Here is a 72,089-nt window from a genome sequence, read left to right as displayed (position 1 = left end):
CTGATATCCTCCTACTTCTTCAAAAGATCTTTAATAGCAGATATCAGCATTAATCCTCTTTTTCATAAGAAAACATATCTCGCCGACTTTCTTGATGTTCTTCATTCAAGAGTTCTTGGCATTCTTCTATTGTCAGATCAGTTTTAGGTTCCATTATGAGCTCTTCAATGTTCTTTATTTCTCAGATGTGATTTTTGTTACTCCTTAAGCTGCTTGAGTCTTCTTGATTATACAGTATCTTTCTTTGATAAGATTGAACTGTGGCCTACTATACATCTGTTCAAGCCATACTGCTTAGTGACATCGGGAATCTTCTTCCTACTCTCTACCTTTGCTATTGTGAGAGTCAAAATTTAGTTAATTTTATAAAATAAATTTATTCCTTACCTACAAAATTGAAATATAGAGGCCGTGGGAATTTTATGTCTTAATATAAACATTCTCACGAGGAATCCGTGCATAGTTTACACTTACATGCAAAATTCATCATATTGTTGTCATTCTAACACCACCTTTAACCTCACACCTGCTAAAACCATTGATCACCTGACTAATTTTCCCACCACAAAAGATATAAAAGCCCTCCTCCTTCCCCTCTCGGGAATCACTGATCGTGAGTCGAAACGTCGAAATTGGACATCGTCTTCCCCATCGCAGGCCTACCCCACCATAGAACCTTGTGCCACACCCCGAATCCATTTGGACGATATTACGGAAGAATATCCCACTGATATATGCAAAGAGGTATGAACGCATATTTGTAAACTCTCTCTCTGCCATCCGCGCAGTAGCAGGATAGGTTGTTATAACAGAACTTAGAGTAATTAGGTTTGTAATTTTTTCGTAGATGATTGTAATAAACTCTTGTTTTGTTTTTAAATAGTGTCTTTACTCGACTTAGCCAACATCTTATCGTCGACCCCTCTGACTCTCCTCCACTCATGTAACGCGTAACTGAACATAAATACCATCCTTGACAAGAAAGTAGATCACTGACCAACTGTCGGAAAGGAGAGGAATTCCCAACCCCCGGCAGCTCACACTATTATACTCTCACCTTTCAAAAATAAAAACTGACACAAAAACTTAAATGAGTGTCCACCCGACAGTCTCACAAATACTATAAAAGAATTGTTTCTGTCAGAAAAATAAAAGACTGGAATACAAGAGAGAGAGTTTCAAAGTTTGGAGGAATACTATTTGATCAATTTAAACTGGGTTCAGAGTCGATGTTGATGTCTCCCACACTCCGAAAAGTTTCACATTGTTGCCTGAAGACAAGGGAAGACCAATCGGTATTCATTATTTTACATTGCTTCCTCTCCTGTTTGTTCTTTGAGGTGTTTGTTATCCGAACATGTGTTCGTTGTCTGAACATAAAAATCTTTCACAAAAGTGTTTGTTATCCAATTTGTTTGTTAACCAATCGCCCACTGTAATTGACAATGACAAAAAATACTGAATAACAAATTATACAACATAAAATAAACTTTTCAAATTATTATGATTGATTATTCCATTTTAATATTTTTGTAAGTAATTTTCTAGAGAAATTACCAGTACTAGTACTAATGAGTATCACCACTAAACCGGAAACCCAAAGGTTTAGTGGTGATACTTATTTGTAAGTAATGCATGTATAGTGTTTATAATAGTATGTATTAAATTTAAGCTATATAAATTTGAGTACACAAATTCATTTAAATAGTTTATTATACTCTATAAAGTTAATAATTTTTTGTAAAATTTTGTATCATATTATTAAAACAGTGTATTATTGAAGAGATTTTTAATTGCTCTATTTTAATAATGAAAGTATTCTTTTAATCATAACACAGAAATGTTAATTTATATCGGGTGTCAAACTGGCAGTCCCGATGTAATTTTTTTGTGGCCCATGGCCACGATACTCTGAAATTAAATAAAACAGCTTACAGATCAAGACTAACATAAACATCTATCTGCCATAATGAAGATTGTTTGTTCTCAGTCTTTGAATCCATATATCGGAAAACTAGGAAGAGGAAGTTAACACTGGCAAGTTTCCAGTCGGGCAGATCTACATAGGGACTAGTAGGGCTTAAGCCCTATTAGCCCTATGTAGCTCATTGTTAATAAAAAAGTATTAAAAATTTATGATGATAATTTAATATTTGTGGACCCTTGACACTTGAGGGTCCACAAAAATTAAATTAAATTATCATCATAAATTTTTAATACATTTTCATTAACGATGAGCACTTATCATATAGTAAAAATAGTTAATAGGTTAGGTTAGGTTTGGCAAAAATGGGGTCCCATTGGACTTCAATAAACCTTAGGCCCTGAAAAACCTAGATCTGTCTGTTTCCGGTGTAAACAATTTATTTTAGATTTATAAATACGAACATTAAATAAAATAAATGTTTAAATAAAAGTAATACTATATATATATATTGTTGAGTTGCATTCACTGAACTACATAATGTGTTTTAATTGCCCTATCTATATTCCTGCATTCTCACTTCAAATTATAATCTTAAGAAGATTTGTAAATGTAATGTGGCCCGTGGGAATTTTACCAGTCGCATTAATGGCTTGTTGTTTAAATGAGTTTGACACACCTTATTTATATTGTACAGTTTTAAACATTAATTGCCTAAAATGCATTTAAAAGCATAGGCAAAGTNTATTTGATTGAGATTAAATATAACAACAACTGAAAATTATATAATACTTGCATCAAATAACATTCACAATGTTAGAAATGTTTAATAATTAGAATTGTAAATGTAGCACTGCAGCATTTTCTAAAATACACACATACACAATTTTTTTAACAAAATATTTAAATAAATGATATAAATCAATCTTTCTTAACACATGATAATGATGAGTTGGGCCTGTCAGCATATTAATATTCACAAAATTTTAAAAGTTTTTATTTCCTTTCTTGTTGGGATCACCAACTATATTCCAATTAGAAATTTCTTGAGAATTCCATAATCTTGTATCTGCAGGTTTATAGGAATGCTACAGGTAATTCAATGATGTAAAACTTATGGTTTAATTACGTTTATTTTGGTTACGTAAATAGATGTATGTCAGGCCGACTTACATTTTACAGTCCCTCATCAGTAACTAAAATTATTAAGAGCTAGGTTTGAAATATAATATACAATTCAAAAATATACAAAATTAATTTAACATAAAATAATAATAAAACTGAACATAATAGTAATATCTTACTTTGTATTGAATCAACTATCTCCTTAAATATGAAAGTACATGAACATAACATGGAATATATTTCACACTGATACATTAAGCAAATGATAAGGACTGATACATTAGATCATAGATGTTTTATGCTATTGTAATAGGCCATTAGTCTTAAAAGTAAACTTCATGTTGTGTTCAAGTGTAACCATCTTGTGGCCAACAAATTTACTGTTTTCTGACCAACCCACAATCAAGATATGAGGTCATACCACCTCTTGGTGATTTGTATTCCTCCACATGTGTTTAACAGATTTATTTTACATACGTGCTATGTGTTATTTAAATTTCCTTTTTGTATATATCATTTTCATGGTATAAAATTTTAATCTGGTTTTTATCTATTATGCAACCCATCTGTTCTTTGTGATGGTATCATAGTGTTTGTTTATATCTTGTTCATGTGTAGTTCTATTAAAAATGTTTCTTAAATCCATAATAGACACATTCTTTTTAGTTTTCATCAGGCAGTTTGAGTGGAACTTTATTGTTTTTTTTTTTTTTNTTATACTGGTTCAGTTTTTCTGTATTCCACTATATTACATTTGTGAGATTCGGAATTTTTACTGATTATTTTGCCGACTAATTGTCCCGTATTTGCCTTAAAACGTAATTAAATTTTCCTTTAACTTAAAGTGAAACCTAACGGGAAAAAAATTTTTCCTTTATGTTCGACATAAACATCCGTTCATTTCGAAACTAATCCCACATTCCAACTGTTAAGTTGATAGTTAGCATAGTCCCGGGAACAACTCTGACCCATCTGCGTACCTTTTACCTCACAACAATCAATCACGTGACCATTCTCCCACGCCGATCTGATAAAATCCCTTTCCTTCCCCTTCTCGGGGGAGTCGTTCCAGAGCAGGTGCCAGGAGACGATAACTTTAAAAATAGTGTCCTTTTTAAACAGTGAACTTTCCTTAATCAACGATTTAAATTTTTAACCAGTGAACTTTCCTAAATCAAAGAGTGGAGAATTTTCCTCAGTGGATAACAGATCAAGAGGTATGGAACCAATTATTGTAAGCTCTCTCTCGGTCTCTCCGCGTTTTAGGGACGCAAACTAGACGATGTACTACCCGAAACTTGCTTTAATAAATTGTTAATTTTTCTTATGTTATATCTGGCCTCCTCGTTTACTCGTATATCGCCTGTCATCTCACCGACGCACTCCTCCCTCCGCCACTCAACCCGAAACATTAAAGCCCGTTACTGCGGGAAAAAGAATCCTTCCACCCATCCTGACAGTGAAAAGGTTTAACAACCTGTTGCCAGATCGGGAGACCTACCCCTTCCTTCCCGGTGGTTCACACCTTACTTTTTATGTAAAAATCTTTGTATGTAACTGTTGTGAGATCCTGGACAGGTCCAAACTGTTACAAAATTTGCAAAAAAAAAAAATTATTTGGTTTAGAAAAAAAATGTTAGCAGCTAAACCTGGATTTTGTTATTTCAAAGGTGTTTCAACAAGTAACACCTTTTATTTTTTTTTTAAATGTTTTAATGTGTATGCAAAAATGTAAATATAGTAAATGAAGTTTAAATTTTTGGCAACACTACTGCATGATAGGAACAAGGAACATGTGTGCTGCCTGTCGGACATTTCTGACAAATGGAAAGAAAACGGTGTGCAAACTTATCATTGTGCATGCTTCAAGAGCAGCTAAATGTTATTTGTTTTCTATGGACAGGGGTCAAGAAATGTAAACAAATTCATGCAGAAATGCAGAAGATGTACAGTGACAATTGCATGGACTATTCAAACATCCGTTGATGGTGTGGAATGTTTAAAAATGGTCATCAGTCTGTGATTGATGAGAACAGGTCAAGTCATCTGGTAAGTGCAGCTTTACCTCAAACAGTTGCTGCTGTTCATAAAACGATTCAAAGCGATCGCCACATTTACTTGAAGATGCTGTCATTTCAATTGAAATGGCTTATGACATTGTGCACAAGAAACTGGGGTACAGAAAAATTTGTGCACACTGGGTACCTAGACACCTAACAAAAGAGCACATGGCTGCAAGAATGATGATGTCCTTGTCATTTGGAACGATACACAGAGAAAGGAAACAGCTTCCTTCAATGGATCATCACAGGAGATGAATTGTAGGCACACCATTTCATGCAGAGACGAAGGAAGCATGGTTTGGAAGCATCCAAGTTAGCCCCTCCCAAAAAATTCAAGGTGATGCAGTCTGCAAAGAAAGTCATGGTGACCGTGTTTTGGGACTTCTATCGGTAGATTTTCTCCCTAATGGAAAAACTGAATTCTGACAGTTACTGTAAAACATTGAAGTGCCTGTGATGAGTTATACATGACAAGAAATCACATTTGTGAGCATGCGATATTCAACTTCTACACGATAATGCCCATCCACATGCTTCGATGAAAGTCTGTGATCTCATCACATCCTTTGGATGGGAAATTCTGCATTTCCCCCTTTTAACTCTTTCACACCGAGCATTTTGATCTAGATTGTGACCAAGGTCTGTGACTATGCCATGGTGCAACCTCTCTCGACCGTTTCAATCTCGACTGAAACAAGATTCAATCGCGCTTGACTGAAGAGAGTTCTTGAAACTAGATGCACTGATAAGAGAGATCCCACAATCTCACACGCGCAAGAAAATACAAGATGGTTGTGGAACACATGTCCAGCTATCAACAGAGAAATAAAAAAGACATCTGTCTATTATTAGATATATGGCAAGAAAAAGTACTGTATTTATTTCTAACCAAAACTTCATTTTGTTTGTGACTTACCATGTAGTTATGTCAGTTTTATCATTGCGTGTAATAGCCGGATTCTTCTCGAGCAGACTGCCTCTGCGAACAGCTCTACGTTCATCTGGCGACAGTCACAATCAAAATTGTAGATAAATTGAGACTGAAGTGAGTCGTGGACTGTGTGCAAACGTAGTATAACAGTCTGATTTGGCACCAAGCAATTTCCTCCTGTTTGGTCCTTTGAAGAAATTCTTGGCTGGAAAGAGGTTCCATTCCAATGAGGAGATTAAATCGGCTGTTCGTGGATGGTTGTATGGCCAGGAATTGGCATTCTACAATGAAGGCATCTCCAAGCTGGTACGCCACTGGGACAAGTGCTTGAATTTGAATGATTCCTACGATATGTCAAAGAGTAGCCTAATCCACATATTTCATTTCGTATATTCTGTATTTTCCATATGCATTAAAACTTTTGCTTAAAAAAAATAAAAGGCATTACTTATTGAAATCCCCCTCATAACTGGCATGACACAAAGTCAAACAAGAGAAAGATGCAAGTCCTAAGATTGACCCTCTCCAGTTGGGAGATCAAATTAAACTTTGATTTTAACCTCTCCTGCGATCCATGTGGAAATCTCATTACATCTAGTAACGAGTGAACGGCCACTTGTAAAGTGAGGATGAAGGAAAGCAAACAATTGGAATGGGCGATCAAGGGACACACAGTGATATAATCCCTGGTCTTCAAGAACAAAGCACAACTGCACGGTTCTGTACCACAGAGTGCAGAAGGCAGAATGGAACATAAAGACAGTTTAACTGTATCCTCAGACAATATCATGTCATCCAAGCAATAGTGTCATCACTCTCTGTCGCAAACTGGTAATCATCACTTCAACCATGTGCAGTCATCGGAAAAACTCATCATATTGAACGACATCCTGCTACTGCGCCATGACTACATTGAAGACACTCGACACCAGATTACAACCCTCTGTAAAGTAAACTTTTGACCGAGTGTTGTCTTTTCGAAAGAATCTGTCATCCACCTTGGTAAGCATTCTTTTAGTTTTTAAATAAATGGTTCTTATGTAAAGACACCTTTTATCTGTGCCTCTACCACCACCATCCACATACAAAAGGCCCCCTGACTACCCTGACACAGAATTAATGATTCCCCATTTTTTGGCTAAATCACACCAGAAGCAGCACTAAATAAAGAATACCAAAAACCATTAATTTGAGGATGGTTGTTAAACATGGCAGAAAATGTCAGCATAATTAAAATATAGTTTAAAGCACTGGAGCTTAAAGGTTTTTGGTAATCTTTAGTTAATCTATATACACACATTTTAAAATGAATATATTATGAATAAGTGAGATTTTTATTTCTTTTAGAAAAAAACAAAATTTTTTAATATTACCAGACAATTGTCTTTGATCTCTTATAACCTATAAGGAAATGGAAATAGAAAATTATAAAAGTATTAATTATTTAGATCAGTGGTGTCCAACCAAAATTATTTACTGGGCCAAAACCAAAAATAAAAATACACTGCAGGCCCCACACATTTATTTACAACAAAACATTTACAATCATACAATATTTTGTATGTATTGTAATGTGAAACTTGTTTTTCACTTACTTTTTTAATATCAACAGATATTTTCAACATTGCACAATGTATTGGTTTTTTAAATTTTCATCGGTCAATCTATTATGACTTTTACATTTAACAATATTCAATTTTGAGAAAAAACATTCACAAAGATAGGTGGTTCCCATTACACCTGTAATGCTCATTGCCAGTTTTTTTTAGGTTAAGGAAATATGATTTTGTTATATCAAAACACAAATTTAAAAACTTTTGTTGTTGTAAACATACTGAATAAATATATATATATGTACAGTATGTACTGTACATACATATACGTGGAAAGTGAAACGCCATCTGCCGGCGAGACGACGAGAGCAGGACAGGATGCGACAGCGCAAGAGAAGACGACGGTTGAAGAGAATGTGCGAAAAGACAGAAGACAAAAAAAGTCCTACATCTGTTTTTTTTAATATAATAATCACAATAATTTTATGTAATTTGTATTCCTTAAAACGTTCCTGTTATCCAAACCTTTCTTATCTCAATTAAAGTTTTTCAGGGACAAAAAAAAAAAAGAAACAAAACATCTCACATATATATATACTATATGTAATACATTTAAAACTTTGTTAAAAAATATTTAATAAATAACTGTTTTAATTTCTGAATGTAGGTAGGTGATAAGGTGTTATACAACGTATTAATGCATTTAACTATACATGATATTTCATTGTAATAAAAGTTTATACAAGATAATTATGGTTTTAAAAGGGCTATAAAAAAACATTAACTGGGCTGCACACGGCCCACAGGTCACAGGTTGAACATGGCTGATTTAGATGACAATAGAACAAATGAAAATTTTTTTTTAAAAAGTATGAAAAAATTATGTAATATTCAAAAACCAATGCCATATAAAGCTCATTATNTAATATAAGCTACAAAAAATAATTAAAATTAAAAAAAGATAAAATAAAATGTTAAAACAGTCTATTCAGAATACAATATAGTCATAAATATTGATTTATACGATTAAATTCAATTTGAAAATAAAAAAAATTTTTAAACGTGTAAAATAAGATATGATAAAAAAATACACGAGTTATTTATCATTTTGCTGATTTTTCAAATAATTTTAGTGTCGTTTCTGTATGAAAACTTGTTGATTGATGAAGATGCTCCTATCAGCGAGACCTTCACCTGAGCTTTCACTGACCTCCTTTTACACCCTGAATGGTCATCATCCTTTTGAGTATTGAACCTTCTTTCATTAACTAGGAGAGCCAATAGCATTCGTATTTAGAACTTAATGATGATCAAAAAAGAGTGATTATCACTAACTTCATCGGACTGATTTATTAGAAAACTTATGCTTCATATTCATGTAAAATGAGTTGCGTAATTTGATTAGGTTAACGTTTTTAAAGAGTTTTTATAATGCATATCTATTATATTACCTTGAATCTATATCAAAAAGTCGAGCCAGCATTTATCGTATTGATATGTTAAATGAATCATCTTACTGATCTCGTAACTAAATATGAAACATAGATAAAAGCATTGAATGGTGATAGTAAACAAATATGATTGATTTCGATTGTGAGAGCTTACAACGTTCGGCTTTATCTTTGATTATATCTAGAGAGTTATATCTGTTTAATAGCAAGCTGATAGCATAATTTGGTTTCTTATAAATGCAAGTTAATTAATAATATATAATACATCTTTAAGATGTAAATTTATAAATGAAATTCTTTATTTGTAATACGAAATAAATTACTTTTAATAGAAAAATACTATTCTACGTACACTAATTATTTTATAGGCTTTTACAATTAGAAGTTCGGTGTTCGATTATTCGTGTTATCCGTGCAGGAATTTTTTATATTAGACAAACGTCTATAACGAACTTTTTAAAAACTAGATTAGCAAGTGTTGTAAGAATTAAAAAAATTGTTAGTAAGATTTAGTTTTCTTATTTTTCTTTTTAAATATAACTTTGTATTTACTTTTATTAAAGTAATAATTTTTTCTCTAGAAAGAAAATGAATAAATGGATGTTTTTACACGCTTTATAGATTGTTAGATGAGTTTATTAATGCATTAACTTATCTATNCCTGATTAAAGGGTGGCCGAAATTTTTCTCCGCCCCGGGCTGCTAACACTCACGGTACGCCACTGCACATCTGAACTCGTCTATCAAAAAATTGGCGAATGGTATGCAAAAGGTTGGCCACCCCTGTATTACATAAAGAAAAACAATATTGTAAAAGGGAGATTATTAATTAAGAACATTTTATGATAATGAAATATAAAAATCTTATTAATTTAAACCAGGGTTTTTCAACCTTCTTGAATATGCAACCCCTTTACAAGTTAAAAAATCCCCCCACAGCCATATTAAAACTGTCAATGATTTTAAAAACTACGCATTTAATTTTCTTTCTGTTGAGATTTAAATATCAATCAAAAAACCAATTGTACTGTAAAATAAACAGGCACAGCCATCTCACTGAAATTCTAGTTTTTTATTGTAGTGTAGGACCTACAAACACTTGTCTTTTTCTTTTACCCATGACCTCCCGTGTATGGTTTTGTAACCCCCCCTGGTGTTCGTGACCCACAGGTTGATAAACACTGATTTAAACAAAGGAATGTAAGTAAGTAAATGTTGGAATAATGTTGTTGATAAGATACATCACATGATAATAAAATAAGCTAAAATATTGGTAATGCATTTAGATTGTTTGAACCTTAGAGGATGTTAAAAGTTAAATGCTGAATGGGACTCATTGAAAGAGATGGATGGGATGGGTGATTTGGTAGTTGTGAGTAAAGGATTAAAATAATTTAAAAAGTTAAAATTGTCAGTATTTTTAAATAATTGTAAAATTATTAATTATTGCGATAAAGAATGGATGAGAGGGCCAAACAATGGATTATAGCCAAACTGTATTTTNTGTTCTTTAAAAATATAACTTTGTATTTACTTTTATTAAAGTAATAATTTTTTCTCTAGAAAGAAAATGAATAAATGGATGTTTTTACACGCTTTATAGATTGTTAGATGAGTTTATTAATGCATTAACTTATCTATTTTCAAATATAGTTCGTATTATATGTGGTGTTGTATTATCCGGCCAATCGCCGATCCTACCGGATAATCGTGACTCTACTATAATGAAAACGGTATCATATGTGTTGATAAGAGGAAAACGGAACTGCATTGAAGAAAATAAAAGCTAAGAACACGTGATTGAATCGTATATTTCCACACTGCGCAATACGAATTGTATAATAAAGTAAACATTCTTATCATAATAATAATAATTATAACTCAAGTCATCGATATGTAAATATCTTATAAATATATTTAATGTGATTTTTAAATATGAAAATCATTATTCTTTTACTATACATGATTACTTTATGCATATACTCGTATATATTAATATAGTATATTGTTTACGTGACTATTTTAAGTAGAATCATTGTAACATTTTCTTATCGGTATAATTATTCCACTTTGTGACTATGTATTAAAAATAGAATTTTATTTTGTCTATGTTGTAAAATAACCTTATACATGAAATGTAATTCTAGTCTCTACAGTACTATTGATATAGGTTATAAATCTAAGACAACAATCTGGTAATAAAAAAAATTTCTACTCACACTTATTAATATTGGAGTGAAAGTATAGCTACCAACCCTTCTTTGTAGTGACTTCTAAACAATTCTCCAGTAGCTTATCATCTTGATAACGACTACATTTTTGATCCTTCAGCTGGATCCCCGGGTCGAACATAAATGTTGTGTTTTAAAAATGTTCCATTATTCGAATGAGTCCCCAGGTTAAATTTGCTGTGTGAAGTCATTGTCATAAAGCAGAACACAAGATATTAAACCGATTTCTAACTGTTACATTCTTAAATTTTTTTAAAAAATTTATTTTCATGTTAATAAAGGGCCCAGATATACGAGGGCTGTTCGGAAAGTTCGCGGCCTCACATAGAACAACAAACAAAATAATGTTAAAACTTTTTTATTTTTCAATGTAATCTCCTCTGTTAGCAATGCACTTATTTCAGCGATGTTCTAGCTTTTTTATGCCATCACAATAGGTCGATTTGTCAAGGTGTGCAAAATACTCGTTCACTTCAGAGATGACTTCGTCATTTGAGTGGAATCTCTTTCCAGCCAAGAAATTTTTAGGTTTGGAAAAAGGTGAAAGTCACTGGGGGCCAAATCAGGTGAGTACGGTGGATGTGGAACTAATTGGAAGTGAAGTTCGTTTATCTTTTGTTCAGTGATTCTGGCAGAATGTGCATGTGCATTATCATGGTGGAACAGAACTTTTTTCTTCTTCAAGTGTGGCCTCTTTCTTCAGTTTTTCCAAAAGTTCACAGTAATAGACAGCATTAATGGTCTTTCCTCTTTCTAGGTAGTCAATAAAGATGATGCCTTTAGCATCCCAAAAAACCGAGGCCATCACTTTACCCGCTGATGGAACTGTCTTTGCCATCTTTGGTGGTGGCGAACTGTGGTGTTTCCATTGCTTTGACTGTTCTTTTGTTTCAGGAGTGTAGTAACGGATCCATGTTTCGTCAGTAGTCACAAACCGACGCAAGAAATCCTGTGGGTTTTTCTGGTAGAAGTCCAAACACTNTAATAAAATTATAATTTGTTTTCTGAAATAATATATTGTACTTCAGATAATTATCAATAGTTTTTTAATGTAAGTTGTAAGATAATAAACAAATAAAATTAAAATGATTTAACTTTAAATAAATCACTGGAAATTATTTAAAATTTAATTTAACTTAAGAATAATCAAACAAAACTATTTGAAAAGATTGAATTTGCGTTTTTTTTCCTATTACATCAAAGTTTATCAAAGTTCAACTTATCTACTGTGTAATGTTCATAAACCTTTGCCCTTCTCACCAGAGGTGAAAGCTCGCCTTATATATATAATGACTAATTTAACCTGGTTTCTCTTGAGAGGGGAAAAAAAATCTTTATTTCATCTGTCTGTACGTCTGTCGTCTGATTACTTTAATATGATATTTGAATTAATAGGTGACATGATTAATAGTTCGCTTAAACCCTAAACATGTGTGCCCTTTGTTTCACTCCCTCCGAATCTTATTAAATTTCCTTCCAATAAATAATTTTTGAGAAATTAAAATCAATAAAAAAATCATTATAATGAAAGCAAAATATGTTTAATGGAATTAATATTAAAATAAATAATTTTCAATTTAGTTTAATTAACAAGTGGATGATAGAAATAAACATAATTTAAACTAAAACATTAAATAGTTAATTAGATAAATCTTTAAAGGACGAGGAATTTCTCTTTATAAAGTCACATTTCTTAGTTTGGAAATGCAAGCTACAGTTTATATTATTTTAAAAAATAATATTTATTATTATTGAAACACGAGAACGTCATTACAAAGCCTAGTAACAAGCACATTTCATTTTATACTGATTTAAAACTACAAAGAGTCAACATAGCGAAATTATGAATAAGTTTTCAAGAATGTCGTCGAGCGACATATCTAAAGAAAGAAATAATAATAATAAAGCATCGAACTTGAGCATATTTCTCTTCTTTTCATCAAAATATATATTTAAATATTTAAATAACGACAAATTATTTTGACAAAATAAAAGAAAAAAATGTTATTATATCATCCGTCAAATTTCGAAAGAAATAATACAGTATTTACAAAGTAAAAAATCTACAAAACAATACAAAAATGTATACACAAAAAATTACAAATTATGTAAAAATATTAATAAAAATATTTATTAATACTTCTATTTCTTTTCATTAAGATCTATACTTAATGAAATGTTGAATTAAATCTGTAGAAATTGAAATGGAATTTTATTTTAATATAATTGTATGTATAAATTTGATACAATAATTTGTATAATATAATCTCTGGCATTCTTTAAGTAAAAGATCGTGAAAAATAACGAAAACTTTGGAAAAAAAAAATAGTTTATAACTTTCAAAATTTTGAGAAAATTTTAATTAAATAGCATATAAATAGTAGAATTAATTCAAAAAAATTACGGAAGAATTTCACTATTCCCAGGAATATTGAAAAAAAGAGCTTTTGTAAGAATTAAACATATACAGTATATCGTTATTAGAAAAAACATTTTTAAAGAAAATTATTTCAAGATTAAAGTGCATCGTAAAATTTTAGAAGAAGCATTTCAGAAATTAATGAACATAACTGCAAAATTACTGTAAAGTTTTATACCAATTTGGAAGATTACGGTGACTAAAGAAAAATTGCTTCTTGATTTGTGCAGTATTTTATATACTCAGACCGGATTTTGTTGTAGCCCTGCGCTACAACATAAAGAGGCCCTTCCATCTTCATTAAATAATAATGAGAAATGTGTATATACTGTCTTTGAGATTACAATTTGACGCAGCTCGTAACGTGAGGCCCTAAGCCGCTTGTTTAGCTTACACGTAAATCCGTCTCTGTATATAATTATATTTTTAAAGTTTTAATATACTATGCAACAGTCTAATTGCAATATATTTTATATAATAGAAAATATAGTTTCTAACAATCTATCAACGCATAGTACTGTACATTATTTTATAAGACCATATTAAAAAATTGATGCAAATAGTTTACTACATGCTTTATGAATGTAATAATGATGAATGAAATATAAATATTTTTAACCGAACTTAATTTATTCGTAAAACTGTAATTATCTTAATTAGTTAGGACCTCGGGCCATCTGGATATGCGAATAGCCGGATAATTGGATTTTTGCTTGAAATACTCATGTTTTTGAAAAAAAATCTAAAATCTCCGTTATGTAATGTATGTGTATACATAATTATATTCAAATAAAATATTAAATGTGGAAATGTACAGCACTTACAAATGAATATAGTTTATTTTCTACATTTAGAAAAACATTACATTTCATGCATAGAGAGTACAAATACATATAGTACATACCTATTTATTTTTAACAAAGTCAGAGGGCTATCTAGATAATTGGAATTTTACTGTAATTATTATTATAGACGTACATTTTTCGTGAATTATAAAGTGAATTGAGACAGAGTAACGGACATATTTCTTTGCAGTTGTAAACTTTTAATCATATGATCATAAAAGGCTATATATTTATCTTCCTGACAGCATTTATCAGTTCTAAACAAAATGTGAGATCATCAATGGTGTTAGGACGAAGTTGAAAGTTATAGTATAGCCTATAGTCCTGAAAACAGAAAACACATCTATTGGTTTAACCATGATGAATACGGTGGAAGAAATTTAAATGTCATTTGCTTTTTCCTGTAAATAATCAGTAATTCTTTCACTATAGAGAGCGAACAGTGTCTATAATCAACATAGAATCCATATTACAAAGATATTACGAAAATACAGTATTATGTACACTGCCTGTATGAATATACACTAATTCATTTTCTCTCGAGCGCACATTTTCAAGATAAAATTGATGATAAACTTATTAATTTGTAAAAGAACCTGAGTCGATTCGTTAAAATTATAAACAATTCTCGAGTTATTTATTATTTATTTTAATAACAACTTGAAATAGCAAAAATACATCATTCCAAAAAATTTTAAATCTGATTAATATCTGCAAAATCTATTTCTTTGTAAGAACATTCTATTAAATCGCAATTAGTAACATAGCTTATTTATTAACACGATTCTATATTTAAGTAAAGTAATTATAATTTTTTGCAATGTTTTCGTTAAAAGCCCAGTCTTCCATAAAGTTTTGAAATTGTCTTCTAATTTCAAAAGAATTACGAAGAGTTGCTCTAATTAATACATGTTCTAAAAAGTTTTTGAACTATTTCATTCGAAGTTTTCGTTATTTTCCACAATCCTTTGTTCAGATAGTGCCAGATACTGTATACACTAAAATCATTTAGTATATACAAGTAAAAGACTTATATTAAAGTTAGGCATATGTAAGACTGTAATGGAGAATATACGGCATATACTCAATGCCTTTCAAAAGTGTAATATGTATACTACAGAAAGTTATCGTTTTCCTACGTTATATTATAATAATAAATCTAAATACTGTAATATTTAATTTGTTTTTAATTTGAAATAACCGAAACATCTTAATTTTTAACGTTCTATTAAAACTTCTTTTATTATTTCTGTTACCAATTTAAAAAATGTAAAAAATTTTCGATTACAGCATTGGATGAATGTATACTGTATATATATAGCTATATTTATAAATATTGCATATATTTAAAGTAGAGTAAAATATTTACGGGTATTAATCGCTACAGAGGCCTTCACAACTGTGAATGTTCTGAGGCCCCCCATAAATAAATCCGTTCTGAGCCGAGCTTAGACATGTGGTTGTATTTTTATATATATATTATATGTATGAGTCTAAACAGATGCTGCATATATGCAGCATCTGTTTAGACTCATACATATAATATATATATAAAAATACAACCACATGTCTAAGCTCGGCTCAGAACGGATTTATTTATGGGGGGCCTCAGAACATTCACAGTTGTGAAGGCCTCTGTAGCGATTAATACCCGTAAATATTTTACTCTACTTTAAATATATGCAATATTTATAAATATAGCTATATATATACAGTATACATTCATCCAATGCTGTAATCGAAAATTTTTTACATTTTTTAAATTGGTAACAGAAATAATAAAAGAAGTTTTAATAGAACGTTAAAAATTAAGATGTTTCGGTTATTTCAAATTAAAAACAAATTAAATATTACAGTATTTAGATTTATTATTATAATATAACGTAGGAAAACGATAACTTTCTGTAGTATACATATTACACTTTTGAAAGGCATTGAGTATATGCCGTATATTCTCCATTACAGTCTTACATATGCCTAACTTTAATATAAGTCTTTTACTTGTATATACTAAATGATTTTAGTGTATACAGTATCTGGCACTATCTGAACAAAGGATTGTGGAAAATAACGAAAACTTCGAATGAAATAGTTCAAAAACTTTTTAGAACATGTATTAATTAGAGCAACTCTTCGTAATTCTTTTGAAATTAGAAGACAATTTCAAAACTTTATGGAAGACTGGGCTTTTAACGAAAACATTGCAAAAAATTATAATTACTTTACTTAAATATAGAATCGTGTTAATAAATAAGCTATGTTACTAATTGCGATTTAATAGAATGTTCTTACAAAGAAATAGATTTTGCAGATATTAATCAGATTTAAAATTTTTTGGAATGATGTATTTTTGCTATTTCAAGTTGTTATTAAAATAAATAATAAATAACTCGAGAATTGTTTATAATTTTAACGAATCGACTCAGGTTCTTTTACAAATTAATAAGTTTATCATCAATTTTATCTTGAAAATGTGCGCTCGAGAGAAAATGAATTAGTGTATATTCATACAGGCAGTGTACATAATACTGTATTTTCGTAATATCTTTGTAATATGGATTCTATGTTGATTATAGACACTGTTCGCTCTCTATAGTGAAAGAATTACTGATTATTTACAGGAAAAAGCAAATGACATTTAAATTTCTTCCACCGTATTCATCATGGTTAAACCAATAGATGTGTTTTCTGTTTTCAGGACTATAGGCTATACTATAACTTTCAACTTCGTCCTAACACCATTGATGATCTCACATTTTGTTTAGAACTGATAAATGCTGTCAGGAAGATAAATATATAGCCTTTTATGATCATATGATTAAAAGTTTACAACTGCAAAGAAATATGTCCGTTACTCTGTCTCAATTCACTTTATAATTCACGAAAAATGTACGTCTATAATAATAATTACAGTAAAATTCCAATTATCTAGATAGCCCTCTGACTTTGTTAAAAATAAATAGGTATGTACTATATGTATTTGTACTCTCTATGCATGAAATGTAATGTTTTTCTAAATGTAGAAAATAAACTATATTNATAATAATTATTAAATGTTTAGAATTAAAAATCAATTTAAAATTAAAAAAGAAAAAAGGTCAATAATATATGTCCTTGATGCAAGGACAGGCAACTGAGTTAGGGCTCCCCTTTTATAACCTAACATAAGGGCCCCCTATTGATACGAATCGGGGTTATTTCAATAGGGGGATTTTATCGGCTACCATCTTTTGTTTAAGGATACAATCATCCTGTTTTCAGAACTATAATTCTAATAAATAAACACCAATTATTTTAATAACATTTTATAACTGGGTTGCGGCTTTTTTTTAATCGCGATTACTCATATTTTACATCCTTTCCATTAATTATCTCAATACTAGGAAAGAAAAGAATGTCTTAATATGTGTGGGGAGTTGCATCATCACCTCACTACGAATCACTTTCGGTGCCAAAAACGATTGTAATAGATTAAATAAGTGAAGTAGGAAAAAAAATGATCCTGTTTAACCTCCGTACTCTTAAGAGGGTGTGTTTGAAATTTTACGACAGACAGGAAATACTACAGGGTGTTTCACGTGACATTCTTCATTGATAAGAGCCATTGACTGAAAATGCGGTAATTAATTGAGAATTATTTAATTTGTAACACTTTAAATTGATTAATTCTATTATAATTTATACATTCTGGCTCATTTGAATATTAAATTATTAATAATCTACATTGCAAAACAATAAATTTAAAAAGAGAAAGGACGATACAGTCTTAAAAATCGCAAAATTTGAGATTTAATTCAATTAATAACCGGAAAATCGTGTCAGAAGAATACTATTTAAAAATTTTTCCCGGTTGGAATTATGTAATAAAAGTAACTATGAGATATATATTAAAAAAAATTAGATTTTTTTTTCATTCGCGTAGTTGATTATGAAATAATGTAATATGATTCGATGTTAAATATTTACGTTGTTTAAACCCGTCAGTCAATGATGATTGATCACGTGACGATCATCACGTGGTAAAGGAGGGTCGCCTTGAAACTGTTAGACGTGACGTAAGCCAGGTAGACGTTGAATTGCGAAGAGCGTATAAAAGCATCTTCTGCTTCATTTTCGTCACATTTGCTTCTATTATCGGAGAAGAAGGGTTTACTACAAGTTTATCACAGGTTAGCTACTTACAAACTTAGTTTAGCGCTATTGTAAATATTATTATTTCTCTTTTTGTTTGTTTATTATATATAGATTATTTAATATAAATATTATTAATTTCTTTTTTTTTATAATTTTATTCATTATTTGAGATTTTATTCATCAAAATTGAAATTTAGATGAAGTTCTTAGTTTTTAAAAAGTATAAAATTACTTTAAAAATTATTTTAAATTATTATTATTATTTTAATTATTTAATTAATTTATTTCAGCAAATAATTTTAAAAATGAAAAATTGGATAAGTTTTGCCACCATCATCGTTTTTCTAAGTGCGATGATTGGTAGTTCATTATCGCGTGTGATTTCTAATAAAAGAACAATTGGAGTAAGTAGACAAATTTTTAATAATTATTATCTATTTTAAATTATAATACAATTTTTTAAAATTTTATGCTAATTATTACAGAATTCTGCTCATCAAAACGTTTTTAGAAGAATGAAACGAAGCGGTAAGTAGCTTAATGCCCGAATTTGTAAAAATTAAAACTTTATTTAATTAATTTTTTCAAAGTTAAAAAGAAAAAGCATTTTAATTTAAGTTTTGTACTTAATCTTTTAGCCGAATTTTTGAAATTTCACAAGAAACCGCCATCTTCTATACGGTTGTTAGCTGGTTCGAATCGTGTTTTGGAATGTGAAGCCGGAGCTTCTCCAAGTCCGATGATAGTNAAAAAAGTAAGAAAGAGAGTTATTAATTACAAAATCGGTTATTCTAAAAAAATTAAATTAAATTAAATTAAGAAATGCAAACTTACTATTTTTATCTAAAATTTATTATAATAAAAACCCCTTCTTGGAAAACCTTGACTACTTAAGACGATACTTGAATGTCAATGATATACATTTTAAAAAAAAAATGTAAAATAATAATCTAATATTACATTAAAGATTCTATATTTATACATAACATTTTACTAAGAAACCTTTAATAATGGCCATTTTTTACGTTTCCGTCACTGGCCGTTGTTTAGAGGTTTGACTATGTTATTATAAGTACTAGCACTAAAATAGTACTAAAAATATTAAATCCTTAGTAAAATGTTATTTATAAATATAGAATCATTAATATTTTTAGTACTACTTTAGTGCTAGTAATTACAATTACTAATACATTAAATACTGTACATTAAAAAATAAACTGCCGAAAAAGAGGTGGCCGTTATTGGAGGTTTAAATGTATTTGAATGTACAGTACTTAAAACACTATTACTTCGTATTACTTAAATTTTAGTACTGTTTACTATTAATGTACAGTACGTGCTGATACTTACTACTAATATTAATGCTTACAAACATTACTATCAATTAAAGTTGAAAACTTTTCGAAATTAAAAAAAAAATACAAACAATAGTATTTTAAGTAAAACTTTTTCATTTTTTTTTGTCAATAGGTAGCTCGGCAAGAATTAATTTATGGACAACTAGAATGTTGAAAACTCAAGGTTATGATGTGAGACTTATATGCCGTTCAGAAGGTTCTCCTACACCAAAAATAACTTGGTTAGATACCGAAGAAAATCCTATAAGTGATAGTAACAAATATAAGGTAAGTAAATTATTGAAATTTACTCTTAAAAATTATATTGTAGATTTAATTAAAGAGTTTAATAAATGTAGATGTTAAAAACTATTTAGTATATCTAGGAATTAAAACTATTATATTTTTACATTAAGAACGTGAAGCTATGAAAAAATTTATTTTTTTAACCTAACTAAAATATTTAAAAATGTTAAGTNTTAATTATGATAGAAATTTATTTATTTATTTATTTTGAATGAAAATTCCAGGAATCATCTACCGATGAAGTGATAAATGGTGATGTGGAATCATATACTATTACTATGGTCAAATCTAGATTATATTTAGATTGCGTCACTCCGGATGATGCTGGAGAATATACTTGCGTCATTGAAAATGCTTACGAGAAGAAAAGTAAAAACGTGAAGGTGGAAATTATGGAATCTGAAGAAGATCTTTGTGTAGATAAAGAGATCAGTAAGTAAAAAGAAAAATAATTATTTGTTGTTAATTAATATAATTAATTTATATATTTATAATTATATATTAAAATATAACATATATTAAAAGTATTTTTATTATTTTTATAAAGCAAATAACTTTTTTCTTTTTGATAAAATGTTTTAAGGAATTTGAAATTTGGTGCTTTTATTTTCACATTAATCATTAAATATAATGCTTAGTATCTTTTAATTCATTAATATATTGAAAATAACAATTATAGGATATTTTTCCCTGTAAAAAATAGAAATAAGGACGATGTTTTTTAAAGATTATCTTTTTGTTAAAATTCAAATGAGTGCTTTTACAGTTTTAAAATATATTAATGAGCCGAAATGATTACTTTTAAAACATTCAATAATATATCTTCTTTTCTGGAATAAAAAATTAATTATTACTAATTGAAACAGTTCATGTCTTAATTTAGAATTGTTTTAATAAATAATAATGTTTTAACTTAAATTAAATATTATATACAATTAAAATTAAGAGAAAATATCATTAAATATTTTCATTTATAATCATTAATATTAAATTAATGATTCTCGAAATTAAAAAAAAAATACAAACAATAGTATTTTAAGTAAAACTTTTTCATTTTTTTTTGTCAATAGGTAGCTCGGCAAGAATTAATTTATGGACAACTAGAATGTTGAAAACTCAAGGTTATGATGTGAGACTTATATGCCGTTCAGAAGGTTCTCCTACACCAAAAATAACTTGGTTAGATACCGAAGAAAATCCTATAAGTGATAGTAACAAATATAAGGTAAGTAAATTATTGAAATTTACTCTTAAAAATTATATTGTAGATTTAATTAAAGAGTTTAATAAATGTAGATGTTAAAAACTATTTAGTATATCTAGGAATTAAAACTATTATATTTTTACATTAAGAACGTGAAGCTATGAAAAAATTTATTTTTTTAACCTAACTAAAATATTTAAAAATGTTAAGTTTTTTAAGATATATTTAGGTATTTGTCTACTAATGTTTTTAAAATTATTAATGTATATTCCTAATTAATAACAAAATTAGAAAATACAATTCTAAGCCGCGCTCCATTAAAGCAGTCGATGATTAAACCGACTAAATTAAAAACTTTTTTAGCTTTATTATATAAAATATTTTATTTGTTTACAGTTTAATAAAATGTTTAATGAATTCTGAATATATTTGAATTTAATATATATATTTTTTATTTAATTACTTTCTAAACTTGCCTGTATAAACTGTTTAATATATTGATAATTAAATCTGAATAAAATATAATGAAATATCTGGTTTATATCATAAATATGCGTGCAAAGAATTATATATATTATTTAAGACATACGATGTGTTAATGTTAAGGTTATCGGTAATAAAGATTTCGAAATAGCTGATATAAATTAAATACATATACATAGAATATGAGGCCTATTAATTGTATAACCTAAAAACTGATTTTAAAAAAAATTGTACGCGATTACAGAAAATTATATTTTAAGAAAAATAAAATATTTGATACTTAAAGAAATGTTCTTATTTAAAAATTGAAAAAATATAATAATTTAATATTTAAATAAAATTTTAAATTTAATTTGTTAATAAATTAATTTTAATATATAATTTTAGCTGATGGAAAATGGTGATCTTATTATTTATGATTTAAAATGGAATGATATGGGCCATTATACATGCTTGAGCGAGAATAGTAGGGGTTCGGATACAGCGGTTCTATTTCTTTATCCACTATTGGTAAGTAAATTTACTATTTAAATTAATTTAATAAAATATATTTTAAATTAAGAAGGAATTTCGAAATTATAATTAAATTATTTCTATTTTTTTACAGCCAGAAAATAAAGATAAAAGTTAAAAAGGAATTAAGAATTTTCTCTAATGAAACTTCTTAAGTATCAATTTCGCAAAACAAATACCTCGTGATGTTTAATTTATTATATTATATTTTCATCATATCTAAAACATCATATTTTTCTTATTTAATTACTTATATATATATTTGTCATGTATTTAATCACATGTATTTTATATTTTTATGATTTTAATAAATTTTTTTTTTCTACGTGTTTCTAATGTTATGAAATGGTTCACCAAATAAAAATTAAAAGAAAATATTTTAAATAAATTGGCATTTTTATTATTGAATTATAAATTATAATAAAAAGTAAATTTGCGTATAAAAATTCAAATTCAATTAAAGTTTTTTTTTATAAAATATTCTGAAAAGTTAAAGATTAATTTAAATGAGTTTTGTAAATATTTTTCTTGTGAAAATATATAATTTCGAACTCGTCTAACGTTTCAAAATAAAATTTATTTTCTCCTCAAGTTTATTAACATTTTATAAAGTTACATCGACCTTTCGAAGATTTATATTTTTTAATTTTATTACGAAGTGTATTATTATACTATTGACAAATAGCTTCTAGATATTTATAAAACGTGACAAACTGATCAATTTTACTTAATTAAAAATCAAGAACATTCCCCTAAGATATGATGATGAAGATTTATATTAAATCGTCCACGTGAACAAATATTAAAAGATTTTAAGATAAATATAATTTATGAATGTACAGTACAGAATAGTTAAATAATAAATTGGTAGATTATAATTTGAAAAACACTTTATACAAAATAAAATATTANTTAATTTATTTTTCCAGAGTGATTTAAATTACAATTTGTACATAATAATAAAGTATATTTAATACAATTAACACGTTGTCGGGATCGGGTCTCCAGCTGGCATGTGACGAATGACACGAAGCAGAGAGACACCGTCCCAGACAGGAATGTCATTCCCTCATCCGCGATGACAGATGTATGGGGATAGGAGGAGGTCAGAACAGGATCGAGAAGCAAGGAACGAGGAAAAGGTCGAGTTTTATGCTAGAGATTACCTTTTACTCGTTCTGAAGACAAATAACGAAAATAATATCTCAAAGGAAGTTCTAAAAAAAGGAGAAACAAAGATAGGAATACGAATCTCATGACGCCCACTGACGAACGTCAGAGTACTCCAAGATTATCTTCAGTCTCTTTTTAGTATTCTTCTCTATCTACAAGAGGACCTTTATCATTGTGGTTTACGCCTTCCTTAAAATAAACTGTTACTCAAAATTATTTTCTCTGACTTAAATTCTACTAACTTCGATAAGCGAAAACATTTTCACTTCACTTGTTTAACTTAATCATTCACATTAAAAACAGAGTATGTGAAGGCATGATCCTTTCAATTTTTATCGATTGAGAGCCCATAAGAGTATACATTCGATTAGAGAAGAAAAAGCGACAAAGTGCTTTTATTATCATTATTTTCAAATGAAGTGCTGTGACATTTAATAATTAAGAAAATAAATTCTAATTACAATTTCTGTAATTAATAATAATTTCTTGATGTTAATTCAGTAATATAAGTTGTAAAATGTAAATTAAAAATAAAACTACTTAAGACTGTTTATTCAAAATTCATTACTCAGACACTTTTTATTATTATAAATGTTATAAATATAAAATTAAAAAGCTATTTAAATTTCTAGACTTTCCTTCTCTTTTAATGCAAAATAGTGTTGGATGTTTTGCATTTAGAATAATAATTATACTGCACCAACAAGTAAATTTCATTGTATGTAAATTTAAATGTAAAACTTCATGTAAATTTAAATTCTTTAGGACTTCAAAATGTCCTGTTTGTATTCTAGGCCGAATTTAATATTATCTCTACTGATTTAATGATATCTATAATGAAGTGCGCCTATTCAGACAGTTATCCTTATAGGTTACTGATATAAATATTGATTTATAGACAGGAATTGATTCATTTCTGTAAGAAAATTGTCATAAAAAATAATAGGGTCTACAGTATAATTAGTAATAATTGCAAAAATGTTACGAAAGTAATTTTGAGTTAAGAAAAGTTTACTATTTAAATTGAATAATTGGACAGAATGGAAATATACAAAAATAAATAAATAAATATGTTTAAAATATAATAAAGAAAATAATTAACAATTGGTCAGACATCATCTACTGTAATTGTTCTATTAGAAATACTTGGAAAAAGCATTACTCGAAAGAATTTTCAAACTTTAAGACATTGTCAAACTGAATGATTAATCAGTTTTTTAAAATAATGTTTAGAAACTAACTTATAGGAGTGACTTTTTTTTTCTTCTTTCACTTTAAAAATTATATTAAATATTGAAAAAAATGTTTATATTTAGTATCGTGCTGCGTTTTTTCCTTGACTGTTTTCTCGGTGTATTCATCTTTAAGTTAATCTACTGACGTTGTGGGTTGCTTACTTCGAATTTAAGATTCATTCTGATTTTTAAAAAATCAGATTGTATCTTAAATTCGAAAAGATTTTTCAAGAAGAAATTGAGGTATTTTAATAATTAATAATTAGAGGTATTTTAATAATTATATATTAAGAATTAATGGAAAAGTTAATTATATATTTAAGCATTAATAACGTAGTTAAAAATATAATTTAAAAATAATATAACATTTTTATTACATTCAGATTTTCAAAAAAATACCTAAATTTAAGAATTATGTCGAATTTAACATAATTCCGAATTGATTTGATATCGGATTCAGTAATACAACTTTTATAATATGAAGTAAGTTTGTAAGATTCGTAATAAGCTATTTTAATTGAATTATATATTATTTGATATATGGGTTTAAGTTTTATTAGACAAATATGACTGGTATGAATAAATAAATAAATAAATAGCAAAGGAAATAGTAAAAAATAATTAGTTATGAAATTTTTCTAGTATATTTATTGAAAAGTCACTTTTACTTACGGTACTAAAATTTTGCGAATGTCTTATGTACGAAAAATCACTACTAATATTAAAACAGTTTTAAAATTTATTACTTTACAGCGAAAAATGTCTTACAATTGTAAAGTTCGGTTCACACTATGCCACAAAAGTTGCTTCAATAATCGCTTCGACATCATGCCGCTGACAAGGTGTTTAGACTACGCGAATTTATCAGACGACTAAACAGAAAAGAACTATCATTTACATTTAGAAAACTTACATTTTCAGTATAAAATAAATATTTTACAAGTTAATTTAGCAGAAGAAATAAATAAAAAAGCCATTTCTGCAGCAATATCTCTTTCAATGGACAAGATCTAAAATAAAGAAAGTCTCTCTAGATATATTGTTGATCGGAGTAGTTTTTGATCAATTTTAATTTTGAAAATGATCGTTCTGCAGCTGCAACATATACCGACACAATTATAGATTCAATAATTACCAATTTGATAACTTAAATGAGTTACTAAAATATGCTACTGAATTTGTGAGGCCCAACGCGTCGCGACGCGTCGCCTTTCTCGCCGCCTCTGATTATAAATCTGATGATGCTAAATGAATGGAAATAGATCATCACATAGTTTACGGGTCTGGTTCATTGAATCAATTTCTAAACAACAAATGATTAAAATTTACTTGGTCTGACTTTGCAGAAAAAATTGCAGGAAAATTGCATATTGTGAGCAAGCTTGATAATCGAACTATTGATAGTTAAGACGTCAGCCTGCCGCTAAGAAAGACTCGGAATCAGTTCTGAGCGGAGAATGTCAAGAATTTTTCATTTCAGAGCTCAGTTGGATATGTCAGATTCCTTCTCTTATAATCAAGTCTTTATTGTGAGCCTAGATAAAACCATAATGGCTTTCAAATCACACTCCGCCTTATTGATACTTTAAAGCACAAAAGAATTGGCACAAAAAGTTAAGACAATGCAGCTACATAATATTAAAAAAATAATAATAGTATATGTAAAGGGCACAGAAAGTTCAAAATTTGGTGAGTTAATAGAAGCGTTCAATTATATAAGGCGATTCTAAATATATGCGAAATATTTCAGTAGTTGATTCTTCCAATAATTTCAACCACAAAAGTGCATTTGGATATACTGTACTGTATATTCAAAATGAAATAGTTTTAAAATAATAGAATATTTAATATGTGACTCCATTGAAAATGTTGACGAATTACGGAATCGCATTATCGAATCCTGTGATATAATTCGACACACCTCTAGTATTTGTGAATACGCGCGCGCCGATCAATATGGCAGAGGATAGAATCCTGTGTTACAGTTTGCAGCGATCATTTTCAACAGTTATTACAACTATGTTGTTTTGAATATAGGTTCATATAAATTTTTATGATTGAAATTATTCGAAGAATCAGTCCTGAAATTTTTCTTATATAATTAGAATCAACCTGTATAGTATGGATTAATGGATTCATGGATAACGCAATGCAACAAGTACGCGATCTGCCAAAGGAGTGCCTTCTGAGGAACTTTTCTATGGAAAACTGACCTCTATTTAGTTGAGACACATGAAGAAAACTCACGCGGCCAATCTGTTGATCAAGCGTGAACTCACGATTAGGTTCAATGGTTTTATTCACTCAAGCACTTGTGCCAATTATACAATATTCAGGCATTTTTTTTAAAAACACTCTTGTTATGTATATGAGAATTTATATATTTGAAAGTTTATACATTAAATAATATTAATATGAAGACTGAAAATGAGATATAAATAATAAAAGAACATTTTATATCTATAACTTTCTATATCTTTTTCAGAAGAATATAGAAAGGAGAAAATATGATTGATTTAATTTTGTTAAATAATTAAAGTATGGAGAATATTTTAATCTTTAAGTGTTATCAAAATTACTTTTAATATGTTACATGTCTTATAATAAAAAATTCATATATTCTAATTTTATTATTATGAACTTTCTAAAATTAAAATAAAAAAGAAAATTCCTTTGTTGAGAAAGAATTAAGAATCTTAAAAATGCATACTTATTAGATAAAGTAGATATTTAATATGCTACCTGATACGCAATAAGAAAGAAGGTTGAAAGGTTTTCAAGTTATTTAAACAATCATAATATTAATATTGTATTAAAATTTAATCAAATGTTAAAAATCAATTTGTCCTTAAAATAAATGGAATCAAATAAAATTGATTCGAATAAAATTAATCCTAATATATTTTTATTCTAATTTTTTTTTTATTAAAATTAGACAATTACATTTTATTTACACGAATTTGTAGACATATCAATGACCATCGTATGCTATTACTAAAATTTTCAACATAATTTTGATATTTTCCAATAACTAATTTATTGAATTATGATGTAATAAAGATATAATTTAAATGTAATAAAAATAAAAATAAAATTATTAGTATTAATAAAACAAATTTTAAAATTATAATTATAGTATTCGCTCGATTATCGGAAATCGCATTTAACAGGGAAGCGGATTAGCCGAGATGCAGAAAAATATCTATAAATGAGTCATTAAGTCATCATAAATCGCTTTATGACTCATTTATCTTTCAAGCTTCGGACATAAAGACAAAAAAAAAAAAAAAATGATACAGTTTGCTGGTTTGCTGAAATGTCCAATTTATTACGAGCTACTACGAGCATATAGTCGTATGCATTTTTCTTTTCTAGTTCCTTTGAAATTTACCCTATCAACATACCGGATACAGGATTCATATTGTATCTAATTAACCAGAGTGCCATTTTTTCTCATTAATTACAGTTAATCGAAATTCTACTACAGTTGTTCTGAAACTTTTTTGACTAGCGGCTCACTATAAAACATGAAAGATTTTTCTGGCGCATTTCGTCTTTCAAATATAGTATATTTCAAATTTTAAATAGCTGTGTACTATGATAAATGCTACTCTATAGGCCTAACCTAGTTATTAGTATATCACGGTTGTAATAAATCCTTGAATAAATCGGATTATTTTTCTTTTTAAAATATACTTTCGTGATATTCGTGGTTCACTCAGCCATCTCTTGAGGCTCGTCACTGCACCTGGGCGAACTGTTCAAGAATCACTGGCCTATTCTAGTAGTATTTTAGTATTAATACAATTTTATGAAATAATGAATATAAAATAATACTTAATAATTTTATTACTAAATACTATTTTTTTATTAATGTTTATTTTATTTTATTGTTTTTTAACTCATTATTTTTAACAAGAAATTAGTAAGTTATATTATTTTGGTATTAATTCATTAGTTTTATAAATTGCTAAAATAATGTTTTGCATTCGGTTTTATTTTTAATTTTTCTAGATATTCTGGTAATATCGAATAAACTCTATACGATTTTCTATATTTGTGTAAATCAAATAAACATTTATTTTTATTATAGTAACTGTTTTCAATTTATCAAAAGAAATTGAAATTTTGATGCCTCAGGACTGAAGTTATAACTGATAATAAAACTAAAGATTTTGTTAAATATTTTTATCTCAAGCAAAATTTAAATAGTTCAAAAATAAAAGTACAGTATTTACATCTTTACACTTAAAATAATATTTAGATAAAAAATATGTTAAAGTATTGTGATTCGACTCTGATTTAAAAATAAATATATTAATTCTCTTACTTCTTTCTTGATTCGTAAAGAAGTAAGAGAAATGAATATAGGCCTACTCCGAATTTCAGTAAAATAATTAAATATATTAACTAAATATAATACTCTAATAGAAATTCGTCATCTATCCTGGATCCCATAGGAAGGCAACGTATTTGAGTGTACCATTTTCCATCACTTACAAAGTGGTTATTTTGTATAACGAAAGCAACAAGTTTAACAAGCAAATTTGGGCAGTTTATAGCCTATGCCTATTTCTAACGTATTTATAATTCTTTTTAAAAAATGGCTGATGAATTTACACATTAAAAATACGTAGGAAAGACTAAAATGCCTTCATTTATGCCATGTAAACAGTTTAAAAAGCACGTTTCGCTTTTGAAACTGTTTTGCATATTTTTGCAGACGCGTAACTCTAGTAAAAGGTTGTTTCTGCAATAAAAGATTATTGTTCCTGGCGAAAATGAAGACATTTTAGTCTTTCCTATGCATTTTTTAATATTTATAATTGTATTCAAATATATTGAGGGATCATGTTTTTAATATCTAGTGACGCTAGCTTGTATTGGGGATTAATATCTATTCTTTTTAATTTACTTAGCAACATTTCTGTATTTTTGTGTTATTATCAGATATAGTTAATTCATTTAATTTTTCTTTACAAAACATTCCAAACTGTATAATATAAATTCACGCAAGTCCACCAATGGTCTAATAGGGTCTTTACGTAGCCACTTTTATTTTTATAGTTGGTATTTTACAACCTAAAGTACTAATATATTTTCCTTCATTTTTTGTTATTAATTGTTGTTTTCTTATCAAGTTACAGCAAAAATTGAAGAAATATACTGATATCTTCTTTGGGTTTTACTTCAACTTTTTGAAATTATTCTCACTTCTAATATTTCTAATAATTGTATTATATTGATTTATAATCATTATGACTGATTGTTTTGATTTGTCCGCTTTTACATGTGATCTGAACTTCTTACTTTCTTTATATCATTTTTAAATCTATAAATCTTAAAAGTCTTATAAGTTTTGCTTCAAGCTTGACGACAACTTTAAAAGCGGAATGCATTACCTGATAAACATTACAGCTAATTTGTTGAATGAGAAGGTATTAAGTGAAAGCCGCATCAATGAACTTCAGATTGCCTTGTCTGGAGCGCTTGGAGACAGTTATCTAAAATGTGTGATGAAACCTTGTCTTTAAAATATGCATCTGAATTCCAAGAATTTGCAATGACTTTGCATTTTCATTCACTACACGCTTATAACTACGTTAGCCAAATGTTTCAGTCTCGTTTTTCAGACACAAGAACGTTGCTATCGTTAAGAACCAAGCTGTAGATGATTCTCCAGGTTATCAGAAAGTCTAAGATTTCTCAAAGAAAGTGCAAACAACAGAGGAAAGGAAAGAAACTTACTGATTTGTACTTACTGATGGATGAAATGGCTGTTCGAAAGCATATAGAATTTGAATCCAAAGACATGTATTGACTTTGGCAACGAGAAGAAGAGAATAATCGAGTTACTTCCCAGGTCCTGGTATTTATGGCAGTAGCACTTAGTAACAACTGGAAAATTCTTCCTGTGGGTTATTTTTTTATAAATTGGCTATCAGGAGGAGAAAAAATAAGTTTAGAGAAGCAGTGCCTTACAGTCATTCGTGGTACTGGAGAGAAAGTTGTTGCCATGATATTTGATGGCCCGCTTGCAAATGTTATTATGGCTATGCTATTTGGCTACAGCTGAATTGTGTCGATCAAAATTGTGAATTGGATACAACAGAAGAACTGAAGACACGTTTCTCTCACCTCGTGACCACAGAACCCATCTTTGTGTTTATGGATTCGTGCCATATTTTAAAACTGGTTAGAAATGTTTTTGGCCCCACAAATCAATATTTATTGTCGAAGATTGTGTTGATTGGAAGTTTGTGTTGGAACTACATTGTATTCAATAATGTTAAAAATTAATTTGTCCTACAAGCTCAGAAATATTCATATGCAGTAGCAAGATAAAAAGAATATTCGACTGGCTGCTCAACTGTTCCTGACTGTGTAACAGATTGAATTAAAATATGTCTTGAGGAAAAATTCCTGGTTTGAGGGATCGAAGCAACTAAACATTTTCTTCGTGTCATCTTTCATTAGTCAAAATATGTTAATTATGATTGCTAATAATTTATTTTATTTATGAAACAACTCATCAAATATATTTGCAGGCCGTTCGACATAGTTTGAAGAATACAGTAAGTAAAGGTTGGAAAGCAGCTGTTCCTTAATGGAATTATGACGCCGTAAAAACATTATTGAATGAAACTGAAAAGTGTTTGATGAACCTTTAAGAATCTAGAATTACGAGTATATAGATATCAAAAAGGAGACGGGCTTTGTAGATTTTATTGTTGCATGTCACAGTTTGCAAGCGTTATGTCGAAAATTGTTATTAGAAGAAAATGCTTTGTTTAGGTAAGTTGAAAGAACTAAACTTGGGAGGGTGAGCAAAAACAAAGTTTTCATTTACATGTAAACAGGTATATTTTGGCTGTAACAACAATCTCACTACACGCCAGTTTGCATCAGCCTATAGAAACATTCTTCTCCATAATGAGTTGAAATCTATTATAGTGAAAGATGGTGCAAAATGGGCCACGGGGTAAGATGGGACTTCTGTTTATTCGTGGTTAACGCGCTTTCATCTAGCTGTTATTTGGGGAACTAAATGTCAACCTAAAAAAAGGATCACGGGACGAGAGAACGTCCGAATCGCTCTCTTTGTTTGGAAGTAACATAGTTTTTCACGTTTCCGCAATACTTCATCTAATTTTACGCCCGCTACAAAGTTTCTACAAAGTAAGCATCGTTGCGAACTTTTACGTTACCTTTTAGATGAAGATATTATGGTATTCGAAGTAACCTTTAAGACTGAAATTGTTTAGTTTTGAAATAAAGTTGATCCGTGTTTGCATTCAGTGTAAAAAGTGCACGTTGGGACACGTAGGGCCAACCTTGGGCAAGATTGGGGTACCCCATCTTGCTCAAGGTTGGCCATGAATTCTGCTGCTGGATATATACTAGTTCACTGCAATATAGTGCAGTGAACTAGTTTTTAATTCGTTGTCATTGTTAATTTTATATCATTTTTTCGAATATATAAAATAATAAGTTTAAAAATGATCTTTTTATAGAAAATGAAATATTCCACTTTTAAGTCATATCTAACTGTAATAAATTTATACAATATATACTGTATTAATTTATTATTTATGTTTTTACGTTTTATTTTATTTGTGAAAACATTTTTTAAATTTAAATACTATCTTAACAAGAAATAAAATGTGAGATAACAATCGAAATAAAAATTTTTTTCCACGAAAAAAAATATCGTCTGCTTACAAAATAGTGAAACTGAGCATGCGCGAAGTGAAAGTATCGTCTGGTACAGTAAATACGAGTATGTTCAAACTTTTATATTTATTTATTCGGAAAATAATAATATATATAACCGCTGTGATAAATGGGCACACTGTTCTTGTGCCAATATTGAAGAAAACAACAGTTTAACCATTTTAATTTGTTTTTCTTGTATATAAAAATAATATTCCCATCTTACCACACCGGTGGGGCAAGATGGCGCATTTACAGATAATTTTAAAATATTAAATTTTCTTGTTTTTAAAAACGTTTTTCAAAAATTAAATTTTTTATTATATATTACCAAATGTTGTAGTTGCCGAGAATAAAAAAAATTATTGTTCTCATTAAAGTGGTTGCCATCTAATGACTTTTCAAACCTTAATGTCCTCATCCTGCCCCACCTTCCCCTAAATGAAAATTGTTTTCCTCAATTACAACAATAACTGTAATTAACAACAATGAATTTTTGGAAGTTTTCACAATTAGATTATAGAATACAGTAGAATACAGTATTGCAGCAATATAAAAAGACATACAAATCATGTGAGGTTATATATCTCTATCAGTTTTACGATTATAATTTGTGGAAGTTTTTACTCGATTCCAAGAGAGGCAAGTACTCTGTCTTCTCCATCTGCAGACAACTACGATTCTACATCTTTTTCTTCTACATACACAACTTCGAGTGACAACAAATCTCGGTACAGACCCAAGAAATCCAATATTTCCAACCTTCCACAAAATGAGATTCCACAGACGTTTGATTTCATGAATTTTTGCGAAGATGAAATCTCTTTTGGCATTTCTGGTGTCAAGTCAGAGATTTGTTTCTGTTTCCTTTGCCGTTTTATTTTTTCATTACAAGTTTTATGTTAAAAACTTAAAACAATTAATCAAAATGTCATTTTAAATTTAAACACTAAAATCGCATCTACTCAAAACAAGAATTTAACATTTTATATTGCGTAATTTATATCAATGTTTTCTATTGGTTAAGATGATAAGTATTTTGAAATAAATGAATTCACACATTCATTTATTCCTAAACGCAGTTTAAAATGTCATTCAATTTCCACATTAAATTTTTATGCTATAAGCCTGTTTTTAAACGATTAAAACATTTTATTATGATAGATCTTTACATCACGAGTCAAATACAAAAATAATAGAATAATACAAAAATTTTAAAAAGAGGGTAAGACAGTTTGGAATGACGTGCCTCACATAGCACTAGGCACCAGCGTAATAAGAATAATACATGGATGATGGATCACTATAGGTTCTACTAAATATCGAATCCTAATTAGATCATTAATTAATACTTTATTTCACGTAAAAAAACTTTAGCCTAATGATCTAATTAGGACTTTGAATTTAATAGAATCTACGTGATAAGAAGATTTATAATTCATTTATTGTTATTACTAATGCTTAATCATTAATGCTAAGTTTAAAATAGAATAGATTTCGAATGTGTGTGTGGTGTTAACAGCTTGACAATTCATAAAGATTAACGAAATTTAAGTTTTTGAACGTATCGTTTTTATAGAAATTCAAAATACAGTATTTAACGCAATTGAAAACCGTAGTGCATACAGTACGCTGTACACAGGGTATATTTTGTTCCTATAAAAAATTTTATTTTACATTACAAAAACTCTAGATTTTTAGGTATATTGCTGCATGTACGATAATTTATTAAATAAAAACTACGTCATGTTACATGTATTAATATATATAGTATGATACCTGCTTTTACATTTTATATAAGCAAATATCTTTTTTAGAATAATTTCAATAAATTTTAAACTACAGTACTTGCAATTTTACAAGTCATGTTCTGTTAACGAGTTAACACAGTAACTCCATCTGCTGAAGTGTTTTAAAACTATATTTACGAGACGAGACAGGCTGGGAAAATGAGATGAATCCGAATTATCATTTCAAGATTTAAGTTCAGGCCTATCAATTTTGAAACAAATAAGATTTTTAAATCCTTTTCATGTTTACCATATACTAATATATAAAAGGTTCGGTCAATTTGAATTTTAATTAGATCCGTTTTACTTCATATCTTACAGCATATTATGTTTTATTATTATTTTTATCAAATAAACATAGAAATATTAATGAGTATTTTTATGGTTTCAAATAAAGAAATAAAATAATCAGACATTTCAGTTATTATCAAAGAACATACAGGGTGATCCAAAAGTAACAGAAAATTTGAAATATCAATAATTTGTATATAAAACGTCTCTTTAATCCAAAACTTGTTCCGTAGACTGCCTCACAGCATTGCGGTTAGAAACATCTTTATTTTACGAAATTGGATTACAAATGCATTTCAGGTTGATTTATATTTAGGCTTACAACCCCCTCTCCAGTGCTATATGGAAAAACAATGATATAAGTGGAACACAATATTATCTAGATATCGCAAAAAAAAGGAATTTTTACATGGCATAACTGTTTACATACCATAAAACGTGATAAAATATCTTTCGCAATAATTTTATCATACACGACATTTCAGTATTCTATAAAAGTAAATTATGATAATTTAACATTTTAATTTATATAAAACATAAAAAAACAATTTAATTTTAAAAAATTTTAAAATTTTTCTAAAACACTTACAATTTTATTTCCATACACTCAAAGTGGGCTTATACCAGTATACTTTAGTAAAACTTTATGAATGTTACTATACTGTGACAAACAATTATGATTTAGAAATTAAGCTATTTAACAATTTAATCTTTTTTACATTAACGACATATAAATACATACCAACAATAAGTTTTATCCAGTATTTTTAATACATTACTGTACAACGAATCTTCTTTTCTTTTCTTTTCTCGGGGTTCATAACGAATCTTAGATTATAGTTTTATTATAATACATCCTGTGTTGTGGCGCTGTCTATTAAATTATACCATTGATGGTCTATTTGCATAACATCAGAAATATTAATTAAATTTTTCTTAGAGTGTTTTATTATTTCAATATGCTCCTTAAATTTTATTTTATATGTATCTTTTCTGAGTGTAGATTTCTTATATTGTTTCTATTAATTTGACATTTATTATTCTTTGTATGAGGAACTATTGCACTCAAGTCAAATGGCTGCTTCGTGTTCTTTTATCCTTTGTTCTAATTTCCGGCCAGTTTACCCTATGTAAACTTTTCGATATTGACAAGTACGTACATTCTATCTTATAAACTGCACCTGTTTTTCTAAGATTATTTATATTGCTATTATATTGTTTTTTATATTCCTGGGATATTATTTATTTTATCGTCAATGTTTTTTAAGACTAATTCCACTAATTTTGGCCCCATCTTTGACCCCATACTAATACCGTCTATCTGCCTATAGAATTCATCATAAACTTCAAAATAATTTCTTGTATAAGCAAAATTTATTAATGATTTATCTACGTTTAGTTGAATTAGGCTAGCATCTATTAGTTTCCATTTTATATTTGAGTATATGTTTTTAACATCAAGGCTTATTAATTTATCTGTTTTTTCCCTTTTTTAATTTCTGTATATTGTTGATTACATCGTTAGCATTTCTAACACTATAACTGGAATAATTAATGATTTTTAACTGTTGTTTAATATATTGAAAATGAGTTATTTAATTTTATATCTTTTTTATATTTACAGTCATTTGCTATACCTTTATATGGGTTTTCTCCCACTTTGAGTGTATAGAAATAAAATTGTAAGTGTTTTAGAAAAATTTTAAAATTTTTTAAAATAAAATTATGTTTTTTTTATGTTTTATATAAATTAAAATGTTAAATTATCATAATTTACTTTTATAGAATACTGAAATGTTGTGTATGATAAAATTGCGAAAAGTATTTCATCACGTTTTATGGTATGTAAACGGTCATATCATGCAAAAATTTCTCTTTTCGCGATATCTAGATAATATTGTGTTACACTTATATCATTGTTTTTCCATATAGCACTGAAGAGGGGTTGTAAAATATAAATCAACTCGAAATGTATTTGTAATCCAATTTCGTAAAATAAAGATGTTTCTAACCGCAATGCTGTAAGGCGGTCTACCGAACAACTTTTGGATTAAAGAGACGTTTCATATACAAAAACCAATAGACAGCAACCATATTATAGTATCAATAATTTGCTAAGTATTTACAGCAGCGTGGTGCAGATTTTTTACAGGAATGCACAAATGAAGTGGGAGTTTTGTTTGTAATGAGAAAATTTGTATTCATGTATTGAGATTAGCTCTTACATTTCCTGCCATCAATTGCTCCTGAGTTGATTGCTTAGTTTGTATAACATCAAAGACATTATTACAAATTTTCAATGTGGTGCCCATCATTCGTGAGCACTGTCGTCAGACGAGCATCTTTTCCTATTGCTTCGCCTGTCATGCAACTCCTAAGGTAAACATTTGGAATGAACCGTATCCTAAGTTGCTCCTTTCCGTATAATTGGCCTGCAAGATCTCCGGACTTTATACTTTACGACTTTTGATTATGGGGCTACTTAAAGTCAAGTATTGAGTTCAGCCAGCTTCATTGGGTGCGTTGAAGAATTCTGTCCGCAAGCATGTTTCAGAAATAGCACCTGAAATGCTCGTTAATGCTGTGCATAGTGTAGTCCTTGACCACAAACTATCATGGAAGCCTCATATTCAATACGTTATCAATAGGACTAGTCTCATTCTTAGCAGCCTTCTATGTGTTGCCCGTAATAGATGGGGTTTAAGCTACGAGGCGTTTAACTCCATTTATGACTGTGTGTTTGTCCCAATCTTATGTTACAGCTCAGTTGTATGGGATTAGGCTACAAGCCCGTCCATAACCACTGGAGATTGAGGACTGCCCAACGACATGCACTGATTCTCCTGACTCGTAATTACAGTACGGTCTAGAATGCTACTCTCCCGGTTATTGCTGGAAAACCACCAATCTTGCAACAGATCCACTACACTATGGGCAGGTTCCTTGCTTCAAGAGAAAGAAGTGCTTCCAACATCGAACTTGATGTACGTACATTTCAATGATCTTCCCCATCCGGTAATTAAAAGAGTAGCCTGGTCAACGGGCTCTGCTATTGAGGCATTCACAGAAGGCTGGAAAACATCACAGGGTACGGCAGGTGCATTTGTCATTATCTCTTCTGGCATGGAAACACATCATGATACCTTCAGGCTTTACCTGGAGTGCTCGGTGTTTTAGGCTGAGATATTTGCTGTCCTTATGGCTGTACAGTATTGCAATAATGAGTATAAAAGAAAACGCATTAACATCAGTACAGATAGTGCTGCTACTGTGCAAACCCTTCAGAATAAGGACACCTACCATCTAATTGCAAGGAACATCCTTTCTGCTGTCTTCCTGTCCTCTAATACCTACCACATTAAATGGATCAGGGTCATCAGGGCACTCCGGGCAGATTTCCTTGTCCGCACTGCCATGGAACATTATGAAAGGCGTTTTTGCCTATTATCAGCTGCCCTTTTCCAACATCAGACAACGGCTTTGGAACGGCGTGATTGAGTGCTGGCAAAGTGACCGGAACTCCCTGCCAGAGAGCCATATCACAACTCTTTCCTAATATTGACTGTCGACTTAAGTGGAAGTGGATTCACCCGCATCATCGCCTTAAACAGTTCCTTACTGAGCATGGACGTTTTAATGCATATCTGCACAGGTTCCATCATAGTGACTCAGATTGTTGTCCTATCTGTAGTACACGTGATGGAGCGTACCATTATCTTATGGACTGTCCCATGCTTGAGGACGCTCGGCATCCCCTTCATCATCTGACTCTTGAAAGCGGGACCGATTGGCCTTGCAACCGTAACTTTTAGTTTCTGAAAGAAAGAAATTTCATCTTCTTGAAGAGATAATTGAACGCTACTTAGTGTGAACAACTATTATTTAGACGTTTTATGTTTGTACTGCCGCCCATTACGTAACGTGTATTATAATTACTGTTCGATGCTAGCCAGCATCCTCCTCACTTTGTAAATACGCAATTTTTTGTCTTCTTACTTACGTTATCTTTATTCTTAATTTTATTTTTATATTCTTTTGTGTTTATGTATCTGAAATGTACCTTATGTACACGTTTTCAATTGTGCCTAGCGGTGTCGGATGCTAATAAAGATTATTTGTCTGTATTAATTCTCTATTAATGCTCATTAATAGAGAATTATTAATTTTTTCAATTAAAAGAACTTTTTTAAAATGTTTATAAAATGGCCATGAAAACCAGGAATACTGTACTCTACATAACTTAGCATGGCCATATTCCCATCATTATATAAAAATTTACACTTTATTCTTAACTTTTATTTGTTTTGTATCAAAATATAACTTAAAATGCTATAAATCTTTTTATAGTAGTAAAATTTAAAGCATACAATATTTATATATTTAAATTTAAGTAGTATGTAGCAGTAACTTTAGTTCAGTTGAAATAATAAGGAAAATTGAAATCAATTTATTTAAATAATTTGAATTTTGATGAACATTATAATTAAATTCATAAATACTGTAATTCTCTTTGTGCACTAATATTTAATTTTGCAATTTTGTTTGTTTTGAAAAATAAAAGTTTCATATTAAATAAAAACTGAATTTAATTAGATTATTTTAAATTTAGTTTTAGCTAAACATATTTAAACTGAAAATACCAGGAGCCAAGCGGAATGAAATGAAGCTTTAAACCGAAGCCATAAAAATAAACATCAAAAAAGAAAATAAGAAATCAAAAGAAACTTTCATTTATAATTTGTCTTTTACATAAAAAAAAATTCTATATTTTGGGTTCTTGTGTATCCTAAGCTGTTGGCTTTCTATCTGGGTCTGACAAATAGAATTACTATGCTTTATTTTAGAAACTTTAATATATATTCTGTATTTTATTTTATTTTTTCTGGCTTGATTGACTAATGTCTGTATTATAAAACTTGTCAACTTTTATATGTAATATAAAATACTTTCAAAACATCTATTTAATTGATCATTTATTTTATGAAATATTATTCTAACGGAGATTATTATATATCAAATTCGTTCCTTATTATACAGTTTTTAGTTTAACAAAATCATGACTTTTAAGAGGACGAATGGAACATTTACCAAACCAGAAAAATTTTTTCGGTGTGAAAGTAAAAATCAGGCTATATTTATTTATTTAATAAATATAGCCTGATTTTTACTTTCACACTGAATTCATTTAAACTTTAAAATCGTATGTTTAAAAATACTTTTAATCAACTATGATTGATTGTAAACGAAATCCTTCTGGGTTACTGAAAATTAGAATATTAGAACTAGGTCATTAAGATCATAACCGGATATATTGGCAAACACATTTGTTTTAAACACTTTTATTTATAACCTTGATATTATATGAAATATCATATCGAAAGTCTAAACCATATTTATCTATGTATATTTAATATTAGAAAAAAAAACCAAAACACAAATTTAACCTACATTCACAATATAAGCAATTTGGTATTAAAACTAAATATGTAGTTTAAATTTTCATTAAATAATTTAAGCATTATTAATCCATAAACGTAGTGTAAAATATAAATATTTTGTGATACTACTATTATTTCATTTTTGACTCTCAGTCCTATGTTGCACGAAGAAAGCCCTACTAATTATACCCATAAAGGATTCGACTAAACTAGGAGTGGCGAATCTTTTTAAGCCCGCGTGCCATATAGTAAGCACACTTAGCTTTAAAGATATTTATACGTGCCAAATCATTTAGACTTCAAATAACGATATTTAAATAAATTAAACGAATATGCTTTAATTAGAATAAATGTAAAAAAACTGATTGAAAAAGGATGAACGGTTGATAAATAATTGAAAGGATGATTGAAAAAGACAGATGATAAATCGAAATCGTATGATACGTTATGAGCCAGATGATTTTTCCTTACGTGGTACTTTGGGTACTCGTGTCATTGGTTACCCCTGGATTAAACCCACAATAGAATAACTAGTAGTGACGGGCATAGACTAGGTAGCAAGTCCCTTAGAACGGTAGACTGACGTCTTGAACCACTCGTCCATTCGGTTGTTGACATTATTTATTATAAATATTTCAATATTAAGTTTAAATCAATAAAATCTTTTGTTGATTACTTAAAATTATATAAAAAATAATAATAAGTTACCTTTCAATATTATCATTTTTAAAATAGATAAGTAATAATCAAAATAGTTTGTGGAAAATGTACTGTTTAGATAATGTATTCATTACAAAATCTATTTATCCGGACAGTGAGATGATAAGATTTGAACGATTATAAATGACCTATCAATGTTTTATTAAATATATTTTTCTTTATTGATCAGAAATCATATAGAAATGAAGCTAATTTTATCCGTAGTTTTGTTTAATATATTTGTTTTAATTCATGGGAAAAAACCACATATTGTTTTTATTTTGGCTGATGATTTGGTAAGTTTCACATTTCAAATTAAATTAATAATTTTAAAATTAATATATGTGAAATAATTATTTTAAGTATATTCTTATATAAATAATTTTATGATTATTTGTATCTTAAGTCCATGATAAACTGAAAAGATAAAAAATTTAGAGGATAAAATCAGACGATTTAACGATACACTATAAAGCAAAGAGAAGTCAAGCTTTTATATTGTTTTATTAAAGTCTTTAAACAAACGAGTAAAGTCGAGTTCAACTTCTCATGTAATTTTGCTCTATTATTACCTGAATATTATAATGCTTAATACAGTGTTCCGCCACATGGTGAAAGGTGTGACGTAAACTTTTACATATTCTGTTAATTTTAAGTTTTATTTATATATTTTTATCACAGTTGTTGTGTTCTTAAGCTTGTGTTTCATTCTCTTCGCAGCACTGATGAAATACGATGATGATTGTTTATTCTTTATTACAAGTCACGCATTTTTATGTATTCTAAAAAATTATATGTAAAATAAATTTGCTTACAGGTGTTGATGTCTTTTAATAACAATAGGTTAGTGGAATTACGTAATTCTATTAATAGTATCATATCATACGTTTTTGAGGGGAATAACATTTTGGTGTGCCGTGTTAACTCATGGGTGTGCCGCAAGTAGAAAAAAGTTGCTGAACACTGGCTATGTATACACTTTTCTAACTCTTGCCCCACGGTACTAAGAAAACATTTTTAGAAAGCTTATTATTTGCTTAGCCAAGCCCACCATTAGGTGGCCAGATGGTAAGGGATAGAGCCCGACATATTTGAACGGATCACTTTGAGATTTCTCGACCCTTCCGGATTCGATCCCGGGTTTTCCAGGCTGTCACCTTAACCGTTCGGCAATCCGGATGCTTAATGTAGTAACTTAGTGAAGTTTTAATGAAAGTAGAGCACTACACTATTTTAAACAAAATTATAACTACATTCTGTACAAATTAACCACTTTTCTGTACAAATTTGTCAAATCCGTTTTTTATGATAATGATATTTTAAACTTAAAATTTTGTAGTAAACCGCTCTGCTCAGTAAAAATACAAAAATATTCAAATACTAGGTGTTTCTCCCACCTGGCTGAAGTAGGAGGCCAATCACCTGCTGGCTTTACTCTCTGCCGCCACAAATCTCACTCACTTGTTTCCTAGAGGCCTAGAGTAGCAAAAATTTCAATAATAATAAATAATACTTTTGTCATCATCCGAACTATGATTTCGTTTCTTTTCTTTATTTTTATGCAAAAGCATTAGTAAAATTTGATCCTCACTGGAATCAAACTTTACTAATACTTTTGCATAACAATAAGCACTTCAGAACGTACAGTACAGTACACTAACTGTAAATTCTGTTTCGAAACTCACCTCCATATTCAAATTAATTAAAAAAACAGAGTTTTATTGAAATATATAAAAAGGAAAATTTCTTTTCGATTTTCTTTATCAAAATCGAAAATAAAACAACTTTCAGATTCCAGAACAAACAAACAAACAAAACAAAAAACATATCTTGTTTTGAATCAGTCCAACATCACACAAATTTATGAACTTCCCACAGAAAAACGTGGATAACATTGCTAATTTATTGAAAAATATAGTTACGATTCACCGGTATTACCGTTTCTATTTTTCCCTGGCCACAGTAGACAGCTCAATCCCGCTTATTTTGCTTGTAAGATTCTATTTGTTTACAAAACAGTTATCACTTCACAGGGTTCGTTCACTTGTTCCCAATATTGATTATTCTTAACAAAAATTTTTGAACGATTTATCAAATCCCTGGGCTTTATACACACAGTATATATATATACTGTATGTATAAAGCTAAGCTACATAAATAATATTATTTCCATTAATTTTGTTAGGGATGGAATGATGTAAGTTTTCATGGTTCCTTACAAATTCCCACTCCAAATATCGATATACTAGCGGCAAATGGTATCATCTTAAATAATTACTATGTACAACCTCTTTGTACTCCCTCCAGAGCTGCTTTACTAAGTGGTAAACATCCAATACATTTAGGTGAGTTTACATAGATTTAAGGATGACAATTGTACCTAATAGTAACGTATATGAAGATTCTATTTGTTTACAAAACAGTTATCAATATAAATTATTATAGGTCTCCAGAATTTTATATTAAAAGGTGCTCAACCTGCAGGATTACCATTAAACGTAAAAATTCTTCCTCAATATTTGAAAGAACTTGGTTATTCTACTCACGGCATTGGAAAGGTTTGTTTAAATTTTTATCTAATTATATATATATCGTGACATATACGGATAAATCAATAATTATATATAGAATGTTTCAAAATGAAATCAAAAATTAAAACAAAAAGAGAATATAAAATCTCCAAAACTTTACTGATAAGTCTTAAAGGTACAGAAACTGCCGTTCAAGCATAACGTAAATCAATCGTTTTTAAATTATTGCCGTTTTATCTTAGATGTACTGTACATGAAACACATCTTAGTACAATAAATATGATACCTTCATTCTATGTCTACGTTTTACATTCATATTTATTTCTCTATAGAAAGTTAAGGCTTACAAGTATGTTTTTGGGGATATTGTTACTACTTGTATTATGTCACATAATACAAATATATATGTATATATGTATTTAAATTATGGATAAATATTACAGTGGCATTTAGGATTTTTTAAAAAAGAATATTTACCGTTTAATCGGGGATTTGATTCTTTCTTCGGTTTTTGGGAAGCACACATGGACTACTATGATCATACTACTCTTGAAACTTATACAAATTCTACGTTAAAGGTAAGAATGAAAAGTAATTTTATTTGTACAAGCTTAGATAATTTTATATTTTGTATTTTAGTATGCATGGGGAGATGCTCTAAGAGATGATATGAGAATAGTGAGTGAATTGAGAGGAAAATATGCAACTCATATCTTTACAGATCGAGCGATCGATATTATCAAAAGACATAACAAATCACAGGTTATAATTTTTGTACTAAAATATTTAATTTGAATTGTGGCTTTAATTTATGAATTTCCACGTAATAAATAAAACGTAACATATTTGTTTAATTTTAGCCACTATTTTTATATGTATCTCCTTCTGCTGTTCACATTGCAAACAGATATGCACTTTTTCAAGCACCATTTAATGAAGTTTTGAAGTTTCCACATATAAGGCATCCCGAAAGAAGAATCTTTGCAGGTTTGATATTTAAATATTTGTTTTGTGGTTAGAATTAAAAATTTCGAAATTAATTTATGTGAGAAAATATGATAAAAGAAAATTTCAAGGCAAAGAAATAAACAGAGAAAATATAACTTAAGAAATATTATGGTCTAACACCAAAACCATATTTCTACGGTGCTTCAGTGACAACAGTTAGTGCAGTTTTAAATTGCTACTAAAACAGTGTAGTACTCTAAAAAATTACTTTCAAAATTTTCCAGGTTTGTTTTACACCTGTAATACCTAAACAGGGACTGGTTTCCCGTAGAAAGTCCTCTCGGGAGGCATCCCCCTCGGCAGATCGCCCATGTATCGCATTGTCATATACAGTACTAACAAAACAAATACTCGTCATTAAAGAACAAGTCATGTTGAAAATGTGTTCATCCTAGTTGCACTTCTTCCTATAGATTCATTACAGATTTTCTTCAAGGTGTAAGCCTTGTATGCATTGAAAATAGCCAAGTCATTCAATAAAACAAACGGCAGGACAATGTTGCTGAAGTATGCTACCGCACAAATGGTTCTAAATTATAAAGAAACTAGCAGGTAGGCCCGGCGTTGCTCGGGCAAAAGTAACGATAACTAAGATAAAGATTATTACGTTACAGTCAACCTTACCCGTTTTCACAGAATGCAAGAATTGGGTCCCCTTGTTTCCAGACTAATTAGAGAACTTTTAGATGGATCTAAAAATATGTTCGATTTCCCGCAAAAACGAAAAAAACTGCATCTGCGTATTGCATGTCGCTTTCTCTTAACACTTCCATTGTTACTTAGCACTTCCATTGTTACCTAACACCGCCATTGTTACCTAACACCGCCATTGTTACTTAACACTTCCATTGTTGATGGAAGTGTTAAGACTTAATCCTGTCTTTCTCCCCCGGGGGGGAATTTCGAAAAATCCCTTCTTAGTGTGCGTTTTCGTGACGTACCCTATCTGTGTACCAAATTTCAACTTTCAACTCCTAACCGTTTGGGCTCCGTGCTTATTATTATTATCAACTCGTCTCGATTATATATATAGATGAATTATTCTCCAAATTTAAATTACTGGGTTGGCTCGACCTGCAAAAGTGCACATAAGTTAGGACTTGTACTGAGTAGTGCCAGCTTATGTAGGCTTGTGTATAAAACACATCTATCCACTCGCAAAACCAGTCTTTAAAACATTTTATTTAAATTTTATTTTGTTTATTTAAATATGCAGAAGGGAGAACTTGTAACGTTCTAAAAAATAATCTCAATATAATATTAATATTCTATTAAATGTTTTGAGATACAACTTATTTTTGCACTTATTCAGAGAGATTTGTGTATTAAGGGGATTGATGCTATTAAATTTTGGTTATTAAAGGTGAAGGGAGTGGAGAGATAGAGGAGTGGTGTGTCATATCTCGAGTATGGTCGGACTTAATGATGATTTTACTCGCTGGATTTTTTTGAAGTTGACGTCCGGATATCCGAATCAGTTAAGGCGTTAACCTATCACTCTGTGAAACACTGTTCTAATTTGGGCAGGCTTAAAATCTAAGGAATTTTTCTTGGACTATATGTCCCTGTGTCTCATTATACCATCTGTCCGAATTAGATCTAGGATTCTGTTTCTATTCTATACCTAGTCCAATACACATTAGGGATATAAAAAGGCATTCTTAGTGCTCACAGAACTGAAATTAATATTAATATTATAAACAAAAATAAAATGATCTATTTAAATTATTTGCAAATATTTCTGTTTCTCAAATACTGTGTAACTTTCCTAAATATTAATTTCCAAAAATCAATTTATAATTATTTACATATACTAATTTAATGCTGTGTATTAAAATAAAATTTTAAATAATTCATAATTATAAAAGTTTTGCAATTTGTAATTTTTATTTTCAGCAATGGTTACGGAACTCGATACGTCGATTGGAAAGATTTTTCGAACATTAGATAAAATGAAAATGCTAGATAATACTATTTTTATTATTTCCACGGATAATGGCGGGGAAGCAGCTGGTTTAAGAGGCGGAGTTGGTTCAAATTGGCCATTAAGAGGAAATAAACAAACTCTATGGGAAGGAGGAGTAAAAGGAGTAGGAGTTGTTTGGAGCGAATTGTTAAAATATCAATCGAGGATCGAGAATAACTTGATACATATTTCTGACTGGTTGCCAACTCTTTATCACGCCGCAGGTGATGTTAATTTACATTACTATCTTATCATAAAATTTATCCGAAATCTGAATTTTATTTTGTTGAATTAGGAGGAAATGTCACTACTCTGGGTAGCATTTATGGAATCGATCAGTGGGACACACTGTCGACAGGTGTCCGTTCACCTCGCGAAGAAATTCTTCATAATATTGATCCAATTGATGGTGCCTCGGCTCTTCGGTTTAGGAATTATAAACTTATTAATGGTTCAAATTTAAAAGGGAATTATAATGGATGGTATGGTCCAAATGGAAGAGAAAGCAATTTTATTTCGTTTTATTATGAAAATTTACTTCGGTCTTCATATTCTTGGGAAACGCTTAATAGAAAAGGCTACTTTGAAAATGCTGAGCGCAATATTCTTCGGAAAGTAGAATTGAATTGTTTTCGAAATTCTAAGAAAAACGTCAGCAACTGCGATCCCAATTTATCTCCTTGCTTGTTTGATATAAAGACTGATCCTTGCGAACTTGAAAACATTGCTATGTTTCATCCAGAGGTGAGATAATATATTGTTATTTTCAGATTTATTAGAATCATAATTTATTTATTTAATAATTTGTATAAGCGTTTATTCTAGTTATTGAATTAAATAATAATAAAAAACTTAACTTAAATTTTAAATTAATTATTTGTTTATAATTGCATATTTTCTCTCATCAATATAATTTTAATATATTTTCAAAAGAACAATTACAAAGACCATGTTTTAAAATAATTAAGAAAGAATCTTAAGAAAAGCCGTCGAGCATCCAGTTTACTATTAAATACATAGTAAAATTATGGAACATTATTGTATATTATATGATAAATGAGAAAAGTATTTTGTAATTGAAGATGTGATGATGGGAAACAAGCTCTGGAAGCTGCGAATTCTGCAAGTCAGAAATAGAAACATTTGGTTTTTTACTTATTTTTTACAGCAATACAGTGAACACTGCGAGGCTTTACTTTTTAGTTTATACAGTAATTACACCATCATCTAACCCGGTTCATTATCTCACCCTCATTTATCCTATTAGGATGTGTTTAAACAAAATATTTTTATTTTATTTATAAAATCAGAGAAGGAACTTATTTATCAGCAAGATTTTAATAAATTTGTTATATACAACTATTTGATTTTAATTTTATTTTTTATACGACTTTTTCAATTAATTAAGCTAAAATACTTCTAGCTTTTAACACCGGATGACATTCGAAAAGTACTGTATTGTATTTCGTACTGAAAGAAATAAGAAGAAACGCAGTCATTTGGTTTATTTAGTTACAGAAACGCAACACATGAGTGATCTGCAGAGAATGCCTCCCTGGATGATTTTAAACGAAAACAGGTCCTTATTTAGGTGTTACAAACATGAACCCGAAAAATTCCACGTGTTCAATCCGTTGGCGAGGTGCAAACCGTCGACTAACTATCGGTGTTTAGTGGTAGTTGGTCATGACGATATATAAATTAAAATTTCAAATTCTTTAATTACATAAAAATAAATTTTTATATTATAATTTTATTCGACTTATTCCTCTTTCTTTGGCAAATAAAACTATGAACAAACGTATAAAATTGATTTTAAGTTACTTTTCTATTTAATTAATTGTTTTCTTTATTCGGTTTTCTTTATTCGGTTATTTCTTTATTCGGTTGTATTCTTTATTCGGCCACTTTTTCAAAATCGCTGACCCGGACGGCAGGTGAGGTTTGTTCGAACGGAAGTTTCTGATGCATGCGTATGTCATTTTGCAATGCGAAGAATAATTTGCAGTGCATGCCGGTTCTAAATAAGTTACAGTTAGCGACTAGGGAAACTTGGATAGGAGTACCGCAAGTGACCTAGCTCTATTGGATATTGGAGGTGTATATATATACGAATAAATCGTACAAGCAAAAAAAAAAAAGAAAAAAACGGTCGACACGTTGCGCACGATATCCCCAGACGGTGAGTCGATACCCGGACCATCCAGATGGTATTCCGTGGTCATTTCAATCGGTCCGAATCGTATGTGCACGAAAATATGAAATAAAATGGTTAAAATTCTTACAAGATATTATTATTATTTATTGTGAAATTTTGCCGCCCCCTAAAACGTAATTTTTCCGCCCGGGGCGGGCCGCCCCTGCCGCCCCCACTACGCTTTGCTACTGGTTACAATTTACATTTTTTTCTTTAAGTACTCTATCCTCCATGTACTAACACTTAGCATATTGTTGTGCCAACGATGGCATGCTTAAGGAAACTAACAAATAAATAAGTATTTTGACTGGTGTCGACGAACTATGATTGTAGAGAGTTCTTCATACAGTGGCTCATGGCTACCAAGGCTTCTGTCTTTCAAGGCTGATCTTCTGTTTTCTGTTTTCCTTTCTTTATGGTGCCAACAGGTGATAATCGAATAACAGATTCGTATTGCAAGCCGGATGATCCAGAATTTCCTAATCAAATCCGTTGATTCCCAGGGTCACACCGACAAAATATCATTCTTTTATTTTGCAGACATATCATTATTATCAAAACGATAGGCGAAGTGTGTGAGGAGGGGAAGTATGAAAGAAAAAAAAAACACGTAAATTGGACAATCTAACATACACAGTTCTAATCACCATTACTGAAAATTNTTACAGTTCGTGCACACGTTGTACTGTTGCATTTTTCACGTGTTATTCAGGGACTTTCCATAAATTGTCGCATTTATCTTGAAATGCATAAATTACATGTTACATCGGAAATATATTCAATTATATAATTAAAACATTTTATTAATATTATTAATTTGGCTGTACAATTAAGTTTTCTTATAAATAATGCTTCGGAAAACATTATTAAATTTCAAATATTTTTACTATAAAAGTCATATTATTGTAAATTGTAATTTATTTTAGTTTATTTCACTATATTATAAATATACATTATAAAAAATTGCAATTTTTACTGTGCAAGGGCGGTTCAACCAACTGCTATGCAAAATTTCAGTTATGGCAATGGAGCTATGTTTGTTACATAGTTCCAATTTACATTTTTTTTAAAGTACTCTATCCTCCTATACTTCGCCTATTATTGTGCCAACGATGGTATGCTTGCAGAAACTAAGTATTTTGACTGGTGTCGACTAACTCTCTGAGTGTAGAGAGTTCTTCATACAGTGGCTCACCTGCCAAGACTTCTGTCTTCTAAGGCTGATCTTCTGTTTTCTGTTTTTCTTTCTTTAAAGAGCCAACAGATGATAATCGAATGACAGATTCGTATTGCAAGCCGGGTGATCCAGAATTTCCTAATCAAATCCGTTGATTCCCAGGGTCGCATCGACTATCGTCAAAATATCATACTTCTATTCTGCAGACATATCATTATTGTCAAAACGATAGGCGAAGTATGTGCGGAGGGGAAGTATGAAAGGAAACAAAAACACACATAAATTAGACAATATAACATATACAGTTCTAATCACCGTTACTGAAAATTTGAATAGAAGTTGAATCGCTCTTTTATTAATATTTTTATTGACGTAATAAAAAATAATTGATTTTCAATAAATTAATGTTAATAAATTCAAATTCGCCACTTTAATAATATATCACTAACATTAGATTACAAGCAAATCGTGATTATTTATGAAATAAACATTACAAAAATGTATTAATTATAATTTCTGTCTCCGAGTTGACTGTGTTTTCTCTTTTGTTTACCCTAAATTAGGTTGACCATAACATTTACAGACCAACCAGGCACACATTTTAGAATCAGTTAAATGGGATCACAAACTAATTTAAGTTTGATTAATTTTTAAAATTTAACTGTTATTGCTCTATAAATTGGTGATATTATATTGGAATGTTAATAAAATTGCTGTATTCAAAGACTGATTCCACAATTCCACGTCCATGCAGGATTGTTATGACCCCTCGACCATCTCAACAATCGCACACAGTCGGCAGAATTTACAATAATAATATAAAGAAATAGGACAAACTTAAATTCAAAGAAACAATTTAGTAAAATAAGACAAAAATTTCAAAATTAGGAGCAGCGTGCAGCTATTAAATTAATTAATTAAGAGAAAACATTGCAAAAAGTAAATAAAACAGACATTGTGAAAAGACCAGACAAATTTTGTTATTAGAGAGGTTGCGGCAAAGTTTTCATCTCTAAAACGTGAACGTCGAACGTCGAGCGCCGCTATCTTGTAAGCGGTGCTCGANCAATCGCACACAGTCGGCAGACTTCACAATAATAACATAAAGAAATAGGACAAACTTAAATTCAAAGAAACAATTTAGTAAAATAAGACAAAAATTTCAAAATTAGGTGCAGCGTGCAGCTATTAAGAGAAAACATTGCAAAAAGTAAATAAAACAGACATTGTGAAAAGACCAGACAAATTTTGTTATTAGAGAGGTTGCGGCCAAAGTTTTCATCTCTAAAACGTGAACGTCGAGCGCCGCTGTCTTGTAAGCGGTGCTCGACGTTCGACGTTCACGTTTTACAGATGAAAACTTCGGCCGCAACTTAGCTATTAATGCAAATCTCTTCTATCAATGCAGTAGAGATCCACTGCGGCAGTTGTTTCACAATCATATAAAATCTCAGGAATCGGTTTTCTCCACCACTTTGTGGACAAATTAATTTAAGTTATAGACTATTAAATTTATTGTATAATTTTAATTAGGACTAAACATAAAATCACAAATTGCTAATACTCTTTTGTTAATTATAGTGAGAACAGAATTATATAATAATTTAGCAATAAAAAATCTTCAAATTACTATATGTAATAAAGAAATTATTTTAAATATTTCAACTTTTTTATAACGCCAATTTTATAAAATAGTTCATAAAATTATTGTTTATTATAGTTTATAATAAATTCTCTGCAAAATAACAGCTGCTGAACACAACTGTGTAGGCTGCAGTACATCTGTATAACCTGAATATATTTATCGATGTTAAAATTCGCTGTAAAATTTTTAGATTAAAACAACGTCAACAGGAATCAGAGTATAAAGCAGTGGCTATAGAAGACATACGAAATAGAAGAAAAAATTGGTACGAAAGTAACATATAATTTATTTTTTATTTAATTTATAAGATTATTCGAAACTAGCTAATTCTATGCCTATTTATGTGCAATTTTTATGTAAAATAAATTTAAATATTATATTTTAATTACAATAAATATAGAAAATGGTATTTCGCATTTTTAATGTCAATGAAAAATGCGAAATATAATTTTCTATAATTAGGCTATATAGTATAATTCGATGTTATACATAATAAAAGTAGATACTTTTATTGTGTATAACGTGTAATCACTTTAAGTGGATTGGAATTGTTTCTGACAAAATTTATCTTCATAAAATATTTGTTTTAACTTTGTCATTTCACCAGGTAAAACTTATTTAATTTGAAAACGATAGTATAAATTTAAATGCAGTTTTCGACTTTAAGATCTTTTAAATGGTAATAATTATACGGCTTAAACAATATAGAGTTTACTTAATAATAATTACTAGGGAATTTCTTACTTGCTTCGTCTACATGTTTCCAATATAAAACGACTGTTAACAAAAATGTCTATAATATAAAACTTATACCGTCATTCTCTAATTTTGAGTGAAGTTTCGATAACGTAAACTAAGTTCAGATCCGTTCGAAATGCAATCCGTTTCAATTCCACGGTCACTCGCACGCTTACGGGCTTGCTCCACCTTTTCCCAATTTAATTTTTTATTTAGAGTATTCATAACAAAAATTTCGTAGTGATTCAAACTTCGCGAGACGTCAATCCCTTCAAACTAACCTCCACTCGCTTCACCAAATCTTTTATCACTGCTTGCTTCGCTTAACCATTCACTTCGTTTTCCATCACAAACCATCTTGTAAAGTTTCAGAAACTTTAAACAAAAGACACAAGAGTTATTAAGCTTCAATGTGAGTGAACAAATTATGTCTCCACACATTAACATCAATACACACAGAAAAAAAACGGATTCTTTTTCATTTCGCGTGTATTTCGTTAACATCTCAGGATGGTGTAAAGTTTAAGAAACAAAATTTGTCATGATAGCTTGTATTTAAGGAGCGTTGATGTTATTAAATTTTGTAGTACTGAATACGAGAAAGTGAGTAGAGAAACTTCATGTGTCATGTCTTGAGTGGGGTCGGACTTAATGAAAATTTTACTTATTATTATTATTTACCTATTAGTCATTTACAATATTTTTAAAAACTCATCTCTACCTTCAAAAAGTACGTCTTTTTGCGTTTTTATAATAATTAATAACATAAAACTTATTTTTTAATAACATTTGATAACATATGATGCCACACAGAATTTTTTTATAAGTTTGAACTATTGTCATACCCTGCTTTTTTATTGTCTGCATTTTTATTTCATCAGTTTGTCCGTATTTGAACACTTCTCACATGTGTTAATTTCTGTGTTGTAATGGATTTATCATCACAAGATTCTGTTACATATAGATGAAAAGATTTAAAGGTTGTCCTTTGAATAAAGGAAAAAACAATGTCTCTTGGCTGGTTTAGCTGCTTACAAGAATTATGAAATATCAGGCTTTAAAAGTTTCTTACAATTCGCAATTATTTCATTCCTTTCTTCTTAAAAAGCACGACGATTTGCAGGACATCTTTCAGTATTTTTAATTAGTAATGAACAATGTAACTGTCCATCTTTTCTGTCTAAATAAGCCAACAAATACATCATTCTGCATAATGTTGTTTGCTTCGTGATAAAACTTGATATGGCTTAATTTGTTCGATTGTTACAGAAATGGTTTCTGTGATTTATTCCTTTTCAATCCTCTTCAATTCATATAATCTGTGAATCGATTCGTGCAATCTTGTAACAATAAATGACAAGTTTTCTTCAACATTTTTCAAAGCATACATTTATTTGTGAATTCTCTTCGCTAAATTAGGGATTATTAGAGAGAGAAGTTATTTAGGGATTTGAGATTAAACAGGAATTAGCTTGAATTGATAGTAAGGGTAAAAACAAAAATGTAACAGCTGAAATAAGATCATGTATAATTAATGATGAGAGACATTATTATAGATTTGCAAATGTTGCAAGTACAGTCTTTTTTGAAAAAAATTATTTTTTGTCATTTAACATTGCTAAAAAATAAAAACATGTTACAGAAATAACTAAAATTGTACTAAATAATAAATTAATGTAATTTTACAACAAAAATAATTTGTTGTCACCAAGTTAACATGGCTTCAGAGGAAAACAACAACACTGGATGCATTAATCGATTATTATATATATTTAACTAAACATTTAGATTAAAGTCAAGTTGTTAGCAGTCTCTTTAGATATTTCAAAGACTTTTGATACTACTTATTAAATTGGAAAATTCTATTATTCGTGAATTTATGCTGAACTAATTTGACAATTACTTAAAGAATAGAATATAAACTATACAATTAAATAACAATCGTTGAAATTTATTTTCGTTATAAACAGGAATCCCACAAGGTTCTGTATAAGGTCTTCTATTTACAATATTTACATCAATGACATACTAACCTGGATGGAAAATTTTGTTGTAATTCACTTGTAATTCAACATCCGTGTCAAATTTATGTAAACAAATGAATACACGTGTAGATAGACTACATCATTGTTTAAAACAATACAAATTATCTGTTAATTTGAAAAAAATTACGGTACTATATGTAAAAATCGAAATTCTTCATTCGATATTAACTAAAATTATTTATTGGCAATTATAGATTAAAACTTAATCAATCCAAATTATATTTAGGATTGAATATTGATAACAAATTGACATGAAACATTTACATTTAACATTTATCTGCTATGTTATCTCAGTTTGAAGGAATTATTAAAAGTATAAAACACTACTTAACTTAAAAAAACACAATAAAAAGTTATATATTACAACTATACAAACAAAAATGAATTACAACTGAAATTTGGGGATCTGGTCGACCTATCTGATGAATGTTATACAGATAAATAAATTTATGAAATTTCTATTAGGTTTGCGTTTGATATTAGCATATACAATACTCTTATTGTAAATTACATAAAATTAATACTATACAACATTAATATAAATTTATACATAACTCCATGTATATAATGTTATTTTTTATTATAATGTTATAATAAAAATCTTGTCTACTATGAATAAATATAAATATTTGTTACCTAAGTGCTAATTAACAATCGGACAAATGAGTGTATTTTTATAGGTCAATTATATTCNTAATAGATGAATTTTTTAAAATAATTATTTCAAATGCTAATCAAGTTTAATTAAGAGTTTCATCCGAAACTATAAGGATTAATGTTAATTAAATGATGATTTAAAATTCGAGAATGGTTTTAATTCTACTTTTAAAAAATATATATTAATGACGTTTATGGTTTACATGTTTTGTTAAAGTAATCGATTGAATCGAACTCGCCTTAACATATTAAGCAAACTGTATATTTTCGTGCTGTCAGGAGTCACAGAAAGTAATCTGCCGTGCTTCTGTTTTCATAAAAACAATAACAGTAAGTAACCTCTTACACTCTGCTGTAGCATTTATAGCGTAAAAATAAAACTTTTGATATCGATGTAATTTTTAATTTAAAATTTTTGATCAGCAGTACAACTTAGGGAGCTGGTACAAACAAATCATATAAAACTAAATTATATCTACATTAATAACTTGGTATATGTCTTATTTAATTTCCGGTGAATAAAGGTAGCTTGTATAGCTTGGATATAGCTTTTTCTAAGGACTTTAGTAGATCAGACACTTTAACACAAAGCCGGACTCTAAAATTTAAGATATCAGACAGTACCTTATGATATCGGCATTATTAGTCAAAGATAACTCTGAATAAATTTCTGCTGATCCTCTAAGAATGATTATAAGTGAAAAAATACAGCCAAACGTGGAACAGTATTTATAAATTATAGTCATTTCTAACAAACGATATAGTTTATAAATAGACATTAGAAGAAGAAAAAAAATTATAGGATACAAGTTGGGGATGTTTAAATTACCTGTACTTGACCTGCACTTTCTTAGAGTCTACATATGTTGTTAATTAGAGATGATTGGTTTCTTTTGCTTTTACTCTTCTAAATATAACGTTATTCAAATTCTTGATTTTGCTTTGCCCTGTTAGCTTGAAATAGTCTGGGGCCTGTGCCCATTGTTTTTCACTGTTAGAGTTAGATATTAAGTTTACCAGTCTCACTTTTTCGTTCGTAATATTTTAATATTCTCAGTTCATGTTTCGTACGCCGAATTCGAACTTTTGTAGATTTTCAGCGGAGTATACAGTAGTTTATACCCTGCTTATTTCATATCCGACATTCTATCGTCTTTCTTGATTTTTGATAAGTTTTCGTAAACTTCGAGGACAGATGAATACAGTAATACCCCGAACTTACGCGATAGGTGGGACCGAGCGGTAACCGCGTAAGTCGAATTCGCGTAAGTCGGGGTATAATTTCGCATATAAATACATACAAATAATTTTTAATTGGGGCCGGAGACTGAAGAAAACAATAATTTAGAAAAAAATGTTTAATAAAATCTTAGATATACATATGTATAACAAATTAGGCCTATATTATTTTACAATTTATCACATTTACTTGATTATTACGCCATAATTTTAACATTGTTTCCATCTCAGCGATAATACTGTGATGTTTACGAATGATGCTTGAATTTAAAGATTGAGCATTTTTCACAGCTTCGAGAATTTTTTCTTTGCCTTTTATAATTGTTCTGACCGACAATTCCGGTAGATCAAACTTCTTTGCCAATTCACAAATTTTCATTTTTGTATCGAAGTCTTTAATAATGGGTACGTTCGTAAAGTCAAACGAGTTAAACGCGTTAGTAACGAATCGTTCGAAAAGTCTAACGAAATAGGAATAACGATGACGTCATTCTCGTTTAACTCGTTCGACTTTACGAACATACCCAATGTTAACTTTACATTCCAAAGATAAAGTTTTTCTTTTCTTGTTTGATGCAGAAGAATTAGTTCTACTTCGTTTGGATGACATAGTAGAGTCTCTCGAGTCTCCGTAGATATAACAAACACAGAAATAAATAACACAAAATAAATTGTAGCTATGTGTGGATTCCGCGCGACACAACCGAACATGTAAGCTGAACAATAGTGTGGGGGGAGTGAGTAATCAAGGGTTGCGTGGCGCTCAAACAAAAGACGAATCGACGAGATTTGAAAATCGCGTAACTCCGGGTTCGCGTAAGTCGGGGTAGCGTAAGTCGGGGTATTACTGTATTAAATAAAATATTAATTTGGTAATAGGTAATTATCATTTAAATGCCGGTTTAGTTTATTTGTATATTATTAAACTCTTCCCATACTCATTTTTATCATATTTTTTCCCTTTAAACTTTAGTATGTATAGTTAACATATTGTATAATTTATTTTGCTTTTGTAAAAAAGGTTATTACTAGAAACGATTCATAGAAACGATTTAAGTCATATAATATATTTCTTTTTCTGACATATTTTGATGAAAAAAACATATATTTTTCTTTATGTAGTTTTTAATTTTTATTTTACGTAATCACGTCATTAAAGCGATTATTGTGTGTATAAACTAGAACAGAAGGCAGAAAATAATTTTGTATATCACATCAACTGAACGCATTAAATCAAGCCGAATTGCATTCTTTCAAAGCTGATTCTTTGTGGAACAATGGCATTCGAAATAAAATGGAATTTCTGTATAATTATACTTAGTCTTTTCTCTTACACCCAAGGAAATCCACCTCACATTATATTTTATTTCGTCGACGATCTTGTAAGTATTTCATTCAGTTATATAGTATTAATTAAAATAATTATATTGATTAAAAGTTTCGAATATTATTATTATTATTATTATTATTATTATACTTTTAAATAGTAACATAACGATACTTTTATAAATAGGGATGGAACGACGTAAGTTATCACGGATCTTTACAAATACCGACACCAAATATCGATGTTTTGGCTGCCAATTCGATAACCTTAGAAAATTATTATGTTCAACCCATATGCACTCCATCAAGAGGTGCGTTACTTACTGGAAAACATCCAATACATATAGGTAAGTTTATAGAAATACGTTTCAATAATAAATATTTAAACATACAAAAATGTTTTTAAATATTATAGAATAAATATTTCAAGATTTATACAAATAGTTTTAATAAATAAAGTCACTGATATAAAAATACTTTAGGTCTTCAGCATTCGGTAATACGTGATGCACAGCAAGCTGCTTTACCATTGGAAACGAAAACTATGCCTCAATATTTGAAAAAGAGATTTGGTTATCAATGTCATGGTGTTGGAAAGGTTTGTTTTAACGATAATTTTAACATATAGGAAAATATTTTTTACTTTATTAACTGCCATTTTATATCATTTAAAATGCCTACAGCGTGCTTCTTAAAAAATAGTCATATTTACTTCTACACTTTGAAATTAAGTGAAATTTACTCATTCACAAATTAATTCATATTTTATTAAATTTGTAAATATCAATTTAATTTTCAGGCGAATATTTAAATTTCTTTGTTACAATTTCTAATCAGATTGATTGAAGAAAATAAATATTTTTACTCAATTTGTTGCAAAGTTGAGATTCACACCGGAAAGTATTGGGATTTTGTCAAATTTATTCCTCCATTTTTTGCAAACTTCGGCGTTTTGAAACCCCAAAAAAGTAAAAAAGAAGAAAATTCCGTGGATATATATGTGTTTGTGTATATAGGCTATGTATTTCGATTAATATATCAAGATGGAGTAAAGAAATGAAATTTCGCGTGGTAACTTGTACGTAAGGGGTATTGATAGTGATGCTATTAAAGTTTGGTAGTTACACACAAAGTTCGATGGGTAAGAAAATAAATCGGGTTATGTGTCATATCTCGAGTAGGATCGGACTTTTCATTTCTGTTATCTCGAAAAAGCAGTGCTTGTTTGCTTAACATCTTTATGATGTGTATAATCTTTGATAATTAAATTAAAAGGTACAGGGTCACTGTATACAAAAATAATAATAAAAATAACACTTAAAACACAACCAACATATTATCAACAGCTGACGAAACACACTCAAACTGAGACCTATGCAATTAAAAATATTTCTTGCCTTTGCAGTGTATGCAAAAGCTCGATATAAAGTTGACTCCGACTGCACGTCACGATCCCATGTTGTGATTTCCATTAACTTGTAAGCTTCGTTGGGCAGCCGCTCTAGGTACTAGCCGCACCGAGCCTAAATAACGTATACGTCTGCATAACATACCCTGTAAACAGAATCAGAGTTATTTATTTTATTCTTAAATATAAAGTATCCTAAAAATTATTTAATAAAATAATAATACAAAGTAAATTTTAGATGCATATAGTAATAATATTAGAGCTTCTATTATATTATTAAGCTAAAAATAGTCATTAACATTTTTAACATCTTGTATATTGTTTAAGGGGGAACACTTGCCATCGGGCAAGCTGACACCCTGTCCAGTCCGCCACTGGTTATCCAACATGCGCAAATTCATCGGAAATGCGGCAAGGTGGACCCACACAAGTTGAATATTGCTTTATGAAAATATACTATATACTGTACAAAAATTTATTTAATTTTTTATAATGAAAATAGTCAACTTTTTTTTAGTATTTATTATCATTGATATATTTATAATGCTCATAAAACGGATTATAGTTTTTCCTAAAAAAAATTATATTTCAGTGGAATTTAGGATTTTACAAAAAAGAATATATTCCAACGGAAAGAGGATTTGATTCGTTTTTTGGGTTTTGGACAGGAGGAATAGATTATTACAAATATTCTTCATTACAAACTTATGAAAATTCTTCTTTAAAGGTAATTTAAGTAGAATTTCAAAGTTAGAAATCTAAATATATTTCATAATAAATTATTATCAAATAATTGTATTTTGTTTTTATTGTGTTTCAGTATGCCTGGGGATATTCCTTAAGAGATAACGAAAGAGTAGCCAGAGAATATAAGGGAATTTATGCTACTCATTTATTCACAGAACGAGCAATCGATATTATTAAAAATCACGAAAAACAAAAGGTTGTTAATTTGTGTATAATAAGTTATTAATTTTTATATTTTGTAAAATATAAAATTAATATAAATACATACGCTTGTTATTGTCTTAGCCATTATTTCTGTATCTATCACCGAATGCTGTGCACAGTGGAAACTCATATGATCTATTTCAAGCACCTCAAAGTGAAGTCTTCAAATTTGAATGTATAGAAAACCCAGATAGAAGAACTTTTGCAGGTAAATACGTTTTAAATATGCATAAAATATTAAATTGAATATGGAGATTTAATCAAACTAACTAAACTGTTTGCACATAGTAATACAATTTTTTAAAATCCGTTATCTTTTATTATTTTAGCAATGGTTTCAGAATTAGATAAGTCAGTTGGACGAGTTTTTAAGGCCTTGCAAGATAATTCTATGTTAGATAATACAATTTTTGTGATTTCTACGGATAATGGTGGAGAAGCTGCTGGTTTAAGAGGTGGAGTTGGTTCGAATTTTCCTTTAAGAGGAAATAAAATAACTTTATGGGAAGGAGGAGTGAGAGGAGTTGGACTTGTATGGAGTAAACTGTTCAAGCAACAACCGAGAATCGAAAGGAACTTAATTCACATCACTGATTGGTTACCGACATTTTATCATGCTGCAGGTATTCTGATTTACTTAATGTTTTGCCAACTAATTGCAGGATGCAATATTAATTAAATTTAAGGATTAGGTGACTCGCGAAAAGCAGCACGAAGATTTTGTTGACGCCTTGAGTAAGTAACCGACTCCTCAGCCTGTAACTATAGGCTCAGGAGTCGGTTACTTACTATCCTACACAGAAATTCTCATACATTTGAACTTGTATAGTTCGAAATCCCGTTAGTTCGTAACCGTAACGTGTAAATCTCTATATCCCCGGTCGGGGATATAGAGATTTACACGTTATGGAATTCGGTTAGTTCGAAATATGGCTACTTCGAATTTCGAAGTTAAAATTCTGTTTAAACTGTGATACGCGTATGTTAACTCGTTTGTTTAGATCGAAGTGTCTCCATACTATAAGAGAACAATAGACCGAGAACAACTCTAATCTGGTCAATATGGCTTTGCTTTTACAGTAACACATTTTCGGATGATACATTATCCATGAAATATGTTATTTTTTCTTCTCATAAAATAGACTGGATTTCGGAAGTTTCAGATTGAGCTATAATTAACAGATTGAGATATTTGTAGGGTTCTAAGTTACTACATTAGGGTGACTTACTTTTTTTTATCGGCTACTCTAAGAATGATATGGGCTACATTTCGAGGAATTTTACTTTACTTTTTATAAAACCTATTTGGCAACCTGTGAGATTCTGACTGGCCATATGCTGTTTACCTGCAGTTTATTTATATTATTACTAATTAACGAAAATAGCGTTCTGTCTCGAGTTTTTATTTTAATAAAAACTCGAGATAATCGGGCACGATTACGAGGGATTCTTGTTAATTAAGCGGACAAAAGTTAGTAGAATGAATTGGAATTAAGTTGAGAATTGAGTGCTAATTAAGTTCTATTTAAGTACTCAAATTTAAGAATTGAGTGCTTGATCTTTTTAAAAAAAGAATTATATATTCTGCTAGCTTAAATAAAAGTAAGCAGACAGTAGAACAAATAATAGGCAAAGTAAATACTTAGTGAAAAATTCATTTTATATCAATTAGGCTAATTGCTAATTACTTACTAATTTCAAAAATATGTTTTCATATAAGTTTACTTATATATAAAACGATTGCACAGAGGATATAATAATCCACTGTTGACAGAAGTAAGACAGTAATTTATAAAGAAAATTAAGTTAAAAATGAAAAAGAAAAAATGATATACAAAGAGCAGACGCTTTTGTTGAGCATATTGAATTTTTCTGAAGACGTAAAATACTTTGTACAAATAAGGCTGAAGATGTTAATACTGACGTAATATCACCGGGGGTGGAAATATCACAGATTTACAGTGAAGAAACGTTTACTGTCCATATAAAAGACGATAAACCATATAAAATTCGATATGATTTATTTTATAACGAAGATGAAACATTGTATATCAACCACACCAAGTCTCTCAGTAATAAGATGTGATTGATATACAATATTCAAAGAATCTGAGTGTAGTTTGAAGATGAAACAATTTGCAAAGTTCTAAAACTCAATTTCGAAGAAGTTAATACATTATATATTCTGGACGCAAGAACTTGAAGAACGGAAAGTTCTTACTTCCCAGTCTTCTAGTTTCTAAGCAGCAGTCTTTTTCAATATGATTGTCCTTTTTATAAATTTCCCATTTTTTGTTGTTGTTCTAAGGACAAGCTTTAGCTATGTGGCTTTTATAACATGCTACTTCACTGTCCCTTTTGCGATAACTGTTTTTTTTTTCCTTTATATCGCAGGTTTCATGCTCTTTAAATGTTACTTATTCTATTCTCGGTTCGCCTTGTATTTGAAATCGTATTTTAAGCAAGCAGTCTAGCTGTCAAATTGTTTAACGTCTTTTCTTTCGTAGGAGTTAAGTCCTGTGCACTTACGAAGTAGCTAAATTTGTCTGGTAAAGTTACTAGAATTTTAGACGTTACAATTAAAAATTAGATTACCAGGATATTACATATATGGTATCCTGGTAATCTAAGTTTTGAAGATTTGAATTAATTTGAAAAAAATTGTTTTGTAAGGTCTGAAGTTGGGTATTTTTCATTTTTTAAATATAATGAACTATTCAAAATCAATTTTTTTTTTCATTGAATAATCAGAAACAAAAAATTTCTCCTTTTAATTCACATTTTTATCAACATTTTACGTAATTTTCAGTCATTGAAAGATAACTTTTTTTCTGATCGTTGTAATATTATATATTATTCTGTAGCATTTTTAAAAAAACCGAATAACTTCAATCTTCTACAATATTGTGATTAAATTAAATTGTCACATTACTCAATCTTTTTTTTCAATTGGATGCATTAAATTTAAATAAATTATATAATTATAGAAAAATATTACAAAAAAAAGTAAATTGTAAAAATGTAACTTTCTAATAAACGTAAACGTAAACATAAACAAAAAATATAATTTATAGCAAAAATTATTAAAATACTTTTTTTTTTTAGGTGATATGTATTTTGTGAATATCAGATCCGTACAGATAGTTTGTTCCAAAGTATCTAGGAGTAATCACTTCTCTAAATTGACAGTTGAATATATTTTTCCTATTTGAAAAATTAGAGAAACAGCACTTAATTTATCAATGTAGAAGGTGAAGCACTTAATTTTGTCAATGTAGAAACTGGGAGTACCATGAAGTACCATGACAAAATACGCATTTTAAAAAAGATATCCGAAAGAAACATCTAAAAATTACAGCAACAAGAAGGCGTAACTTTCCTGGAAACAACACTTAAAACTGTGTGTAGCACAATCTGCTATGATAAAGTATTGAAAAACTTTTTACATTATTAATTACAGTATTAAAAAAAGCAGAAAGCTTAACTTTAAGGGTAGAGACGAGTTTTATAAAAATTATAAATGCTAATAACGAGTAAAATCGTCATTAAGTCCGGCCCTACTCGAAATATGACACACAATATCTTCTCTATCTCACCACCCCCCTAACCTTTAACCACCAAAATTTAATAGCATCAATCTCCCTAATACCCAAACTTCTCTGCAAAATTTCAGGAAATTTCGACAAAACATACAGGAGTTATAAAGCTTCAAACTGAATGAGCAAAATCATTCCCCTCACACACTTATACAAACATTCATACAGAAAAAACTCGTGAATTTTTTTGATTTCTCGATGTTTCAAGGCCCCCTGAGTCCAAAAATCTCGGGGAGTCATTTTTTTCATTGATCGCCAGGGAGGTTTATGTATTAGGGGATTGATATTAATATTAAATTTCTTTAGTTAAAGGTCAAGGGGATGAGATAGAGGGGGAGTAATGTGTCGTATCTCGAATGGGGTCGATCTTAATGAAGATTTTAATCATTTATTTTCCTCATTGTTTGTGTGCTAACTTTTATTTAATCAAGCAGAATATACAATTTTTTTAAATGATGCAATTTTAAAACTGATCACTTAAATAGAACTTAATTAGCCCTTAATTTTCAATTTTGTTCTAATTCATTCTCAAGTTTTGTCTGCCAACTTAATTAGGCGTTAGCAAGGAAATTTTAGGAGAACTTTTATGAGTTAACTCAACAAACTAGATGATATTACGATTCTGTTCTTCAGCTATGAAAGTAATCAGATTTAAACTTTATAATTGTAAATCATTTCATTGTTTATTTATTTATTCGGAGTTTTAAATGCTATTATAAGAGTTCTTATTCTAAATGTTCTCCCTAACAAATAAACATTAAAAGTTTAACTATTTCTTCAGATGACAACATTACTTATGGCGTCATCAAATGATTCTCGATATCACAAGTCTTCAAGCTACTTCTCGCGACTCCCCCTTATGTTTGATTATCCACTTTATTAAGCTTTACTTTTTATTAGGTGGCGATGTTAAAGATTTAACAGATATTTATGGAATAAATCAATGGGAGGTTTTAGCTCACGGCAAACCTACATTTCGAGAAGAAATTCTTCATAATATAGATCCAATCGACGGTGCTTCAGCTCTTCGATTCCGAAATTACAAACTGGTAAATGGATCGAATGTTAACGGAGAATACAATGCGTGGTACGGACCTTCCGGTAGAGACGATGATTATTTTTCTTCCTGCTACAAAAAGTTACTTCGCTCCTCATATTCTTGGAAAGTTCTTAAAGAGGAAGGATTACTCTACAATACTCACAAGTTTTTCACCAAATTGCCAGATAACTGTTATTCTGACTCGAAAAGGAATAATAGTAATTGTGATCCTAATTCAGCCCCATGCTTATTTGATATATTAAAAGATCCTTGCGAACTGGAAAATATTGCAAACGAACAACCAAAGGTAAGAAAAATTATTTTATATATCATAAAATTAATTAATTGAAGTAAATGACTTTTTTAAAACTTTTTCACCTTGTGAACACTGAAAGGTTATTTTCTCTATAATCATAGGGCAACAAGACGGTGAGGGGTGGTTGACATAAGTGGGACTGAAATCGATCTCGGGTATCTTAAAATAGAAGGCAAACACCTTAAATACATTAATAATTTTGTCTATGTAAGTTATTTTATATAAAATTAAAATGAATATGATTAGGAAAATATAATTTTTTCAAGAGAATATAGTTGACAGTAGATATGCCAGATGATACCTTGGCAAAAAGTAACAAGAAACATTGAAATGGAAACCTTATTAAGAGTTTAGTTGTTTTAGCTTACATTTTACTTTAATTTTGGTGCATTTATGTGAATAAAAAGCGTTTCATTAAAACATTTTTGAAATGTTATATGTAACACCGAATTATCGAAATTCTTCTTGTTTAGCATTTAATTGAGAAGTGGGTAAAAACTGAATAACAAGATTTTGTATGGACAGACAGAGCAAGTTTAAGTTAATAGAAAGCATATAATAATAATAATAATAATAAAACGACAAATTGTTTTAATTTAAATTCATTTATTAAAAGAAAAACAAATGAACAATCGGATTTAGAGACAATGGACCAAAAATTCATCTTGGTATAATGGAAAACTCCAAGTAGCCTACATATTTTATGTTTGCTAAGATTACAATACTCAGATACTATAGAAAAGCACAATTTCATTGATCAGGTAGACAAGAATTGATGTTTTCCAATAGAAAATAGTCGTTGGCTTTCGCCTGCACGAGAAGATAATTCAAGATATTCAAAGATAATTGTAATATAAAGGCAAAGATGACTAATGTTTAAAGAATAATTTTTAAAAATTTTTTGCATTAACTTAAAATGAATTTTTTCTGTAGGTTGTGGAATATATGCTAGAACGATTGAAGTTTTGGAATGCAAGTCAAATTCCTGTGGTTAACCAAAGTATCAATCCGAATGCTAATCCCGCTCTTCATGGATTCACTTGGACAACTTGGGCAGATTCCTACTTGATTTATTAAGTTACAACAATTATAATTTTCAAAAGGATATTTACTGATTTATTATACCAATATATACACGATTCAAATATATGTATCTATATTATATGAATATACAGTCGACCCCCCTATAAGATATAGATACGGTCCATTCTTTGGAAACAGTAAAAAACCCCCTATAAGATATAAGGGTTTTTTTACTGTTTTTTACGGATACCGGTCACAATTTTTTCGTAGTTTTATAGGAATCGTAATTATAGGGACCGTAATTATAGGGGATCGACTGTATACACGAGTATTGAAAAGATTAAAATTGTATCTGTAATATTGACAGTATTGTGTATTATACCCCTTTGCAATTACATCCGTTACATCAAATAATAAAGATTGATTGATTGATATTGATAGTATTGTGAAGAATTTTTGGATGAAATTCTGTAATTTGCCTAAATTTTGCAGACACTTTGGAAATAATTGGTTCTATCTACCTGACAAACAAGCTGAAAGGAGGTTGTTATATGTAAACACTGAAGCGATATTAGAGGTATTCGTACTATTCGAATTCAATGGTCGATTGGCTGAACGATTTCAATATATAGCTATAACTATAGCTTTGGGAACTCGGAATCGAATCGAGACGGGTCGAAAGACCAGGAATTTTTCAAAGACGATATCTACGGGTATGTCTTATGCCGTATTTCGCCACCCGTATTCAAGTCTGGCAGTATTCGAACTTGCTAAAAAGATCCTCTAAGGACCGAAACAATATTTTATTATTTTTATCAATGAGGTACCCAAAAATATTGAATGCTCGAATACTTTAGAGTAGTCGTTTGTTCGCGGGTAGTATTCACCAAACACTAATTGAAACTAAAGCTTAGTTCACACTGAGCCGATTCGTTGGAGAAAGCGAAAAACAGAGCGATTAATTAACACGTCAGACATAACGTCTTTCTGGCAAATTTTACCATTTCGCGAATCGATTCGAAGTTCTAAGGGTGCGACTATGCAAACGCGAATTTAGAGCGAGCGAGAGGTTGCGAGCGCACAAACGAGAAGCGAGAAATAACGCTGGCGAGAGCGAATTTCTGGTTCTCGCACATATCTGACAGGTTTTGATATTTATCGCGTCTCGTCTCTTCTCGCCACATATTCTCGCTCACTCGGAAAATTCGCTTGCTCGCGTCTGCATAGTCGCACCGTAACTGTCGAGCGTTTTAGCTAGCGAGAAAAATTTCGCCATCAATCGTATTCCCGCTAGTTGTCACGTGATTCTTGTTGTTTTCAAGATGGTTACAGAAACTTTCTGGCGCAATAAAGTTAATGTTCTAATTCACGGTTTTTAACATTCCTCCCACACAGCATCGTTTTCGTTTTTACGCATTTCTTTTTCTTAATAAATAAACAAACGTGGTTAACGACAGAATATCGGAAGCAGCCATTTTGGTTTTCGAGATAACGTTTTTTCTTACTTGCAAATGATCGACTGCTTAAATTTCGAAATCGTTTTTTGCTTTTGGTTGTGTGGATCAATTTCGCTAAGCGAATAAAAATCGCTTTCGCTTTTCTCATTCGCTTTCACTATTCGCACAGTGTGAACTAACCTTAAAATTTAATATAAAACTAACAAACATTTTATTTTAGACTTACTGTATATTTTAATAATTCAAAACTAGGATGAATTGAAATTCAGGATCACGATTAAAACAAGCGAATTAACACTTAGACAAAATTTAAAGCGATTTATAACAAAGTTAGATACTTAATTCTCCTAACTTTAATTACTTTTGTAATTTCTGTTTTTATTGGCATGTTTTTTCATTCCTTATTATCGATTGAAAGAAACAAGCAGCGCTTCACTTGCCCTTCGTCATTTCTAGACGAACGACAACCCAGAACTCACCATATGGAGGTGGCTGCTTCAGAGTTCCACCAAGAGTTGGAAAGAATGCAACTTTATAAGCGACTGACATCACTTGTCGAGTTTCATTTGTCCTAACTCACACAATGAAAATATTTATAATTTTCTCTGAATACTTCAAATTCAACTATTCGAAAATCACCCTATTGTTATTATCTAAACTAATGAATGCAATACTATAACAACTAGTAATAATAAAAAAAAGAAACCCACTAAGATGCCAGGTCGTAATAAAACTCACATTAGGCCCACAAAATTTACTTCAAACTCATACCGAACCTCAATAAACAAAAATAAAAAATACTCGCCGTGCGAGAAATTTAATAAAGCGGGACACAGTAAGCCTTCTCCGCGTTTCTTCGGCGTCTTCTGTCTTCACCCGAGCAGGCCTTAAAGATTCGGGACACAGAGAGCCTTCTTCGCCTTTCGTCGATGTCTCATTTGACCGGGTCTTAAACATGCGGGACACTCGGAGGACTCTCCATCTCTCGTCGGCCTCTTTACTCCAGCGGGCCTTAAAGAAACATGACACAGAGAACCCTCTTCGCCCCGTCAGCATCTCCTGTCTTCACCCGAACAAGCCTTAAAGATTCGGGACACAGAGAGCCTTCTTCGCCTTTCGTCGGCGTCTCCTGTCTTTACAATGGTCATCTACAATAGAAAAAACGAACAATACATTGCAACAATTCGTTAAGTATTGTTAGAATATATTTTTAACAACGCGTGACGTATTATGATCATATCCTATTTTTACGTCATGTGTTACGTAAATACATTAATTGGTTTGAGATATTTCAGAAAGTATTATTTTCACTTTTTAAAGATAATGGTGTTTTTTCTAATAAATAAAATTATAGAAATGAAATTTACAGATGTCTAGCGCTCAAACTTTTTCATATACTGTATATAAAAACAAACGGCTGAAATATATTCTTTATACATCATTTAATATAAAACTATCAAACATCTCTCTATAGACATATGTTACTTTGCTCGCGCGGATTTTGCAAGCAAACCCTATTTACACTTAATATTTCAACAATTATAGTAATTGTTATTTAACACCTGTTGCTGAGAATGATGACAATTACTGAGAATCAAACGAACTGTTTTTAATTTGATAAATTTTCCGGAACGTTTACAATCGTTCTCTCCCCGCGGGGGAATTTCGAAAAAGCACTTCTTAGTGTGCGTTTTCATGGCGTACTGTAACTGTGTTCCAAATTTCACCTCTTTTAGGTTCAGCGTGCACTATGGTGGTCACCTCAGTTAATCTTATCGGAAATGTCCAAAAGCTCCAGAAATAGTATAGAATATTATAGAACATTCTTGAACAATCTAAAAATTATTAAAGTAATCCAAAACTTTCCAGAATATTCGTTCTTTGAATATTATTATTTTTTAATTATTTGACTATCAGACTCCCGCCACGCATTGTTGTGTCTCAAAATGTTTCTATTATAAATGTATAACACTTCCTCTATGGGGTGGGAATTTTTCGAAAAATTCTTTCTTAGTGTACATTCTCTTGATGTACCCTATTAAAACGCAATCAAAACACAAAAACCGGATTTAAAACAGTATAAATAGAAGCAAAGTTTTTCACGGTAAGCCTCAATCCTGTCTATCTCCCCCCAGTGGGGGAAATTTCGACACGTATATTATATAAAAACACGTGCTTATTCGAATGCACGTTGTGTCAAAATTTCAAAGGAATCGGTAGGAACAAACGAACATTTTTATTTATGTAAATAGATAGAAGATGATCCGCGAGTACGACGACCTAAATTTGCTTTTCTATGAGGATGAACTAAAGCAGTTCATCCTCATAGAAAAGCAAATTTAGATCGTCGTACTCGCGGAGTTAGCGCCATCTGTTGGACGTAAAAGCCTTAATTCTAGATGATATCTTTTAATTTACACGAATGTTTACCGGAATAATATACAGCCTATGTCCACCCTGAAGTTCCATTATAAATATTAGTGAAAGAATTTTTGAAATCGGATGAGTAGTTTCGGAGATTACCCCTACATCCAAACTTACAAACTTTACCTCTTTATAAGATTAGCTTATCACAACACACCTTTCTTGTTGCCGAGATAGTTTTATTGAAAACTAACGTTTTCGGCCTACTCTATAGGCCATCTTTAGGCTTAAATAGAAATTATGTCTCGGTAGAATTTCTCAGATAACTTTCCTGAGTGTTTTTCAAAATTATATTAGTTGAAATTGTTACATACTTATTCAGAATTGTTTTGCTGATTCTATCAATAAACAAATAAGAGGCTATTCAGAAAATTATATAAAGTTAACATCTACCCAAAAACTACTGTATTTAAAGCGTTTAAATTATGTTGCATATAAATTAATAATTTTGATTTAATGTCAATACTCAAAAATATTTGGTACAAACCACTTTTTCCCTTTCAATCTTTCTTTGGATGAAGATGTAATTTATAAAATTTTGCATTATTATTAGGGGAGATCGGGGCAAGATCGGCATGTTAAGCTTTACTTAAATTTTGTGTAATAAATNGAAACTGAATTTTAGTCTTTTAAATTGAGATACTTAAATAAAGGGGCGGCGAAATTTTCCTCCGCCCCGGGCGGCTGACACCCACGCTACGCTACTGGCTCGGAGTCGGGTGTGATTTTCTTTCGTTCGTAAATTGTGTGCTTTTATTGCGGTTTCCGGAATTTTCAAAAGAAGAAAAGAGATTTTTGAGTTACATGTTAATCCATATTCACCTTAAAGTAACAATTTATTTAATATTCCCGGAAGAATCGTCGCGAGAACCCATCTCGGCCTATCGTTTTCGTTTTCGTTTTCGATTCGAATGTTTGATTTAAAAACGAAGTTGCGATGAGCATTTTGTCTTTCTGTTTAAGCTTTTGGCTTTATTAATTTAAACTTTTGTTTTCACTCGAATAATTGCAATTTTTTTTTTTTTTTTTTTTACAGAATGAAGAGATTCGTGCAGTTTTAGAGGCGGTTCCGGCGGAGGAAGGCCGTGGCGCCGGACGGGGGTTCCTCGGACAGCGCGGAACGACGTTGTTGGACTCCTACCGCGCCCGAAGAGACGTTGGAGGAGCGTGGGCTGGACGAGCGAGAGGCAGCGGGCGAAGATGACCTTTCCCAAGTGCGCGTGGCGTGGCATCCTCCCGGTGTAGGGATTACGCCACGCTACACTGGATCTGACGCACTTGGCCAAGGTCTTCGGGGGTCATCCGGCCACTTCGGGGGTCATCCGGCCACGGTCTTGCTGCGCAGAATGTAGAAAGTGACGGCTCGTCCGAGTTGACTCTTTCTGTTTGGTAGTGTTCTGCCTGTTTGTCCGCGAGGCGACGCCACTGCCTTGCGGAAGTCGGAACGGGGAGGAATGGTAGGAGAGAGCCGCAGAAGTCGAGGGACCGTGGTATCTGTGGTTTTGTTGCTGCGGTCGGTTGTGGTTCCCTTGGCCTAGGCGGTGATCCTCTTCGATTTTCTTCTTCTTCGCGCGGATGCGACATTCTTACAGGATTACACACTTTTCACCCGGACTCGACACCTTTTACCGGGACGTGACCCACGGACTTGTCTCTCGAACGTGACACTCGGTCGTTCGGGAGAAATTAACAAAAACTGGGGGCCCAAGACTCAAGTCCTATTAGTTAGGCTTACCACGCGTCCCGCTTTAACCGGGATTGTCCTGATTTGATGTGGTCTATGCGTCTCGGCCAGTTTGTCATTTTGTCCCGGTTATTTGGTAAAATTTTAAAAGTACCGAATATACAAAAAGTAAAAATAGTGCAGCCTCGGGTAAAATGGCGATTTGGCAACTAAAATGTCTCCTCTGTTACACCAGAGTCGATAGATATACTGGTCCTTGAACTATGCTCTTAAGTAATGTGTCAGGTTGCCGACAGCTGGAATGAGAGTCGCTGTTAGACGAGAAGTTTGTTTATCTATTTGGTTAGTAGGTAGTTCAGTAGCGTAGCGTGGGTGTCAGCCGCCCGGGGCGGAGGAAAATTTCTCCGCCCCCTTATTTAGGTATCTCAATTTAAAAGACTAAAATTCAGTTTCGTCACAGAATAAGTAATGAAAAATTTCGTGCTAGTGTTGCCACCTTATTAAAATCGCTGACCCGGACGGCAGGTGAGGTTTGTTCGAACGGAAGTTTTTGACGCATGAGTATGTCATTTTGCAATAAAGAATAATGTGCAGTGCATGCTGGTTCTAAATCAGTTACAGTTAGCGACTAGGATAGGAGTACTGCAAGATGTATTGGACACCTCCAGTATCCAATACAGCTAGGTCACTTGCGGTGGAGGAATAAATCATACAAGCAAAAAAAGGGCAACAGGTTGCGTACGATATCCCCGGACAGCGAGTCGATTCCCGGACTATCCGGGTGGATGGTAACACTATTCCGTG

The 72,089-nt window shown here is 30.2% G+C and overlaps 3 protein-coding genes and 2 long non-coding RNA genes across 6 annotated transcripts; 4 read left to right on the top strand and 1 right to left on the bottom strand.

The window, feature by feature from the left end:
- The first annotated feature begins 18,534 nt into the window (after nucleotides 1-18,534).
- On the top strand, nucleotides 18,535-22,848 carry LOC111624355 (zwei Ig domain protein zig-2-like). Its single transcript, XM_023367184.1, has 9 exons — nucleotides 18,535-18,711; nucleotides 18,967-19,080; nucleotides 19,162-19,204; nucleotides 19,315-19,461; nucleotides 20,147-20,301; nucleotides 20,544-20,751; nucleotides 21,390-21,544; nucleotides 22,394-22,516; nucleotides 22,614-22,848. The coding sequence occupies exons 2-9, from the start codon at nucleotides 18,982-18,984 to the stop codon at nucleotides 22,635-22,637; spliced, it is 954 nt and encodes a 317-aa protein (XP_023222952.1). The 5' UTR covers nucleotides 18,535-18,711; nucleotides 18,967-18,981; the 3' UTR covers nucleotides 22,638-22,848.
- A 9,836-nt stretch (nucleotides 22,849-32,684) lies between these two features.
- On the top strand, nucleotides 32,685-43,111 carry LOC111624333. Of its 2 annotated transcripts, none has more exons than XR_002756557.1 (3): nucleotides 32,685-32,707; nucleotides 36,346-36,403; nucleotides 39,331-39,824. It is a non-coding gene; the product is annotated as an uncharacterized LOC111624333 (long non-coding RNA). The 2 variants fall into 2 exon arrangements; XR_002756558.1 differs by lacking the exons at nucleotides 32,685-32,707; nucleotides 39,331-39,824 and adding exons at nucleotides 35,831-35,873; nucleotides 43,044-43,111.
- On the bottom strand, nucleotides 34,851-35,894 carry LOC111624332. The gene is made up of 4 exons (XR_002756556.1): nucleotides 35,464-35,894; nucleotides 35,311-35,382; nucleotides 35,152-35,210; nucleotides 34,851-35,059 (listed from the first exon to the last, which is right to left on the bottom strand). It is a non-coding gene; the product is annotated as an uncharacterized LOC111624332 (long non-coding RNA).
- Nucleotides 43,112-43,326: 215 nt separating the features above from the next.
- On the top strand, nucleotides 43,327-51,647 carry LOC111624331 (arylsulfatase B-like). Its single transcript, XM_023367152.1, has 7 exons — nucleotides 43,327-43,416; nucleotides 43,833-43,967; nucleotides 44,029-44,151; nucleotides 44,250-44,376; nucleotides 46,294-46,587; nucleotides 46,659-47,107; nucleotides 51,573-51,647. Exons 2-7 carry the CDS (start codon nucleotides 43,914-43,916, stop codon nucleotides 51,603-51,605), a joined length of 1,080 nt encoding a protein of 359 aa, XP_023222920.1. The 5' UTR covers nucleotides 43,327-43,416; nucleotides 43,833-43,913; the 3' UTR covers nucleotides 51,606-51,647.
- A 5,595-nt stretch (nucleotides 51,648-57,242) lies between these two features.
- LOC111624330 (arylsulfatase B-like) lies at nucleotides 57,243-65,181 on the top strand. Its single transcript, XM_023367151.1, has 9 exons — nucleotides 57,243-57,443; nucleotides 57,575-57,734; nucleotides 57,870-57,985; nucleotides 59,388-59,522; nucleotides 59,616-59,738; nucleotides 59,828-59,954; nucleotides 60,076-60,369; nucleotides 64,243-64,710; nucleotides 65,171-65,181. The coding sequence occupies exons 1-9, from the start codon at nucleotides 57,339-57,341 to the stop codon at nucleotides 65,179-65,181; spliced, it is 1,539 nt and encodes a 512-aa protein (XP_023222919.1). The 5' UTR covers nucleotides 57,243-57,338.
- Nucleotides 65,182-72,089: the final 6,908 nt, after the last annotated feature.

This window comes from Centruroides sculpturatus, unplaced genomic scaffold (assembly GCF_000671375.1).
Source record: "Centruroides sculpturatus isolate CEXI.00-Female unplaced genomic scaffold, Cexi_2.0 scaffold9, whole genome shotgun sequence".
Lineage (NCBI taxonomy): Eukaryota > Metazoa > Arthropoda > Arachnida > Scorpiones > Buthidae > Centruroides > Centruroides sculpturatus.
This window is presented reverse-complemented; position numbering and strand designations above follow the sequence as displayed.

Bases quoted from the DNA above. Each gene is read 5' to 3' on its own strand.
- LOC111624331 (XM_023367152.1), top strand. From the start codon at position 43,914: ATGGACTACTATGATCATACTACTCTTGAAACTTATACAAATTCTACG. The intron at 44,377-46,293 runs GTTTGATATTTA...TTTTATTTTCAG, and splicing joins CGAAAGAAGAATCTTTGCAG to CAATGGTTACGGAACTCGAT. The intron at 46,588-46,658 runs GTGATGTTAATT...TTGTTGAATTAG, and splicing joins AACTCTTTATCACGCCGCAG to GAGGAAATGTCACTACTCTG.
- LOC111624330 (XM_023367151.1), top strand. From the start codon at position 57,339: ATGGCATTCGAAATAAAATGGAATTTCTGTATAATTATACTTAGTCTT. The intron at 57,735-57,869 runs GTAAGTTTATAG...AAAATACTTTAG, and splicing joins AAAACATCCAATACATATAG to GTCTTCAGCATTCGGTAATA. The intron at 59,523-59,615 runs GTAATTTAAGTA...ATTGTGTTTCAG, and splicing joins ATGAAAATTCTTCTTTAAAG to TATGCCTGGGGATATTCCTT.